Here is a 71,699-nt window from a genome sequence, read left to right as displayed (position 1 = left end):
GTTAGGTTGTCATCCATTTATAGTACATCAACACTGATCTTCAACAGTAATTATGGCTATTAAAATGCTCTTATGTAGGGATCAGTGCTGTGGTATGGCAGGTTACATCATGGCCTGCAGTGCCAACATCCCATGTGAGCACTGTTTTCAGTCCCAGCTGCTCCACTTCTGATCCAGCTCCCTGTGATGCACCCAGGAAAGCTGCAGAAGATGGCCAGGGGGCCCTGGGCCTGTGCACCTATGTGGGAGATCTGGAGGAGACTCCTGGCTCCCGGCTTCAGCCTGGCACAGCCCTGAATGCTGCAGCCATTGGGGAGTGAACCAGCAGATGCAGGAACTCTGTCTTTTCTTCTCTCTCTTTGCAAACTATCTTTCAAACAAATAATAATTTTAAATATGCTCTTATGTAATGTTTCATTTGATTTATAAGAATTTCATAAGTAATGATTTCTCCAATAAAATACTCAGCCATTTCCAAGACTGTTTCAAATAACTCCAAACTTGAAAAGAGATGAAGAATTAAGCCATTCTCACTTTAAAAAATTCTCAAGAATGTATAAAAATATTCACCCTACAGAGGCCGGTGCTGTGGTGTAGCAGGTAAAGCCACTGCCTGCTATATGGGTGCTGGTTTGAGTCCCAGCTGCTCCACTTCCGACCCAGCTCTCTGCTATGGCTTGGGAAAGCAGCGGAAGATGGCCCAAGTCTCTGGGCCATTGCACCCGCCTGGGAGACCTGGAAGAAGCTCCTGGCTTCAGCCACCTGGCCATCTGGGGAGTGAACCAGCGGACAGAAGACCCTCCCCCCCGCCCACCACCTGTCTGCAACTTTACCTTTCAAATACATAAATAAATAAATCTTTTAAAAAATACTCTCTCCTACAGTATGAAATTTCCACCTTTCATAAGAGCTATCTTTTTTTTTTTTTTTAACAAAGGAATATGTGCTCAACATCTAAAACTCATCTTCCCTGATTAATTCATTAATTAAATGGCATCAGTGAGGAGAGTCTTACCCCAAGAAAACTTTCACACGAAGTTCTTTTTGGTCCTTGAGATTGTCTTCAATGTTGTAATTTCCACATCAAACCAAAAACGTCTTTTTCCTGGATTTTCTACATTATAATTAACCATTACCACATTACCAATATTTAGTTCATTCCATTTTAAAATGGTTCTAGCTCATGGTAGAAGATCCTTTACATTCATTTCTAGAGTACCACTTTCCGGATATTCATCATACTGGATATGATAAATAATGTCTTCATCAGCAGCAACAGAGTAGACATACAGGGTACACTGTCCAATTTGTTTATGTTCTCTTTGGAATTATGATTTCTATTTCCATTAGTCCTTGTATAAGAACTGCCATTCTTCAGTGGAGTTTTGCCACATGAATGTCCATCAGAAGCTCTAGTAACACTGTATATGTGCTTCAAACCAAGCACCAAGGCCGACATCTCTGGCACCCACCAATTCATTTACCTTATATAGTCCAATGCCAGGATCAATAAGATAGACACGAGTTGATGTGGATGGTTGACTGGAAGATCCCACTCTTGAAGTTTTCTTGACTTTAGGTGGACTATTAGAACATGGGTTGACCTGTATATCAGTCTGTTTAGATGTGCTAGGAAGATCAGAGTCTGGGCAAACTAGTAGCTGAATAATATTCAGTCCAGCATCATAGTCAAATAAAGTATATCCAAACCCGCTCGCGCAGCTCCTCGATCGTAGCTTCACGAGAAACGTCCTTGATGGTGCGTGTCTGGGAGCCGTCCACGGTTCGAACCTGGATCCACATCTTGGCACGGGAGAGAGGGGTGGGGGCGGCCCCCTTTGTCACCCCCTCTGCTCGGGACGCTGCGCCCCGCCTGGCCCAAGGGCGCGCAAGGGAGAGCAAGAGCGACTACAGCCGGGCCTGACAGGCAGCTACGACTCCCAGACCTAGCACCCACCCTGCAGAGCCGAGGAGGGAAAACCCGCACCAGCGCGAGGAGCTACTGCAGCCTCCGCCTTACAAATAGGAAGAAGCCACTGGCAGAATGTTGATATCATGTTGTTCCTTGCTGGAATATTTGGTGGTTATACATTCAGTTTGCTGAGGAACATCTATGCTGTTTTTGTTTTTCTGAGATTTAATTATTTAATTGAAAGAGTCAGAGAGGGAGAAACAGAGAGAGAAAAAGATCTTCCATCCACTGGTCCACTCCCCAGGTATCTGCGACAGCCAGGGCAGAGCCAGGCCAATGCAACGAGCTTCTGGGTCCCCAACACGGGTGACAGGCCCAAGTACTCAGGCCATGTTCTGCTACCATTACCAGGACTAGATCAGCAGTGGGACAGCTGGGACACGAACCAGCACCCGTATAGGATGCTGGCATCTCAGGCAGTGGCTCTACCTGCTATATCACAATGCCAACCCCACATCTCTACTGTTTTCCACAGGAAATTTTATAGCTGTAAATGTTTATACTAAAGCATAAAGATATCATATCAATAAAACTAAACTTTCACCTTAAAAAACTAAACAGAGAATTAAATCTAAAGCAAACAGGAGGAAAAATAAAGATTAAAACTGACATAAACAGAATAGAAAAAATTCAGATATCCAAGGAAACCAAAAGTTGATTACTTAAAAAAAATCAGTGAAGCATATAAACATAATTAGAAAAAGAAAACAGAAAAAAATCTTAAATTAGTAAAGATCAGAAATGAAAGGGACATTACCACCCTTACAAAAATTCAAAATATTACAGAACACTATGGAAATATCACATGCTAATAAGTTAGACAACTTAGATAAAGTGGATAAATTCATAGAAATACACAACTACTAAAAACTTACTCAAATAGAAATATAAAATCTTAATATACCTATAACAAAAAAACTATATTAATAATTAAATTTAAAAGTCCCATGAAGAAAAGTCCAGGACTAGATGTCTTTGTTGGTAAATGCCCCCAAACATTTATAGGATAATTAATTCACTAACCCCTGCAAAATGTAGATGAAGGGAAAATATTCCATCTTATTCCAGGATACCAGTATTTCACTGATGCCAAAATAAAATATATCACAAATAAAACTACAAATAAATATCACCCATAAATATAGATGTAAAAGGGGCTGGCACTTTGGCATAGTGGGTAGAACCACTGCCTATGGTGTCAGCATCTCATGTGGGTGAGAGTTCAAGTCCCAGCTGCTCCTCTTCTAACCCAGCTCTCATCTATGGTCTGGGAAGGCAGTGGAAGATGGCCCAGGTGCTTGTGCTCCTGCACCCACGTGGGAGGCTTAGAAGAAGCCCCTGACTCCTGGCTTTGCATTGCTCAGCTCCAAATGTTGTGGCCATTTGGGGAGTGAACCAGAGGGTGGAAGACCATTCCCTCTGTCTCTCCCTCTCTGTCTATAACCCTACCTCTTAAATAAATTAAGTCTTAAACAATATAGAGAGAATGTAAAATTCCTCAACAAAACACTACCAAACAGAATACAGAAGCATAATAAAAGGATTATGTGTGTGAGCAACAGATTTATCCCAGGAATGAAAGGGTAGTTAGCATGAAAAAAATCTATTAATGCAGTAAATCATGTTAATAGAATAAGAAACAAATCCACAGATCAACTTTATAGAAAGAAAAAAGTATTTGAGAACACTTAATGCCCTTTGTGATAAAAAAAAATTCAACAAACTAGGAATGGAAGATAAACTCAATTTTGACAATGGATAAATATGAAAAACCCACAGCTACCATGATATCTAAGTAGTAAAAACTGAAAGCTTTCCTTCCATGACCAGGAAAAATACAAGTATTTTTGCTCTCGCCACTTCTATTCAACATTATATTGTAGGCTTTAGACAGGGTAATTGAAAACGCAATATAAAGGGAAAAAAGGCAACTTCTTTGGAAAAGAAGTAAAATTATCTGTATTCTCACACAGCATGATCTTAAGTAGAGAAAAATCCTAGGCAATCCATAAGAAACTAATAAACATGTTCAACAAGGCTGCAAGATAAAAGAGCAATACACCAAAATGAACTGTATTTCTACTGTTAGCAATGAACAAATAATGAAGAAAACAATTCCATTTATAATTGCTATCAAAATATAAGAATAAAATTTTCAAAAGGATTTCAACATAGAAACCTAAAATCTGCAAAACATAATTGTAAAAAATTAAATACCTACAAAAATGGAGAAACACATTGTGTTCCTGAGTTGGAAAATGTAATATTGTTAATATAATACTCCCCAAAGTTTTAGAAAGATAAACATTTTAAGTCCTACAAAAATTCAAGCTGCCTCTTCTTCAGAAGTTGATGTAGATACTGTAAAATTCATATGGAAATATAAGGGGCCCAGTATAGAAAAACAATATTGAAAATGAAGGATAATCAGTTCTCTCCTATGGCCTGGGAAAACAACAGAATATGGCCCAAAGCCTTGGGCCCCTGCACCCACATGGGAAGACCCAGAGGAAGAAGCTCCTGGATCATGGCTTTGGATCGGTGCAGCTCTGGCTGTTGCGGCCAATTGTTGAGTGAACCAGAGGATGGAAGCCCTCTCTCTCGGCCTCTTCTCTCTCTGTGTAACTATGACTTTCAAATAAATAAATAAATCTTTTTAAAAAAAGAAAATGAAGAATAATGATAAAAGACATTTCCTGGGCCGGCGCTGCGGCTCACTAGGCTAATCCTCCGCCTAGCGGCGCCGGCACGCAGGGTTCTAGTCCTGGTTGGGGCGCCGGATTCTGTCCCGGTTGCCCCTCTTCCAGGCCAGCCCTCTGCTGTGGCCAGGGAGTGCAGTGGAGGATGGCCCAGGTGCTTGGGCCCTGCACCCCATGGGAGACCAGGAAAAGCACCTGGCTCCTGGCTCCTGCCATCGGATCAGCGCGGTGCGCCGGCCGCAGCGCGCCGGCCGCGGTGGCCATTGGAGGGTGAACCAACAGCAAAGGAAGACCTTTCTCTTCTCTCTCTCACTGTCCACTCTGCCTGTCAAAAAAAAAAAAAAAAAAACATTTCCTGGGGCCGGCGCCGTGGATTACTTGGTTAATCCTCTGCCTGCAGGGCCTGCATCCCATGTGAGTGCTGGGTTCTAGTTCCGGTTGCTCCTCTTCCAGTCCAGCTCTCTGCTGTGGCCTGGGACGGCAGTGGAGGATGGCCCAAGTGCTTGGGCCCCTGTACCCTCATGGGAGACCAGGAAGAAGCTCCTGGCTCCTGTCTTCAGATTGGCACAGCACTGGCCATAGCGGCCATTTGGGGAGTGAACCAATGGAAGGAAGACCTTTCTCTCTGTCTCTCTCTCCCTCACTGTCTATAACTCTACATGTCAAATAAGAAAAATTTAAAAAGAATTTTAAAAAGACACATTTCCTAACATCAAAACACTGTGGTACTACCATAAGGACAGATATATATTTTATATTTATTTTTATATATTATATATTATTTTAATTATATATATTTCATATATATATATGAAATGGAACTTAGAGTCCACAATAAATGCATACATTTATGGTCAATTGATTGTCATCAACTCGAAATGGGCTGAAGAAACTCAACAACAACAAAATAATCTAGTTGAACAGACTGGATGACTCTACAGACATTTTTCAAAAGAGGAAATTCAAATGTCAAACAGACACATGAAAAAACGCTCAGGATCACTAGCCATCAGGGAAACGCAAATCAAAACCACAATTAGTTTTTACTTCACCCCAGTTAGAATGGCTTTCATACAGAATCAACAAGCAATAAATGCTCGTGTGGATGTGTGGGAAAAGGTACCTTAATCCACTCTTGGCAAGAATATAAACTGGTGCAGCCACTATGGAAGACAGGATGGAGATAGACCTCAAAAATCTGAATATAGGCCTACCATATGACCCAGCCATCTCACTTCTGGGAATTTACCCAAAGGAAATGAAATCAGCATTTGAGTTATCTGTACTCCCATGTTTACTGCAGCTCAGTTCACAATAGCTAAGGTATGGAATCAACCCAGATGTCCATCAACTGATGGCTGGATAAAGAAATTGTGGTATAGATATAGTCATAGATGTAATATGCAATACTACTCAATTGTAAAAAAAAGAATGACATCCTGTCTTTAACAAAATGAATGCAACTGGAAACTATTATATTTAGTGAAACAAGCCAGTCCCAAATTGACAAACATCAGGTTTCCCATGATCTGTGGTAACACAGTAGCAAAAATGTAATGTCTAGCAGTGAAATTGACATTTTGAGATTCAATGACTATTTATAGCCCTTTTCTCTACCATTGAGGAATAGTGTTTTCTATTTGTGGAACTCTTTACTTAGTGTAGGGTGTAGGGTTAATCTTATGAGTGTAAACTAAACTGAAAGTAGATCATTGTAGAAATCAAGGGAGGGCTGGGGCTGGCACTGTAGCATAGTAGGCTAAGCTTCCACCTGTGGTGCTGGCATCCCATGTGAGCACAAGTGCTAGTCCTAAGGGAAGAGCCTGCTATCCTCTGCAATTCCAGAATCATCCTCACATTCTACTGCCTTCAGGAATCCCCCAAGAGACTTAACCCAGTTCCCATTTATTTTGGGCAGTATTCTGAAATCCTTTCCTCATACAACAGTGATACACACACACACACACACACACACACAGAGAGAGAGAGAGAGAGAGAGAGAGAGAGAGAATTACAAAGTCAAAGTGATTTAGTACCTCTCAGTAAATTCTATCAGAGTCTAGTAGCAGGTGTCTGAGTAGAACATGTGGCTTTGCATCCAGTTTTAAGTTCCACTGTGCCTCAGCCACATCCCACAAAAAGTATATAAAAGTTCACAAAAATGGCTCATAAAAGTTTGCCTGACTCAGCACTGTGGCATAGAATGTTAGGCCTTTGCATGCTGTGCCAGCACCCCATATGGGTGCTGGTTTGAATCCCAGCTGCTCCACTTCTGTTCCAGCTCCCTGATAATACACTTGCGAAAGCAGCAGAAGATGGCCCAAGTCCTTGGGCCCCTGCACCCAGGTGGGAGACCTGGAAGAAGCTCCTGGCTCCTGCCTGGTCCAGCCCTGATCATTGCAGTCATTTAGGGAGTGAATCAGTGGATGGAAGGTCTTTCCCTCTCCCCTCTCCCTTCCTTTGCCTCCTTCTCTGTTTCTGCCTTTCAAATAAACAAATTTTTTTTAAATAAATTTCCTATGCAGATAAATAGCAAGTAAGGCAAACGTCCAACTTAAGAATGTAATTATACAATTAAAATTTTATTTCTGTGGCCTAATTACCCACTGTCCTATATCACATTTTCATATGATATTATTCTCCTTTCTTTTCCATATTGCTGGCAAAGGAAATATCAAGTTAAAATATACCCACTATCACAGGGACACAAAACGCAGCCCTCACTTTCCACGGTTGTCAGCCACAGCCCGTCACTGGACACCCCTCCCCACATGGGGTCTCTCCCTGCTGCATTTATCAGACTTTCTTCTTCCAAGGGAAAACAGCCTCAGGAGGCCAGGTCCCAACACGTGTCTCTCGACCTTAGTGCAAAGACATTTCTAGAATATGTTCTACTACGTAGTTCAGTTTCCCCCAGAGTAGTTCCAAAGAGCCACAGTTAGGAGCAACTCCACGAACTTTTCTCCCTTTGGTCAGGTGGCACTGTCACACCACATCTCGTGTGACTTACTGAGCACCAAAGCTGAGGAATCCACTGCAGGTTGGAAAACTTTCAACCCCATCACAAAATGCAGTGAGGACACAATTTTCCTCAATTTAAGAAAAACGTAAACTAATGTTAATTAACCATAACTGCTAAAAAATTTCTTTATAATTATTCAAACATGGTTCCAGTCACCTCAATTTAAATTTCTGAACAAGCTTAATTTGGTCATTGTATTTCACATAGTAAAAGGAATTGGACATCATGCCCAGTGAAATAAGCCAAGCACAAAAGGACAGATACTGTATGATCTCACTCATGAGAGGGTGCACTTCAAAGAGCTCACAGAAAAACAGAATTAAAAGGTAAGTCTATTTTTAGACAAAATAATTTTGAAATCCATGTATGTTTTTTCATAACAAGCTTTTCCCATGATCTTTTTATAGTATCCTCATATGTGAAATCTTAAAATGCTGATCTCATAGAAACAGAGCAGGAAGGTGGTTCTCAGAGGTGGGAGGGGAGGGGTATGAGGCAAAAGGCGATACTGATGGCAGGGTTCAAAGTTTCAGTGAGACTGTGGAATCAGCTTCAGTGAGCATCTGCCCTGCACGATGACCACAGTTCATAATACACTGTGAGATTAAATGTTTCTGAAACAGTGGATTATCATTCTCACCATAAAAAAAGAGAATATATCAGTGAAATGATGGATGTATGCATTAGCTTGATTTTTAAAAAATTCTATTGTTCATCATATATATATATATGCAACTATTTGTGAATTAAAAAGTCTATTTAAAATGCACTTTAAAAGCACTTCAAAAAAAAAGAAAAGGGAGGCAGTTGACCAGAGGTTTCATTGCCCTGTTCTCCCAACTGCCACACTACCCACCCATTCCCGGTCCCTCCAGGACAGAGCCACCATCCCAAGCTGTCTGTCACGTATGCTCAGGGGCCACCTCCTCTCCAGCTGACAGGACAGCCTGTACCATCACTGGAACTCATACTCAACTGTCAGTAAATTCTCCTAGCGTGTGGTCTTGAGCTGAACTTCCTTTCCCTTTTCTTGAGAGGACACCAGCTTGTCACTGTGCACAGCAAACACCCTGCAGCCCTCCCCGTGGTGGCCTTGTCCACCATGCCTGCAGCTGGGCTCAGGAGCCTCATTTTCCCCAGTGAAGTGCCCCTCCCTCCCTCATAAATCCCGGTGCTTCTGAAGTCTAAGTTCAAACTTACCCCTTGTTGCCTTCATTGTTGCGATCACCTGCCGACCACATGGTCACTCTTCCTCACTCACTGAATACAGTAGAGTCCAGGTCACTGTCTTCCTTTTCAGCAACACTCACAAGGGCACTTCAAAAAGTCTGTGGAAGATGATACCAGAAGATGTCTATTTTGGAGGAAAAAAATGCAATCTGTACCTGGTGTTTTTTCACAATACACATTTTCTACAAAGTTTTTGAAGATACCTCATTTTTCCAATTTTAAAAATTTTGGCACCAAGATAAATTTATCTTTTAATTCCATTTTCCGCAAACTTTTTGAAGTATCCTCATACATCACCATTCTTGGAAAATACATTGCTGATTCAACTCAACAACTTCTCTTCTTCATTTCATTAATCTTTCCTCCTGTTCAATTCCATTCCCCTGCCTTCCAGACCACCAGTAACTACTCTACCTCTGAGCAGTCTCTATTACATATACTTCCCTTTATCCATCCCCCACCTTCCAACTTTCAGCAAACTGAGCCTAGCACTTCAATCTCTGCAATTCTCTGATCTTACAGAGACCTGGAATTCTTGATTTGGCCTCTTTGCGTTTTCCATCATTGCCCCCATATCCTCATTTCTCTCTTAACCCACTCACAGTCCATGGCACAACACATTTACCTAGATCTCTTGGAGACATGCTTGATCTTCTATTCTAGCACCTTTTCTTATTCCATCATACTTGCTGGCAGAAGAGACTACTGACACCCCATATCTTCTGCCTGTACCTGCACACTCAAGCAGATAGACCAGAAGAAATTAATCATCTTGCACCAAATGGATTGCCAGTTTTTGAGTAAATTTTATTGTAATACAACTGCATTCATTCACTTCTACATTATCTATGCCTACTTCTATGCAATAATGGCAGAGTTGAATATTGAGACAGAAGCTGGCCGGTGCCGCGGCTCACTAGGCTAATCCTCCACCTTGCGGCGCTGGCACACCAGGTTCTAGTCCCGGTCAGGGCACCGGATTCTGTCCCGGTTGCCCCTCTTCCAGGCCAGCTCTCTGCTGTGGCCAGGGAGTGCAGTGGAGGATGGCCCAAGTGCTTGGGCCCTGCACCCCATGGGAGACCAGACTAAGCACCTGGCTCCTGCCATTGGATCAGCACCGTGCGCCGGCCATAGTGCGCCGGTCGCGGTGGCCATTGGAGGGTGAACCAATGGCAAAGGAAGAGCTTTCTCTCTGTCTCTCTCTCTCTCACTGTCCACTCTGCCTGTCAAAATAAAAAAAAAAAAGAGAGAGAGACAGAAGCTATGGCCCATAAGAACAAGAATAGCTTATCTGTCACTTTAAAGATACCTTTGCCTAACACTGGGAGCTAAATCATTCCATAAGAAAATCCATAATCATGCTAACTGGTCTTAATTTTGTTTTATGTCCTCAAAACTCACATCAACATCCAACTTTCACAGTCATGACTACTACTGTCCCTAGTGAAACAGATTCCTTCTCACTCTTGACAACCTCACTTCCAAAAAGAGAAAGAATATATATAAATAAAATTAAAATAATTAAAAATAAAATAATTTCATCTTACAACATCTAATACACTGCCTTGGCTATGTGCCTTTGTCATCTTCTTTCTCCCTCCCTTCCTCCCTCTCTCCTTTCTGCCTCCTCCCCTGGAAAGTCATGTATTAATATTTCCTGTTTAGAAATAAAAGGGAAACTTAATTTGATCATGCATTCCCCTCCAGCTCTGCTCTATTTCTTTTGTTTACTTTCCTATAAAATTTCCACACCCACTGTTACCTACTTTCTATATCTCATTCTGTCCCCATCACTCCACTGAGAAGGCTTTTATCAAGGTCACCTAAGCCCGGACAGAGTTTGTGCTCAGTTCCCACTCTGCAAGCCTTACCAGCAGCACTGGAGGGGGCTGATCAGGAAGTCCTTCTTGAAGGACTTGCTTCTCCTCGTTCCCGGAACTCCACATCTGCCTGCATTTCCTCCAATCATCACAACCTTTCTGCAGTTGCTAGATCTCTAAAGTCAGCAAAACACAGAGCTTGTGTTTAGCCTTCCCATTTTTTCATTCCTCTCCCCTCTCCCCCTAGGTGATCCTATCCATTCTAATAATTTAAATGCCATCTTTAGGCTGCTAAGTCCCGAATCTGTAACTCAAGGCTTGATTTCCACCTTGAATTAGACATCCAGCAGTCAAATCAACACTTTCACTTAAGACATCTATTTACCACTCTGAACTTGGACTAATCAAGCATTAACTTCACTTCTCCATTTTCAGAAAATGGTCTGACAATTCACTCAGCTCCTTGGGTCAAAAAGCTAACAGTTTTCCATGTTTACTTCCAGTTCACACCCAAACCACATGCGAATCTCACTGGTTCAGCTTTCACAACACAGCAGACATTGAATCACTGTTCACCATCTCCACTGCTACATCCTAAACTAAGCCACTGGGTCAGCCTGCTGCCTCCATCTTGTTCTTCTACAGTCCATTCTTCACACTGCTAGAGTGATATTCCTAAACACTAAACCACATCTCACTACCTGCATGTGGAAACCCTCCAGTAACTCCTCACTGCTCTTACAGTAAACCAAACTCATTACTATATATAAGTATATATATAGAGAAAGTGTGTGTGTATGATATATATATCATATCATAGCCCAGTTGCTATGTCTTTGCACTTTTTTTTTTGACAGGCAGAGTTAGAGAGAGACAGAGAGCAAGGTCTTCCTTCCGTTGGTTCACCCCCCAAATGGCCACCATGGCCGGCACACTGCACCAATCCAAACCCAGGAGCCAGGTGCTTCCTCCTGGTCTCCCATGCGGGTGCAGGGCTCAAGCACTTGGGCCATCTTCCACTGCCTTCCCGTGCCACAGCAGAGAGCTGGACTGGAAGAGGCGCAACCAGGACAGAACCGGCACCCCAACCGGAACTAGAACCCAGGATGACGGTGCCACAGGCAGAGGATTAGCCTAGTGAGCTGCAGCGCAAGCGTCCTTGCATTCTTGTCTCGCTCTGATGGTCTTCTGATGGCTATTTCCTTTTCAAATGCTACCCTTCAGAAAGACCCTCCTGATGACCACTTAGATCAATTTCTATTATTTTACTGTTTGTTTCCCTCATAGCACTTATCAATTCTCCAAATCATCTGCACATAAATGCTTTCATTTATTTTGATAAATATTTCTCACCAAAATAAGCTCATGACTTGCAAGCAAAAACTTGGTCATTCTTCCACCACCAGTACCTGAAACACTTTTAATATAAAACCCTTGTCTGATTGACTGACATTTTAACTAAATAAAACAAAGTCTGGAAATTAGTACCTACTCCTAAGGCAGTTACAATTTAGAACACTATTTTATATTCAAATGATGGTTGGATTTTGGAATGTTGGGCCATTGACAGAAATATTGCATCCTTAGAGAAGCACAGAACCCTACTCTCTCAGGTAGTTATGATCCAGAAAGAAAATCACAACTTAAAAAGTGAGATTTACCCCCCCAAACACACACACGTTCATCCCAACCAGGTGCCAGCCTTCCCAATTCAGATACATTCAGCAGCCATGAAAGCTCACAAAGTGCACTGCACCATGGCATCTGTTGAAAAGGTACTAGTCCCTAAATCAGGCTGGATGACCACTCATCCACTGAATGCTTATCATCCCCATGGCAGTGGGTTCTCTAGAAAGATTCCTTCCTATATCACCTTTATCTCCTACATCTTAAAGGAAAAACAGAAGTGACATTATAGAGATGACAGCTAAAGGGCTGACATATGGCCTAGCAGTTAAGCCACTTAGGACATTCACATCCCATATCTGAGTACCGGGGTTCAAGTCCCAGGTCCACTACTGATTCCAGATTCCTGCTAATGTGGACCTGGTAGGCAGAAGGTGATGGTTTAAGTATTTGGGTCCCTGAACCCACCTGGGAAACCCAGCATGAGTTCCTAGCTCCTGGCTTCAGCCTGGCCCAGCTCTAACTGTTGCTGGCATTTGGGGAGTCATTCGGCATTTGGGAGCTCTTGTGTGTGTGTACACACACATGTGCACACACACCCATTTCTCAAAGTTAAAAATATTTTTCTAAAAAATCAAATACCAGTTAGCAATTTTAAAAGGTCTTAGCCTCACCCTGTCTCCACTGGAGCCACAGCTCCCCATGACACAGGGGAAGCAATTGTTATCTGATGCCTCTTCTGCCCATCAGGGTCAAAAGCATGGGTGAACCCTTGGACAGCTCTACATAAAACACTCTTCTTGTCTTGTGGGCTCCAGGGCCTGAATCTGTCCTGGAGACTAGACAATGTCAAAAAGCCTCTCTCTTTGTTGAGTTGGTCTCCAGGGCTTAGTTTACAGTGCCTCAGCCTTTTTGCACTGCAGTTCATTTGTGTAACCACTTACCTTCTGAAAGGTACAGGTACACACACACATACACACACACAATGTTCTGAACAAATTCTTCAGGCCTTCCTCTGCTGTCTCTCCAACTAGAAGAGACCTCCACTTCCCTAGTCCACCAGAAGACAAATTGCACCCATTGCACTAAAGCTGTAACTGGGATAAAATAAGCCAATAATGGAGCTACCTCTATCAGAAAAAGTTTCAATATTCTCAGAACAAAACACTCTCTGTGAACTTCCTCAGCACCCATCCATCACTTGTGGATGGAATTAAAAAACCATTGGGAGAGTGAGACACAAATCCTTAAATGAAAGCCCAGAACACATTTTGCCCCCTTTCTCTTCTTTGCAGCTCCTGTTGGCCTCTGTGACTTTCCCGAAATGACCACAGGAGCCTCCTTCATCTCACCTGCTGCCCTTACCATGTGATTCTGAACCAACGCTCATGTTCCCTCCCCTTGAATGGGGACAGCCCTCTGCACTGACTCCATAAGTAGAATGTACAAAGTGATGCAACCTAAGGGGAGACCATCAAAGGCCTGCAGCTTTGCCAGGTTCTCTGGAATGCTCACCCTGATTGCCCCACCACCAGGCTGTGAGGAAACCCCACATACCTTTTGCGGGATGGGGTGTGAATGTAGAGAGGCCTATATAGAAGGGAAAACCAAGGCGCCCACCCTCAGCCCAGCTGCACTCCAGCTACTGCAGATTATCAAGCTAACTGAATCCTTATTGTTTCAAACCACTGAGTTGGGCTGCTCTGATCCACAATGGATGGAAACAAAAGCAGCTGCTGGCCTAGTCTCCTTGTCACTTGGATGAGATGGTCACTCTCTCCCAGCCAAGTCAAGGAATGTCTGGGCCTTCTCATCTTACCCCAGATCATTGCTATTTGGACTTCACTGCCTAAACTTAGCTTGGCCACCTGCTCATCTCCACTTCTGCCCTGCACTGCTTCACACCCACCACTAGCTCCCCACCCTTCTCAGAAGCCCACCCTTGCCCCTCCACAAAGATTCAAGGCACATGTCAGGGTTGTATCAGGACTTAAAATTGGTGCCATTGTCAGCCTTCCAGTGGCTGGAAGAGAGAGAGATCTCCAAAATGTAAAGGGCTCCGTCAGTAGCATGAACACAGAAACAAGCTGTGACACAGTCAGCCTTCAGGAGTGCACCCAGAGCCAGGAGCTTTACATGGAGTCCCAGTGTGTACATCTAAGCAGGGTCACAGGAGGGAGGAGGAAATGCCTGCAAAGGGAAGGGGTCATAGCTGGCAAGAGTACAAGAAAAATGGCCCACTGCCACAACTACTAGTCCAGTCATGTTTTAGGACTTTCTATTTAAAGAGTTACAGAGAGGGAAAGAAAGAAAGATTGTCCATCTGCTGGTTCACTCCCTAGATGGCTGCAATGGCCAGCACTGGACCACACTAAAGCCAGGAGCTTCACCCAGGTCTCCCACATGGGTAACAGGGGCCCAAACACTTGGGCCATCTTCCATTGCTTTCCCAGGCCATTAACAGGGAGCTGCGCAAGGAGGGCAGCCAGGACCTGAATCAGTGCCCATATGGGATGTTAGCGTCACAAGTAGGCAGCCTTACCCACTATGCCACAGTGCTGGCCCCTCAAGAAGATCATTATTAAGGTCTTTCCTCACAACTTTTTATATCCAGTAACTATCAACAAAGGGAGTGAGATTGATCAGGAAAGGTTTATTCCCTGTAAACTCAAGGATGTCTTCCTTATAATCACACTTCCTCCATAGATGCTTGTGGGCCATTGATTTCTTTCGCTGCGTGCATGTGCACACGTATGTGAGTGTGTGTGTGTGTGTTTATAATGAAGCAGATCCTATATTGAGATTAAGCCATGTATAAAAAACACTGATCTGCCACTTGTAAATCGTGGGCTGTGATATCAGATCTGGGTCCCATCATGACCAAACGTGTGACGTAGTGCTAAGTCTTCTGTGTCTTAATTTATAAAATTGGAGTGATTAAAAAAATAGTTATTTTAGGCCAGCGCCGTGGCTCACTAGGCTAATCCTCCGCCTTGCGGCGCTGGCACACCAGGTTCTAGACCCGGTCGGGGCGCCGGATTCTGTCCCGGTTGCCCCTCTTCCAGGCCAGCTCTCTGCTGTGGCCAGGGAGTGCAGTGGAGGATGGCCCAAGTGCTTGGGCCCTGCACCCCATGGGAGACCAGGAGAAGCACCTGGCTCCTGCCATCGGATCAGCGCGGTGCGCCAGCCACAGCGCACCGGTCGCGGCGGCCATTGGAGGGTGAACCAACGGCAAAAGGAAGACCTTTCTCTCTGTCTCTCTCTCTCTCACTGTCCACTCTGCCTGTCAAAAAATAAAAATAAAAAAAAAGTTATTTTCAAAGGAGTTTTTATAAAGGTAACTAACATAACATAATAACTGATCAAGAGCCTGAATAGGAAACTAATAAATTTTGAATTCCTTCTCCCTATGGGCAAATTGTGGCAAGTCTGCTGTGGGCTGCCAAACTAAGTCATTTCTCCCTACATATTATTTAGAGCTTAACCTAAGTCAGGGCATGTCCTGACTTCTACACTGGAGCCAATTAGTCACTTCTAGGCTATAGCTCTACAGGTCCTAATGCCATGCTAAAAACACACATCAGAGACTCTCTCCTTTCCTATTTTTTCCCCAATAGCTGCAATTGCATTTTATCACCAAACAAAACCACATTCTCCTTCTTGGCCGTGTCTAAAGTGAAGCGTTTGCCACCAACTTGCTCAGAACAAATCCCTGCAAAGCAATCCGACCAGAGTCAGGGCCTGATTCAAGTCGGTGATGGGGACTCTGTTAATGAAAGTCTGGCAGAAAGGCCTACAGGGAGTCTGTCCTAGCAGGAAATCCTCTATGTGGCTCCTGATTTTCCAAGCTTTACAAGCACAGCTGAAAATAGCCTATTTTCTCAATTTTTCACTTCAGCATCCCCCTTTAAACCAGCTCCATTCCATAAATACTGCATCTTTAGGGACACGTGTGGGAGGCAGTGATCCTGGTCCAAGTCCCAAATCCTGATTTCCGAGTCCCAAAGCTGTACCCTGCAGGTGTTCGGGGGAGACCATCTCCAAAGTACAACTGCCTTCAAGCATTGTAGAAAACTGAGAATGAAAATGTGTTTTGTTCCTAGAAGTGAGTAGGACTTCAGCCTGTACCTTACCCAAAGTCTCATTAATGCCTGCCTTAAAAAGAAGGGCTGGTGGCCAGCACTGCAGCTCACTAGGCTAATCCTCAGCCTGTGGAGCCGGCACCCCAGGTTCCAGTCCTGGTTGGGGCGCCGGATCCTGTCCCTGTTGCTCCTCTTCCAGTCCAGCTCTCTGCTGTGGCCCAGGAGGGCAGTGGAGGATGGCCCAAGTGCTTGGGTCCTGCACCCACATGGAAGACCAGGAGGAAGTACCTGGCTCCTGGCTTCGGATCAGTGCAGCACACCGGCCATAGCGACCATTTTGGGGGTGAACCAATGGAAAAGGAAGACCTTTCTCCACCCCCCCCTCACTGTCTAACTCTGCCTATCCGGAAAAGAAAGAGAGAGAGAGAGAATATGACCTATTCCAGACAAGAACTGGACGGAAGGATAGCAGACAGTGAAGGAAGTAACCCAAAATGTCACCCTAGACTTTTCTTTTTTAAATAAATCTTTTTTTAAATATTTATTTATTTATTTGAAAGTCAGAGTTACATAGAGAAGGAGGGGCGGGGGGGTGTCTTCCATCCACTGGTTCACTCCGCTGTCATATCATTCCATGGTAGTAAAAGATGAAACAGTTGGGTAAAGCTTAAAATATATATTAGATGTTACAACTTGGATTTCAGAAATTTAAGAGAAAGAGTGGGCTTTGAGAAGGAAGATAATTCTAAAAAATATCTGATCCCATCTTACCTAAGCACTCTGGTGAGAAAGAAGAAGTCAGGTGTTCAATTCAGTTGTGCTTGATGCCCCAAACACAAAATAAAACAGTGCAGCATCTCAGAGCCTGGCCCTGGAGTTTGACCAGTGGCATTTGAACCACAGCCTTACCACTTTACAGTAGGAAATGTGAGCCTATTAACTAACCTCTCTACAATGCCATTGTCTGATCCATAAAGAAAGAGATGTAACTGCATGTATCCCAGTGGTTGCTGTGGTGATTAAATAAGATAATGCAGTTGGCTCCTAATAGAAGCTCAACAGATAGTGGCTATTGTTATTTTTTTATGAGGCTGCATTCTAGGCAAAGAAAATTTAAGGATGAAGCTTGATCCCTGCCCTCAAGCAATTGCCCGCTATTGTAAATAACTAAAATACAGTGAGAAGTGATTAGGATATAGCTACAGCTACCTCAAACCTTCTTGCGAATCAGATGTGGAATAAGTTACTCATGTTGTCTCAGCTAATGAAACTGTTATCTACAGAAAACACCAGGATCTGCCTATTGAGAAATAATTCAGATGGTAAAAGAATCACACAGTAATAATTCAAAGTGCGAAAAAATCACTCAAGGGCTGGTGTGGTACAGTGGGTTAAGCCACTGTCTGTGATGTCATCATCCCATATGGGCACCAGTTCAAATCCCAGCTGTTCTACTTCCAATCCAATTCACTGCTAATGCACCTGGGAAATCAGTGGAAGATGGTCCAAGTGCTTGCACCCCTGCCACCTACATGGGAGAACCAGATGAAGCTCCTGCTTTCAGCCCAGTCTGCCCTAGCCCAGCCCCAGCCATTGGGCCATGAACCAACAGAATATTTCTCTGGCTCCCTAACTCTGCCTTTCAAATAAATAAATCTTTAAAAAAAGAAAAAGAATGAAAACAGGGCCCAAACCCAACAGAGAGACCACTGCCTCCCAGGTCTACATCGGCAGGAAACTGGAGCCAGGAGTAAGAGCTGGAGCAAACACAAGTACTGAGATAGGGGCTATGGATGTTTTAACCACTCCTTCAAGAACCTGGTATCCAGACTGAGAATAATTTGACTGGACAACAATGAAGCAATTAGAGCCTTAAACTCGTTCAGAAAACTTAAGAGCACCCACAGTCTCTTAGTGCTTTCAAGTCTGTATAACTTGAGCTCTATTCCTAGATAAAAGAGAATTTTCAAATGGAATTCACAAGCTTCTGTCAGTGCTCTTTGTGAAACTAATGCAAAAATGGAAAGTTTAAGATAGGATGGAAATGAGTAAATGCTATTGTGGTTTCCAAGGAGAATTCTACAAACCACAGCCTGGGGCTTTGCAAAGACAGTGAGCTGTCGTAAAGCAAGAGAGAAGGAAGTCAGAAAGAAAAGGATTCTCGAAGTGAAAGGATAAATCAGTGTCCAGTGCCAGAATGTGACAGACTATGGCTCAAAGTCATTTGTGCACATGCCACATGCCACATACTATCTATCCTGGGTACCGCTCCATACATGATCCTATTGGATTTCCAATAGCGAAAGGCACCATTATGTCCACTTTTACAGATAAGAGAACAGGCATACAAAGAGAAGGATTAAAGTAGGAAGAATCTCTGGCCTGTTTCAGTGTTAAAATTGTATGTTCTCAATTCTGCCTGTGGAGGATGAGCACCAGACATTCTGGATAAATAGAAACATCCAGAATCTACAGAGGAGTCTGAACAAACTGGAGAGAAAACAACACTTGCCATGTCCAAAAGAGCTTGGTAGCCAGCAATGCTCTGCAGAGGAGACACTATGGCAGAACTGTTTTGTGGTTTCTTTCCGGCCAACACACTCCTTTTGCTGAGAGCTTCTGACCTACTCAGAGGTACACATTTTCACTCCATGCAGATACATAGATACATAGTTAGATAGGTAATTACTGGCTCCTGAATATTTGTCATGGGTTGAATAAGACCTGTCTTCCCCAAACTCATACAAGATGGTTAAACTCTACTGTTTTTTTTTTAATTTATTTGTTTTATTTGAAAAGTAGAATTACAGAGAAGCAGAGGGAAAGAGAGAAACAGAGACAGAGACAGAGACAGAGACAGAGTGAGTGAGAGTAAGAAAGTGCATGAGAGGTCTTCCATCCACGGGTTCACTCCCCAAATGGCTGCAATAACCAGAGCTGGGCTGATCCAAAGCCAGGAGCTTCCTCTGGGTCCCCCATGTGGGTGCAGGGGCCCAAGGATTTGAGCCATCTTCCACTGCTTTCTCAGGGCATAGCAGAAAGCTGGATCGGAAGAGGAGCAGCAAGTACTTGAACCCACACCCATGTGGGACGCTGGCGCCACAGGTGGCAGCTTTACCCATTATGCCACAGCACTAAACTCTACTACCAGGGCCAGCGCTGTGGTGTAGTGGGTAAAGTTGCCTCCTGCAGGGCCAGCATCCCATATGGGTGCCAGTTCTAGTCTTGGCTACATAGCTTTCTGCTATGGCCTGGGAAAGCAGTAGAAGACGGCCCATGTCCTTGGGCCCCTGTACCCACATGGGAGACCCAGAAGAAGCTCCTGGCTCCTGGCTTCGGATCAGCTCAGCACCAGCTGTTGTGACCAACTGGGGAGTGAACCAGCAGATGGAAGACCTTTCTCTCTCTCTCTCTCTCTCTCTCTCTCTCTCTCTCTCCTTCTCTCTGTAACTCTGACTTTCAAATAAATAAATAAATCTTAAAAAAATAAAATTAAATTAACTCCACTATCTTAACATTGAAGGTTGATGGATTAAAGACACAGACTTGATCTAATTATGGCACCTGGGAGGTGTGTTGGGTGGGAGGTTTTAGGCCACAGAGGTGTGCCCTTGGAAGTGGTTCTCAAAGAAATAATTATTAAAGTTCTAGCCAGCTGTTCTCTTACCTGCCTGGCTCACCACATAATTATTCCTCCATACTCACCATGACCAGTCTCCATCAGATGCTAGATTATGGGGCCACCTAATCATGAACTGTGACCTCCAAATTATACACTGAAATCAAGCCTTTCCAAGAAAAAGATTTTAATTGAAGATATTTTAGTTAAAGGAACCAAAAGCAGACTAATACAATGTTCCTGTGATCTTCTCACCAATCCTTATAAAACTTTACCTTTGGTGCTTTAACGTGATGGACTCTGTTTGAGGAAATAGTAACCAACATGACAGGCTTAGGTGACCAAGCATTGCTGTGACAGACATGTGCTCCCCTGAAACATGAACCTGATGCATGATGGGAGTCTTATAATATGTATGCAGCTCACAGACATGAACCTCTCCCCTATTACTCAAAGTAAGTAAAATCAAAAGCAAATGATTTGCACATAGAAAGATTTCAGAGACCCAGAGGAAAAGTGAAGAACATAGATAGAGATTGTGATTATATTTTAATTTTTATTCCACCCAAAAATCACAACTTTGGAAGAGAAATGGGTATGAAGTATCAACATAGCAGAAGCTAATGCAAGACTCAGCTTCCCGACTCATGACTTTAAGAGATGGCTGAGCCATGGCAAAAGACAGAGGAGATTTTATTAGGACAAGCAAGAATGCAAGACAGTAGACTCAAAGTCAAGATCGAATATATGACAGTGTCATCAAAAAGATGAAAACTTCATCTAAAATATATGCTACTGGAAACTAACAAGCTACCAGACATGACACAGGAAAGGTTCTCAGATAAAAGTTACAGGTAAGGAAGTTAAGATGAGAATATATTGTCATTCCAGAAGGATGGCACCACGAGGGAATTCATACCCCTTCTCCCTTTTTCCTCTTAAAATATCCATGACATTTTCTGTCAAAGGGTAAAAAAAATTCACATTAACACCCAAAGTGTTCGACAAGAATGTTAGCATATTTCATATTCTGTAGCAAATGTATACTCTGTCTTAAAAAGTTGGAGAAAATTACAAGTTGGTACCAGCTGCCAACCCAGTCCCAGAACTCTGCCTCCCAGGGGACATCGAGTCAAGAGAAGAGAGCAGCATGGCCCGAACACTGGCGGTGAGCTAAGTGCTGACACTGTACCCGTAGATGCACAACCAGGCCAGGCACGAGGGACCTCACAGTGCTAAGTTCAGACTTGAGCCCCAGATCCAACGAGTGCCATTCCTCTCATCTAAGAGGCGTATGCAGCAATCGCCCAAGCCCCAGCCACACCCTGATGCTGCAGTAGTACTGACAATATGACTACAAGAAGACAGATGCTGGCTTGACCCTTGCTGCAAATGGAGATTTATCAGGCCTCAGTCTCGCTCCCTTAGCTTGTAGTCCCTCTGTATTCATTATAATGATTATGAGTCAATTCTTTATTAAAAATCAACTCCTTAAATTAAGGAAGACACGCATAGGTCAGACTGGCCCTAAAGATCAAATCGCAACATGCAGAATTCAATTATCACCTCCACAGTTAATGTCTTAATGCTAGACTCCATTTTGAGATGCTTCTCAGCAACACTAGACCTTGATCAAACTAAGCAATAACAACTAACCGTTATAGTAAACATTTACCAGGAAAAAAAGAAAATTCTTGGGGAGAATATAAAGCAACTAAAACACCCACAAACCCAAAATGCAACAGTGATTTTATGTTTATTATTTATTTATTTATTTGAAAGACAAAGAAACAGACCTCCTATTTGCTGGTTCATTACCCAACAGCAGATGCAGGACCAGGTTGAAGCCTAAAACTGGGAACTAAAGCTGAATCTCCCACCCCGGTGACAGAAATTCAACTACTTGAGCCATTAGCTTGCTGCCTCTAAAGCTGTGCATTAGCAGCAAGTTGGAATTAGAAGTGGAGCTGGGACTCAATCCCAGGTACTCCGATTAGGGACATGGGTGTCCCATGTAGTATTTTACCTACTAAGCCAAATTCCCACTCCAAGCAGCCATTCTAGGAAAGTGGTTTAACCATTTCTTTTCAAGTGAAACATACATTTAGTATACAACCTAGAAATTCATCTCTAGATATTTACTCAAGAGAAATGAAAATATATATTTGCAAAAAAGCTAGTGATAAGTGTTTACAGTGGCTATATTCATATTCATCCAAGCCAGGAAATGCCCAAAGTAGCAGGAAGTATGCATTTCCCCCAGAACAATGAAAATGCACATCCACAGGCAGACTGGGACAAGATCACATACTTCAGTAGGAAAATAGTGAATATTAAAGTAGGAAGGGTAGAGAGGAGGAGGGCAGGGACAGGTTGAGTAACAGGTATCAGAATACAGTTAGAATAAGTTCCAGTGTTCAACACCACAAGAGAGCAGGTGCAGTTCAGAGTAACCCACTGTTCTGAAAAGAACCAGAAGACAGGAACTCTACGGCTCTAAACAAAATACATAAGGATGTAGAAATGCTCATTACCCTGATTTGGTCATTACATACTGTATACAAGTACTGAATTAGAATACTGTATCCCACAAATAAAGATAAATATTGTATGTCCATTAAAATCAACATTTTAAAAATAAAATATGAGCAGAAGTCTTGGACACTTCATGATGGAATGCTGTGAATGGACAAGAAGCCCCTCCTTGCAGGCCACAATAAAAGTGCTGGGCATCATTAGTCATTAGAGAAATGCAGATTAAGACCCCATGGAGGGGCCTGAAAGTGTGACACAGTGGGTTAATGCCCTGGCCTGAAACACCAGCATCCAATATGGGAGCCGGTTTGAGACCCGGCTGCTCCACTTCCAATCCAGCTCTCTGCTATAGCCTGGGAAAGCAGTGGAGGATGGCCCAAGTCCTTGGGCCCCTGCACCCGCATGGGAGACCTGGAAGAAGCTGCTGGCTTCTGGCTTTGGATCTGTGCAGCTCCAGCCATTGTGGTCAATTGGGGAGTGAACCATCAGATGGAAGACATTTCTTTCTTTCTCTCTCTCTCTCTCTCTCTCTCTCTCTCTCTCTCTCTCCCCTCTCTGTATAACTCTGACTTTCAAATAAATAAAAAAAATCTTTAAAAAAAAAAAAAGACCACATGGGGTGCTCTTACACAATACAATGGCTAGTGTAAAACAACTGATGGCCCTGAATGTGGGCAAGGATGGGGAGAAAACAGAATTCCCAAACATCACCTTAGAGAGTATAAAATGGTACAACCACATTGTAAACCAGTTTAGCAAGTTCTTCAAAAACCTTACACTACTCTAGAAGCCAGCTAGCTTATTGGTAGGTGTATTTCCCCCAGAACAATGAAAATGCACATCCACAGGCAGACTGGGACAAGATCACATATAACAGCACCTTTGCTCATCACAGCCAAACACGGGAAACCATGCAAATGGCCATCAGAGTAAGAAGGGGTTGCCAGCTGCCAACACGGGTCTGCTCACATCCTGCAGGGTGCTCAGCCATCACAGGGAACACACGAGGGTTCTGTGCAGCAGCAAGCATGGCTGAGCCACAGGCTCTGGAAGCAACATGACGTCTCATTCCACTAACAGGACACTCCAGAACAGACAAAACCCACGGCTGGTGAAAGACATCAGGAGTGGAGAGCAAGTCTGAGGGGGCTGCAAAAATTGGCGGGAAACTGGGATAAGAGCTCAGTTTATGTTGGTGCAAAACTTTTTGAAAGCCATGTGTACAAAGACGCTTCTAAAAGATCAGGTAAAGCGTGTATAAGAAATGACGCATGGATTTCAAAACTGTTTTGCATCAAAGTAAGCTTACATTTTAATTCCAGTTTTTCTAGAAACTTTTTTTTTTTTTGACAGATAGAGTTAGTGAAAGAGAGACAGAAAGGTCTTCCTTCCGTTGGTTCAGCCCCCAAATGGCCACTATGGCCGGCGCACTGCACTGATCCGAAGCCAGGAGCCAGGTGCTTCCTCCTGGTCTCCCAAGTGGGTGCAGGGCCCAAGTACTTGGGCCATCCTCCACTGCCCGCCCAGGCCACAGCAGAGAGCTGGACTGGAAGAGGAGCAACCGGGACAAAATCCGGCGCAACTGGGGCTAGAACCCAGGGTGCTGGCGCCGCAGTCAGAGGATTACCCTAGTGAGCCGCGGTTCCAGCCGACACTACAAGATTTGAAAAAGAAACACACACACACACACACACACACACACACACACACACCATAACTACAGGGCCCTATCATGGTAGCTCTCTGCTGCAGACATTCACAGAGGAGCTGCACTAGAACGCGGACAGAACTACTCCAATGGCCATGGAGGCAGGAACGCTAGAGCCGCGGGAACGAGCCTTCCATGACCCACTGGAAGAATGCAGACGACCCTCACAAAGATAACGCTGCCCCACAAAAGCAAGACACACATATCCGGGAAAAATAAAACTGGGCATCAGAAGACCAGAGCAGTGGTGGAACACAGCCCAAGAGGGAGTCCTGGGTTTCAGTACGGTTCTGTTTTTACTTTCTTTTTTATTATTATTTTTATTTTTTTTTTGACAGAGTGAACAGAGAGAGAGACAGAGAGAAAGGTCTTCCTTTTGCCGTTGGTTCACCCTCCAATGGCCGCCGCGCTGATCTGATGGCAGGAGCCAGGTGCTTATTCTGGTCTCCCATGGGGTGCAGGGCCCAAGCACTTGGGCCATCCTCCACTGCACTCCCTGGCCACAGCAGAGAGCTGCCTGGAAGAGGGGCAACCAGGACAGAATCCGGCGCCCCGACCGGGACTAGAACCCGGTGTGCCGGTGCCGCAAGGCGGAGGATTAGCCTAGTGAGCCGCGGCGCCGGCTCTGTTTTTACTTTCATCGTAACACTAGTGCCACGCGTGCTGGGTCTGTGACAGTCCCTCAGCTGTACACCTGTGAATTCCGCAAGCTCACTGCAGCACAGGTCACACTTCAGTACGATTCAGAAAAGAGAGGCGGCGATGGCCTCTTCTCACTGAGGCGCCACGGGTACTTCTGGCCACAAGATGTTCACAGGGCCGGCGGGAAAAGTTCTTGCTCACTCTCCCTCCCTCCCTCCTTCCTCTCTCTTCTCCCGTCTCCTACTCTCTCTCCCCCTCTCTCCCTCTTTTCCACACCTTCCTTCCTCCATCAACCTTCCCTGTAGGAGGGGAAAATACCCGTTTCTCAGGAACAAAACTGAAAGTCCTGCGGTGAAAACTTACGGAAGCCGCCGTGGAGAACCGCTAGGGCCCCCGCAGAAAATCACGAAGAGAGTTCCAGCACGTCCCCGAAAACGGCGTGGCCGCCACGGGCCTGACCCTTGGCTGGGCTGGGTCTTTCCCAGCCTCAGACACCAGCTCCTGGCGGCTCCTGGCCGTTTCTTCAACGCTCAGGCTGGAACCCAGGCGCGCGGGAGCAGCAGGTCACGCGCCAGCAGCACTTCCGGTCACAGCGTCCCGCCGGGGAGCGCTGCCCACGGGGTGGGCGTCCAGGCGCAGCCGTTGTCCCGCGGGACGCTGCCCGCCTCCCACAACTGTGTGCAGGTGCGCTTCCGGCTGCTCGGCCCTTGGGATCCAGGGAGGCTGCAGGTGCCGGATCAAGTACTTGCGACTTGAATGCTGCAACCGACACAGCTGCCCCAGAGTTCTCGTGTGGTTGTCGTCCCTGGACCCAGAGGCCCTGTCCATGGCTGGGGGAAGAAATGATGAAGAAAAAAAGTCTTCAGCCCAAAGGAGAAGCAAAATGGAGCCCCACAGACTGCCGGCCTCGGCAGCTGCCCGGGCCTTGGCCAAGGTGGGCAAATGGTGGGTTGCAGAATTTTTTGAGGAACAACCATACTATTTTCCATAGCGGTTGTACTAATTTACATTCCCACCAACAGAGTATGAGTGTTTCCCTTTCTCCACATCTCCTCCGATATATTATCTTTCTTTCTCCATATCTCCTCCGATATATTATCTTTCTCATTTTTATGGCAGCCACTCTAACAGGTGTGACATGACATCTCATGGTGGTTTTAATCTGCATTTCTCTGATGAATAGAGATGCTGAATTTGTTTTCATACACATGTTAGCTATTTGTACATCTTATTTTGACAAATTTCTAGTCAGATCTTTTGCCCATTTTTCAGCTGAGTTATTGATTTGGTTACTATTTAATATGAGCACCTTATCTGTTTGATATTGACCCCTTACTAGATGTATGGTTTCAACTGTTTTCCCCTTACTCTGTTGATTGTTTTCTTGTGTGAGGTAATCCCACTTGTCTCTTTCACGTTTGTTACCTGTGCTTTGAGGTTCATATCCCAAATAATAACTGCCCAGACTAGCTTTTTCCTATGTTTCCTTCTATTAGATTTCACAGTTTCAAGTCTTACATTTATGTCCTGTGAGATAAAAGCCTGACTTCATATTTCTGCGTGTGGTTATCCAGTAGTCCCAACATCCCATATCAAAGAGACTGTCCTTTCTCAATTATGTGTTCTCGGCAATTTTTTCACAAATAAATTGATCAAATAATTGAAAATGAATCTTGATGTGAATGGAAGGGGAGAGGGAGCGGGAGATGGGAGGGCTACGGGTGGGAGGGAAGTTATGGGGGGGAAACCATTGTAATCCATAAACTGTACTTTGGAAATCATTTTTACTTAATAAAAGTTTAAAAAAAATAAATTGATCATAAACATTCTGACTTGTTTCTGGGATCTCTATTATGTTCTATTGTGTCTATTTTTATACCAGTACAATGTTTTGATTACTATATCATTCTGTATATTTTGAGAGTAAGTAGTGTGATGCCTCCAGCTTTATTCTGTTTGCTCAAGATGGCTTGGGGATTTAAGGTTCCTGTGGTTTCCTATGAATTTCAGGATTGTTTCTTCCATTTCTATGAAAAGTGTTACTGGAATTTTGATAAGAATTTCATTGAATCTATAGATTGTTTGGGTAGGATGGACATTTAAAAAGTATTACTAATTATTCCAATCCAAAGTCATAAAATATCTTTCCATTTATTTGTGTCTTCCTCCATTTCCATTATACAAGTTTTTCACCCCCCTGATTAATTTTTTCATATTTTTGGTAGCTATTGTGCATGGAGTTTTCTTCATGCCTCTTTTGGACAGTTTGTTATCAGTGTGTAGAAACTTGTCTAGTCTTTGTTGCTGATTCTTCATCCTGCAACTTTACTGAATTTATTTTTGGTGCTAACAATTGGAGGAGGAGTATTCAGTGTCTTCTACATGTAAGATTATTTCACATGCAAATAAGGACAATTTAACTTCTTTCTTTCTGATTTTATTGCCGTTTTATTTCTCTCTTGCCTAATTGCTCTGGCTGGGACTTCTACTACTATGTCAAATAATGATACAATTAGGCATCCTTGTCTCATTCCTCATCTTAGAGGGAAACTTTCAATGTTTCCCCATTAAGTATGATGTTACCTGTGGATTGGTCATATATGGTTTTCATCGTGAAGTGGTACAGTCCTTCTTCCACTTTCACTAGCTTGTTGACAGCTTTTATCCTAAAACAATGCTGAATTCTGTCCAATGCTTTTTCTGCATCTTTCAAGGTGATAATACAGTTTTTGTCCTTAATTCTGTTAATGTGATATATCATATTTACAGACTTCCCTGTGTTGAACCATCCTTGCATCTCTGAGATAAGTCCCACTCTGTGATGACCCATGATCCTTTTCATGCACTATTGAATCCCATTTGCTAGTATTTCATTGAGAATTTTTGCAATCACATTCGTCAGGAATATTGGCCTGTAATTTTCTTTCACTGCAGTATCCTTGTCTGGTTTTGGTTTTACAGTAATGCTGGCCTCATAAAATAAGTTTGACAGTATAGCTTCTTTTGCAATATTTTTGAAAAGTTTGAAAAGGACCGGTATGATTTCTACTATAAATTATTAGTAGAATTCAGCAATGAAGGCGTCAGGTCCTGGGCTTTCTTTGGTAAGAGAATTTTTATCAATGATTTAATTTCTTTACCCATTATTTATCTACTCAACTTTTCTATTCCTTCATGATTCAGTTTGGTGGGTTATATGTATCTAGGAATCTATCCGTTTTTCTGTATGGCTGTGTAATTGATAAAGTGACCTCCTATAATCCTTTGTGTATTTGTGGTATCAGTTTTAATGTTCTCTCTTTCATTTCTGATTTTATTTGAGCCCCCTTTTTTCCCTGGCCTAGCTAAGGATTTGTCAAATTGTTTTGTCTTCTCAAAGAGCCAACTCTTGGTTTTATTGGTCTCTCCTATTCTCTTCCTGATCCCTATGGCTTCTCTGATATTTATTATCTCCCCTCTGCTAACTTTAGGCTTAGCTGTTCTTTTCCTATTTCTAGTTATTAGAGCTATGACAACAGATTGCTTATTTGAAAACTTTCTTCTTGTAGGTATTTCTTGCTCTAAACTTCTCTCTTAGAATTGCTTTGGCTGGGGCTAGTGTTGTGGTGCAGAGGGCTAACGCCCTGGCCTGGGGCGCTGGCATCCCATATAGTCACCGGTTCGGGGCCAGGCTGCTTGGCTTCCGATCTGGCTCTCTGCTGTGGCCTGGTCCTTGAACCCCTGCACCACGTGGGAGATCCGGAGGAAGTTCCTGTCTCCTGGCTTCAGATCAGCGCAGCCAGCTGGGGAGTGGGCCATCGGATGGAGACCTCTCTCTCTTTTTTAAAATTTATTTATTTATTTGACAGAGTTAGACAGTGAGAGACAGAGACAGAGAGAAAGGTCTTCCTTCCATTGATTCATCCCCAAAATGGCCACTACAGCCAGAGCTATGCCGATCTGAAGCCAGGAGCCAGGTGCTTCCTCCTGGTTTCCCATGCAGGTGCAGGGGCCCAAGCACCTGAGCCATCCTCCACTGCCCTCCCGGGCCACAGCAGAGAGTTGGACTAGAAGAGGAGTAACTGGGACCAGAACCTGGTGCCATATGGGATGCTGGTACCGCAGGTAGAGGATTAACCAAGTGAGTCACAGCGCCGGCCCCTGTATCTATCTCTATGTCTCTCTCTCTCTCTCTCTCTCTCTCTCTCTGCATCTTCTCTCTCCGTGTAACTCTTCAGATAAATAAATAAATCCTTAAAAAAAAAAAAAGAATTGTTTTGGCTGCTGCCACAGATTTTGATATGTCAGTTTCCACTTCATTTGTCTCAAGATACGCTTTAATTTCTTCATTGACCCAGTGATTATTCAGGAGCATGTTGCTTCATTTGAATTTTATCTCACATGGAGATAAGAACCTGGAGTAAATACAGCTGGGGACCTTCCCCCTCTCCCCACCACAGCAGTTGGAGTCATTTTTCTTTCTTTTTTTTAAAGATTTATTTATTTATTTATTTGAAAGACGGTGACAGAGAGGGAGAGACAGAAAGATCTTCCACACTCGTGCACTCCCCAAATTCTCGCAACCACTGAAGCTAGGCCTGGCGGGCCTCAAGTCAGAAGCCTGGAACTCCATCTGGGTCTCCCATGTGAGTGCAAGGTCCCTAGTGCTTGAACCATCTTCTGCTGCTTTCCCAGGTGTGTTAGCAGGAAGCTGTATCAGAAGCAGAGCATCTGGGACTCAAACCAGCACTGGGTCACAGGATGCTGGCATCACAATGGGCAGCTTTGCCTGCTGCACCACAACACCAAGCCCTGGAGTCATCTTTTCCATGAGTACCCAACAGATACATCAAAGAGCACCAATGTCCTTCACGCTGGTCTACACTGGCCAGGGCACACTTCTATAGCTCCCAACTACCCACATCAGAAAGCCTCCCTTCTGACGCCCACAGCCTCACTGATGCTTCCTAAGCCTCTTCCAAGCCAGGTCTCTTCTCAGCAGCAACCCCTACCGAGAGGCAGCTGAGCCTAGCGAAAACAGCACACCTGGGTTAAGGGAGCCCAGTTTGAATGCAGCTCTCCTCAGCAGCTGCAGGAACCTCCATCAGGTTATCCAACTTCCACAAGTCTCTGTTTCCTGAACTCTAAAGCAAGCTGACCACACCCAGTGCCACGAGGAATCAGAGGTCACCCAGGTAAAGAGCTGCCCACAATACCCACACAGTGCACTGGAACTGTCCGTTTTATTATGACTGCATTGTCTCATTGTGTTGGCCTCGCATTTCCATGAACTCCTCTCTTCCCTCAGCTTTCTGTTGCCCCCAAGTTACCCCTCACCCCTTTCTCCATATTTCCAAGTCATCTTCTCCTATGGAATGAATTGTGCCCCTCACTCACAAACTCATACATTGGAGTCTCAACCTCCAGTATAACTGCATTTGAAGATAGGGTTTTTATAGAGGTATTGGTGGCTAAATAAGGTCATAGATATGGGGCCCTGCTCATATAGGATTAGTGTCCTTAAAAGAAAAGATATCAGAGAGCTTATATTGTTTCTCTCTCCTTTGCTCACACACATGAAGGAAAAGATATCTGAAGAAAAATGATTCATATAGAAATCTAGATTTACACAAAGGACCAAAAAGCACTGAAAATAGTAACTGTGTGGGGAAATACAAAAAACAAAACAAGTGTCAACAAATTTTCAAGTATTTAAGTCATACAGAATGAATTCTGTGATTACCATGCCATCAGATTAGCAATCAACAATAGAAAGATATCTGGAACATCACCAAATTTTTGGAACCTAAATAACACACTTCTGAGTAACCCATTGGTCAAAGAATACATCAAAAGGGAAATTAGAAGGTATTTTAATGAATTAAAACAATTTAAGAAAAAAAAAAAACTCACCAAAATTTGTGGAATTCAATGAAAGCTGCAAGATGAGGCAGCTATTCCATTCTTCAATATTTACCCCGAAAATATTAAAAGCTTGTGTTGGGGCTGGCACTGTGGCACAGCAAGTTAACGCCCTGGCCTGAAGCACCAGCATCCCAAATGGGTGCCGGTTCTAGTCCCAGCTGCTCCACTTCTGATCCAGCTCTCTGCTATGGCCTGGGATAGCAGTAGAGGATGGCCCAAGTCCACGGGCCCCTGCACCCATGTGGGAGACCAGGAAGAAGCTCCTGGCTCCTGGCTTCAGATTGGCACAGCTCTGGCCGTTGTGGCCATCTGGGGAGTCAACCAACAGAAGGAAGATATCTCTTTCTCTCTCTCTCTGTCTCTGTCTCTGTCTCTACCTCTCTCTGTAACTCTTTCAAATAAATAAAATATATCTTTTTTAAAAAGCTTGTATCTATTTAAATATTTGGACATACTGAATGATTCTATTAGTAGAAAATTCTAGAAATTCAAATTAATGTATAATGATAGAAAGTAGACTAGTGGCTGCCCCGAGAGAGTGAGTAGTGGGACGGAGCACAAAGAAAGTTTGCCAAAGGGCACAAGGAAAATTTTGGGAGACATGGAGATGTTCACTCTCAGGATTCTGGTGATTGCTGGGTGTATTTGTATATATGGATATTGATGTAATTGCTTTCTGTCCAATGAGCATACCATCTCTTCATGTCCTTTGTTGTCCAGTATACCATTTTTACATCCCCTCCAATAAGAAAAAGGTAGCAGCACTGTTATCATTCAGGAGCCATGGCTATTGACCTTGGAAACTGATTTAGTGAAATAACATAGATATTTTGCCTCTCATGTTATTTGATATTAGTGACATCATTACTCATGTGTGACCATTACATCATCTATCATACACACCATCCATGAACTCTGGCTTCCAGTGGCATTCTTAGAGGTCATTATTTTGTTTCATTGATGATGTCCACACAATGCAATTCTTAATCATAGTGCACAGGAAAACGTGGGAGATAGCTCATTTTCTGTTGGTGTTAAATTTAGTATTTGGTGTTTTTATAGCATCGAAGCAGAACAGCACATGTCCCTACCATGTCCTCTATTGAACTCTAGGCTATAATTGCTGCATTCCTCAAATGGTACCTCTATCATTACTGATAACACACCTGCCTTCCATACGCCATCTCCAGCAGGGAGGTAGGGTAGAGGTAAAAGAGCCCATCCTCACAAGGAATTTCTGTCCTCCATTCTGCATGACTTAAGACCAGTCCATGGGGCCAGCACTGTGGCATAGCAGGTTAAGCCTCCACCAGCCGTGCTATCATCCCATATAGGCACCATTTCATGTTCCCACTGCTTCTCTTCCAATCCAGCTCTCTGCTATGGCCTGAGAAAGCAATAGAAGATGACCCCAGTGCTTGGGCCCCTGCACCCTCATGGGAGACCCAGAGAAATCATCTCCTGGCTCCTGGCTTCAGACCTACTCAACTCTGGCCATTGTGGCCATATGAGGAGTGAACCAGCAGATGGAAGACCTTTCTCTCTGTCTATCCTTCTCTCTCTAACTCTGCCTCTCAAAAAAATTAATAAAATCTTTTAAAACAGAAAAAGAAAAAGACCAGCACATGAGAGCACTACATCACCACGGAATCAACAGCAAGAAACGGCCTCTGTTGGAGCTCATTGCACTGTAGAGCAATAGTCTTGAAAGTCCTCTGAGAATACAGGTGCAGCCAGGGACCACCATATACTTGGCACAGAGTCTGCAGAGGGGCTGGGGAGACCACCTGGTAACCAGAGATAAGGGGGTTGGGGGAAGCACAGGATAAAGGAACCTGGTCACCACCTTTGCTACCTTTTGGTGCTGTGGACCAGAGACAGCACTGCAGTTGGGGAGTGTGTGATGACACACCGATCTACCCACACACAGGGCAAACACCAGAGTCAGCAGCGAGCGAGCTGTCAGTATCCAAAATTCTGAATATATTTTATATCTAAGAATCACCCCAAATCAACATGTTTGCACCATTTTGGTGTCCCAAGGTCACACAAACAAGCACCATGCTAGTGACCCAGAGTGACCCATTTGCCTCTGGAATCCAGTGCTGGTCAGTGGGTCCAGGATGATGCCATACATGCCTCGTAGAGGTAAGAGTCCCCAGGGCATCTGGTTGAGCCCACATACTTGATAGAATCTTGGCAAGTACCCCAAAAGGAGAAACGGGAACAGAGACCACCACATACGCCACTGGTGTGCTGATCTTCCCACCAAAATGGCTGCCACCCCTCACCCTGCTGGTCTCAGACTCTGGACAGAGACAGAGGAAATCTCCAGGGATGTTTTTCCAGCAACTGGAACCCACCTGGAACCAGATGTGGATGCAGGCTGCCCTGATACCCCTGACTGGTCACAGCCCACAGGGTGGGACACAGATGATTTTCCAGGAAGGCCCTCCTGACCACTGGGGCCTCTGAAGCAGAAAGGCCAGGACAGGAGCCCTGTTTCTCAGGGAAGCAGAGAGGGGGAGGCTGCTCCCTGCCTGAGTGAGGGAGAGCCTGCAAGCTGAGAGAGAAATGGATGTGCTTGTTTACACCGCTGAGATCCCAGGGTATTGTTGCTGTAGCAACCGAGCTCACCCTGAGTGAGGCAGAGGATGATGGCCGGGCACTGGCACCAAACCAGCAGTACAGGTGGCAGTGGGTGATGCAACAGGAAGACGTGTGGGGAGGGGTCAGCACCAACATGCCTCCTGCTGTTGGCAACGATTAAGAATCTCATCATTGAGAGTGTTTGGGTTAGCCCAGCCCAGATTCCTATTTGGGTTCTCTTTTATTTGACAGGACCACAAGGGGATGGAGCTGTTTCATAGGACAGGAATTGTACCCTCCACTGAAGTCATCCCCTGGAGGATGGACATCAGGCGTGGGAACTGCTGCTCCTCCGCACGCGGAGGAGCCGCACCGGACCGGGCGCTTGTTGTTCCCCTTTTTTTTACAAGTCCTTTCTATAGTAAAGTAAGAATAAGTAAACAGCAAACTCCCAAAGCAAGAATGAGTAGAGAGAAATGAGAAAGAACGAAGTAACGAACTTCCCCACGAACTTCCCCGCGAACTCTCCAACGCACTCTCCAACCAACCCACACCACCATGCCGTCTCTCTCCTCCTATATAGTCCTCTCCACCAATCCCAACTCGGCTGCCCACACGCCGAGCACGCCGCTCTCCTCCAATCAGGAGCAGCTCCTGCAGCTTGTCAAGTTGGTGAGAGGCAGCTGGGTAGAAGCTGTTTACTTCTCTCCCAGCGCCATATTGTGGGAGAGCAGATGCATAGAATAAATCTTAATTCCAGTAACAGTATAGTCCGAATTGCTCCCCACAGATCCCCCTTTCTTTTTATTTTTTGGCGTTGATACGCGCCTGTGTAAAGTTCAGTGTGATCTTCATGCTATTGACTCTTGTTTGTCGTGCTACTTCAGAGTTTGTTGAAAAATGTCCCGTATTCCAAAGATCCCAGGGATTGGTTATTCATTGTTTTCTTCCTCAAATGGAGTTTTCTTCTTCTAGATCTTCTGCTGGCAGGTTTATCAACCGAATTCTTCTCTCAGGGGTCCATATTGGTTGTGCCGCACCCTGTGGAAAAAAACAAACGGCGCCTCGTACTCTTCTGAGTAAGGGGAACGGGCCTTTCCATTGGTTGTCCTGTAAATCCTTCCACATTACCCACTGTATTGATTCCTTATCAACTGATTGAGTATGCATTTCTGCAGGTGTTTTACCGTTCTTTTTCTTGTTCAAAAAATTAATTGTATAAAGAGCTAGGGCCAAGACATCCTTGTTGGATGTGGCCATTTCCCCTATTCCCCCTTTTTGTTTAATTATTAAATTTTTTAAATATAAGTGAGCGCGTTCTACCACAGCTTGCCCTTGTGGATTGTATGGAATACCGGTAATATGGGAGATTCCGAATTCTTTCAAAAATGCAGCAAAACGCTTTGATGTATATGCTGGGCCGTTATCCGTTTTGATCACATGAGGAACTCCCCAGGCTGCAAAAGCCTGCAAGCAGTGTTGGATTACTTGTTGTACTCCTTCTTTATTCATGGCTGTGGCCATAATTACACCTGAGTATGTATCTACAGTGACGTGAACACAGCTTTGTCGCCCAAAAGAGGGGATATGTGTAACGTCCATCTGCCAGATATGTCCTGGTTTAAGGCCACGGGGATTGGCTCCCGCAGGAATCTTTGGAACTATGGTAACAATGCACTTTTCACAGGATCTAATGATATCTTCTGCTTGCTTGCGGGGAATATTAAATTTAAAACTTAAAGTGTGGGTGTTAACATGCCATTTAGAGTGATATTCTTTAGCTTGTTCCAAAGCGGTGCATGCAAGCAAGAATCTTGAATAGTGATCTGCCATCATGTTTCCTCGAGTAAGTGGGCCAGGTAAATTAGAATGAGCTCTTATGTGGCCTATGTAAATAGCATGCTCTCTTTGATTTAATAACCCCTGAATTTCACTTAGATAAGAATAGACTGAGGAGGATTTAAGAATAAGGCACTGTGTAGCGAGCATCTGAACTGCATTCACCACATATGCACTATCAGACAAAATATTCATGGGTGCGCTCTCTCTGCGTAATACTGTTGCGATAATAGCTAATTCTGCATGTTGTGGAGAAGGGGATGCTGTTAAAACAAAATATCGTTGATTGTTAAATATAGCTGCTCCTGTTCCGCCTTTAGCTCCATCCGTAAATACGGTAACTGCCCCTTGAATTGGATCCCTTCGCACCTTCTGCACCCGTTTTATTGAAACCTGTGTGCAGAAGTTAACAAATGGATGGCGAGGGTAGTGATTGTCAATCTCTATTTGTAGAATGAGAACTATGTATGCCCATTGCCAGCATTCCCTTGTAAAGGCTTCTACTGCCTCTTGAGCAAAGGGAACTACACATCGCTTTGGAGTCTTCCCTGCCATTTCTGTCGCCTTTTTTATTGCTGTTAATATTAAATCGGCCACCGCAATGCCTTGGGTGTATAGTACACGCGGTGCATGTGAATGTGGGTATACAAACAACAAGGGTCCTCCTTGCCAAATGACTGCGAAGGGATACAGCTGTTCCATAAAAATTAATATTTCTAGGGCTTGTTGTGGATCACATCTTTCCATCTGCATTGCTTTAATTTGTTTTTCAATTTTCTGTAACGCCAAGCGGGCTTCTATTGTCAATCTACGAGGGGAATCAAGCTGGGCATCTCCTTCTAAAATATTGAATAATGGCATCATATCTTCGGTAGTTAATTTACAATAGGGCCTCAACCAATTTAAATTGCCACATAATTTTTGGAAGTCATTAAGGGTCTGTAACCCATCTATTGCAATTTCAAATTCTAATGGGGTTACCTTTTCAGAAGTTACTTTAAGTCCTAAGTACTGTACTACTTCCCCTTTTTGTATCTTCTCTGGCGCTACTTGTAACCCAACTTTTTCCAAATATAATAGCAGCAGCTTATATGCTTCCATTAGGTGACTTTCACTTTCAGCCGTTATTAACAAGTCATCCATGTAGTGTAAAATTTGTACTTTTGGGCACTGTTGTCGAACCGGCTCTACTGCCTGGTCAACATATAGCTGGCATATGGCAGGACTGTTAGTCATTCCTTGGGGAAGCACCTTCCATTCATATCTTTTGTTGGGACCTTGATGATTAATGGAAGGTACGGTGAAAGCAAACCTCTGAGTGTCTTGTTCATGTAGAGGTATGCTAAAAAAGCAGTCCTTCAGATCGAGTACTATTAGTGGCCAATGCTTTGGGATCATAGTAGGAACCGGGAGTCCGGGTTGCAATGCCCCCATGGGTTGCATCTGCTGATTAACAGCCCGTAAATCATGCAACAACCGGTATTTCCCTGATTTTTTCTTTATCACGAATATTGGCGTATTCCATGGGGAGGTTGATGGTTGCAAATGGCCTGCCTCTAATTGTTGTGATACTATATCATTTACCGCAGCCAACTTTTCCTGGGTAAGGGGCCACTGTGGTATCCACTTTGGCTTGTTGTCCAGCCATGACAATGGCAGCGGCTGCATCTCAGTGGCCCCCACGAAAAACCCGTGTCCTGTCTTTTAAAATCGCCTATGGGCTGGGCTAGGTCCCTTCTGCCTTCTCTGGAGCCTAATCCTCTCTCCTGATATCCCTTTTTATACATAATACGCCGTCCTGTAGAACTCTCCAATTGATCCTCATTTGTTAACGTCAGTCCCAATTGTTCTAAAATGTCTCTTCCCCATAATGTGATGGGGAGTGCACTAACATAAGGTTGCACATTTCCCTTGTTCCCTTCTTGATCCTGCCAATGAAGCACCTGAGCACTCCTTGATGGTGTCATGGCCGCACCTAGGCCTACTAAAGTATTATCTCCTGGCTGAAGGGGCCATGACTTCGGCCAATCATTTTCCGAAATTATACTTACATCCGCACCTGTGTCTAGCAGGCCCTGAATTGACTTTCCTCTAATGGTTAAGGTCCACAGAGGTCGATCTGCTAGAGATAGGGACAAGGCTGCAAATTTCTCCCCTTGGGGTCCATTAACATCCTGCGCTCCAATCATGATCAGTATTTGAGCCACAGGTTCTTCTGGTTTGATTTGAATAATACCCTTTGTAGATTGTATTAGCACTTTTAACTTATCAAAAGGTAATTGAATGACTCCGGTGATGACCATTAGGCCTCTCAAAGCATTTGTTTCTTTTCCTACGATTATTCCAAGTCCGTTATGCTCTGCTGAAATTGTTTCTGCCCTCACCTCTATGGCTTGTGGCCCCATTTGAGGTGTTAGTACCGAATATTCGGTGGCTCGTAACTCTGCGCGGTAAATATTTGGTTTTGGGACCGTGGCACCCACCGATTGTTTTGGCCCCGGGGTGCAGGGGCCCACATTCCGTTTTTTTGCTGTTGACCATATACACCTGATCTTCTTATGGGGCCCGGCTCATTTGGCATCCTCTGGGGATTGCCTGCGCTGTTTATTTTAAAGTAACATTCACTGACCCAATGATTTCCTCTTCTACAGCGTGGGCAAAGGCCTGGTCTTCTCGAGTTCTCTATGCCCTGCCGATCTCGGGCTGGAAATCTGGCCCTACATTCCCTCATTAGATGCCCTTCTCGACCACATCTAAAGCATATACGTCCCCTCATGTTCTGTCTAAATTGTCGGGTTACTGCTACTGCAGCATGTGATCCAGAAACTACATCATCCATGACATCCCTACAGATTTTCAAAAAGGTAGGGATGTCCTTATGCTGCCATGGTCTAAGAGCTTCCCGACATGTCTTATTGGCCTGTTCATACGCCAATCTTTTGACTAAGGGCATTGCTTCTTCCACGGTTTCGAAAATGTTTCCTGCTGCTTCCATTAATCGGTTCACGAAATCAGCGTAAGGTTCGGTAGGGCCCTGTACTATCTTAGTTAGGCTGTGTCTTACTTCTCCTTTTCTGGGTATCACCTTCCAGGCTCTTCTTGCTATCTCTCTCACCTGTAAGAGGACAGCTGTTGGTAATCGGGCCTGCTCATCGGGACAGGCAAATCGCCCTTCTCCATTTAACATTTCCTCATCCCATGCTTGATTCCCTGTTTGATAGTTCTGCTTTGAATATTCTCGCGCAAATTCTTTATAGGCAGCTAGCCACAAGAGGAAGTCACCCCCGCCTAACACCGCCTTTACTAAGTTTCTCCAATCCTCAGGTATTAGGCCTTGCTGCCCGATGTTATCAAGGATTGCCTGAGTGTAACTTGCATGGGGCCCATACAATTGTACTGATTGCTGCAACTCTTTAAGTAATTTATGGTCAAGAGGCGTCCATCCCCTGTTTCCCTGTGGATCCTGAATTACAGGAAACACCTGGCCTGGTTCCTGGTACTGCTCCCAAGCAGGTTTTCTATAAACAGCTCCCCTTTGCTTGTTTTCGGTTCTTGGCCTTTCTAGCTCCTCCTGCATACCTACTCCCTCCATCACTCCTTCTTCCTCCCACTCTTCTTCAATCTCATGGGGAAAAAAGGGGCTTTTCTTTACAGGAGGAAACTTTGGTAGTACCAATGGGCGATACCGGGGTGGTGATTCATCCTTTATGGTTGAATTTGCCAGCCTTGTATGGCCAGGCATCTCTCTCGGGGGCGAGGTTCCCTCCTCAGCTTCCTTCTCCCCCCCATAAGCTTCCTGGCTCTCTAAATCCTTCTTTGATTTTCTTCTCACTTGTTCGTTACAATAGTTGCTCGCCTGGCTGCCCTGCCATAATTCTTCCTGCATTTCACTCCCCTCATTAAGCAACAACTCGATCCCTTCCGTGGGGTTCTGAAGCACCTGATCAACGAGTTGCCACAGCTTCAGCACTTCTATCGGTTCCCCAGCCTCGCGCATTTTCCGTCCCACCTGCCTCCACTGCTGTGGAAACCAGGGGGACGTCTCTACGATTGCTCTTACGAATGCATGAATTTTCCTCCCCCCTCGTTTCCCTTGCTTAGAGGAAAAGCTGCGACGAGGTGGGGAGTAGGAAGAGAGAGAGAGAGAAACCATATTTAGCCCATAGATGATCTTTAGGGAGAAACAGAGGATGGTGCCCAGGAGGAGGAAGAGGTAGCCAGTGGGCAAAGAGTAGCCAAAGAACTCCATTGTCTGTACCGTCTGTGACATGTTGGAGCAGCGAGCGTAATGGAAGACCGAGTCTCCCAGACGTTCCCAGTTAATACCTCCTTCCTAGCTTCTAATTTTCTTCCCCCGCGGCTTTTTTCCTAGGTTCTGACTAGCTTTTCACCGGCACTCTTTCCGTCCGGCCTTCCCCTAGGCTCTTTGCTAGTCTCTCTCTCCAGTAATTTCCCACTTCTTCCCGGTCTTTCCCTCCTAGGTTTCCTATCCGAGTCACGGCACCACTTGCTGCTCCTCCGCACGCGGAGGAGCCGCACCGGACCGGGCGCTTGTTGTTCCCCTTTTTTTTACAAGTCCTTTCTATAGTAAAGTAAGAATAAGTAAACAGCAAACTCCCAAAGCAAGAATGAGTAGAGAGAAATGAGAAAGAACGAAGTAACGAACTTCCCCACGAACTTCCCCGCGAACTCTCCAACGCACTCTCCAACCAACCCACACCACCATGCCGTCTCTCTCCTCCTATATAGTCCTCTCCACCAATCCCAACTCGGCTGCCCACACGCCGAGCACGCCGCTCTCCTCCAATCAGGAGCAGCTCCTGCAGCTTGTCAAGTTGGTGAGAGGCAGCTGGGTAGAAGCTGTTTACTTCTCTCCCAGCGCCATATTGTGGGAGAGCAGATGCATAGAATAAATCTTAATTCCAGTAACAGTATAGTCCGAATTGCTCCCCACAGGAACTGAGAAGCAGGAAGCTGCCCCTCCATCTGAGCACACTGCTGCCCATGTCAGCTTCTCCCTCACGCTGCAGCCCTGCCCTCTGCCCCAGCAGCCTCCTGAGCCTCCCCTGCTGACTCCCCAAGAGGTCCTTCCATGACAGCCCCAGGACACAGAGGCTGACCCATGACCCACAGCTCATTCCCTCTAGGAGGCCTCCACTTGTGGGAGGAGCCTTGCCCTTCCTCACCCAGCTCGCTGCTGTGGATGACAGGTCTTCAAACAGTTCATGGAAAATGTACGTATGATTAACAAACTATGCATGGATTTCAAAAAGCTTTGCACCCAAATAGACAGCTTTTAATTACATTCTCCCATGAACCCTTGCATTTCAAATCCTTGAATTTTATTCCAACGGAACTACATTGAATTGGCCTTCATGGCCATTTAAATGTAGTGCCATTGATATAATAAAATATTGGCAGAAAAAAAAAGGAACTGAATCTCCCTTGTGAGACCAGCATCATGGCACAGCAGGTTATGCCACTGCTTGCAACCCTGGTACTCCATATTGGAGTCTGGTCTCAGTCCCACCTGATATGCTTCTGATCCAGCTCCCTACTAATGTGCTTGGGAAGGCAGTGGAAGATGGTCCAAGTGCTTGTGTCCCCGCCACTCATGTGAGAAACCCGAGTGGAATTCCTAGTTCCTGGCTTCTGTCTGTCCCAGTCTTGGCTGTTTCGACAATTTGGGGAGTGAATCAGCAGAAAGAAGATATTCTCTCTCTCTCTCTCTCTCTCTCTCTCTCTCATACTCTGTGACTCTGCCTTGCAAATAAATAAAACTTTTTTAAAACAAAATCTCATTCATCACTGGGGCCACCTTCTCTTCCAGGTTCGCCCATAGACAGAGTCCGTAAACCACAGGGAGGCCTCCAGCCACAACAGGGTTGCTGCTGACAACTCCATGGCTTTCTAAGTACTGCCGTGGCTCCCGCCTGCAGCCTGGGCAGTACTGGTTCTGAACAAACCACACTGCTAACAGTCAGCAGGCCAGAACCAACCTGACCTCCAGGTTGTGGGCCTGGCCTGGGAGTTGGAGACAAGAGCTAGAGGGCAGCCCTGGCCAGAGGGGTTGAGAAAGCAGCTTCCCAACAGCTCCTGCGGACAGTGAGGGGAGCATGGGACCAGGGCCCCAGGCTTGCAGGGAAGATGTCCTGGCAGAGACCCTTCCAGTGAAAGCATGGGCGTCTCCCAAAATGGTGGGATCCACGGACCTGACCCGACTCCTGAGTGGGTCAGTCTGGGACTGGGAATGTTATGGGCTGGGTCTGGGCCTAAATTAATTTTCCAGACTCTTGCCTTTAACTTAGAGAAGAATTCTAAATACAGGCCCAAACACAGCCTGCAGTGTGGTAAACTTTAGTTACAAAGTGAGAAAAATACACAGGCCCATTAGGGCTTTATTAATGGAGAATGGGCTAAGGGAAGGGAATCATCATACCCTGCTCTGCTTGTCCTGAGTCTATGAGGAGAGAGCGCTTCCGTCCTTCCTCACTTTTTATGAGCTTTCGAAAAAATGGAAGTGTTTACATGGTACCACCCCGATGTCCTGGATAAGAGGCGGTACTTCCTGGGGAGGGGCCCCCTGATTGACAGGTGAACAGGGCAATACAGCCTTGGTCTTGGCCTTGACTCAACACCCTTCTGATAGACAGCTGTGTGTACAAGGGCAGAGAAGGGAGCTGGCGAAAGAAAGACACAGCATGGGCCCTGGCATCTCTCCCCTCAAGCAAATGCTTAGGAAAGCCTGCAGGCTGAGCTGCTGCCAGGGTAGGAGCTGATGACAAACAGCTGGCTAGGGCAGGAGCTCAGGTCACAGGGCCACTGTCTCCAAAGGGACACTCAGAACAGCCTCTCCCACAGGCACACCCTGGGCAAACACACAGGGCCAACCTCGCATCCCCTGCTGGCAGTGCTGGGTGTGGAGCCCCAGACACCTGGGCTCCAGGCCCAAGCAATGACCCTCAGTGCATTACCTGGCCCTGGGCCTGATTCTTGGTCGGCAGATCAGAGATAAAATGCCACCCCCAGGGACCCGAGGAGGAGTAAATAGGATAGCCCAGACAGGGTCCATGCTACACGCGGTGCCCTTCCCTCTGTCCCCTCCCACCACGACAGCAGAGACCACACCCCTTTCTCTTCCCTCCTGAAGGTACCATGGAGCCAGATTTGCAGGTAGCATCTGGGCCCATGCACCTTGTCAACCTCACCCCTCCTACATCACAACCTGGAAAAGAGCAGTCTCCTTTTTCCCTCTCTCTGGCCACCTCTGCATGTACAAAGCACTTAGCACCAGGAGAAATTGTGGTTTTTCTCCTGTTCTGTCGAGGTGACCCACTTTGGGCCATTAAAAAGATACTTACTTTTAAAATATATTTGACAGCACAGAAGACGTATTTGAGAAATCAGAAAGCCGAGAACAGTAGGAGACATTTAGAATATACAGTGTGGTGATATATTTCTGAAATGTGCAATAATACCTTATAAATTTATATCACATACATGGCATCACATACTTGGCACTGAGAGATTTGTATTATCTTCCCTCTGTGCATTCCAAGTTTCTAGATGATTTCCCTACTGGAACTTCTCCTTTACTATGGGGCCCTGGCCACTTCAGGAAAAAATGAAAAAAATCAGGACTGCAGAGTTCAACCCTTGAGTTGTCCCACCAAACAGCTCCACAGGAACCCAGAGGGAGCCTGACACAAAGGGGCAGGTGCTCTGGATTGCACCACTGGTTCCATGGCACCCTTGCCAGAGCCCTGCCCTCTTCGCTTGGGCCCTGGGGAAAACACAGGCCCCACTTGTGGTGACTTTTGATAAAGCCAGGACTGAGGACCCTGACCCCCTGCCACAGCAGAGCCACTTGGGGTTGGCTGGCAGGCTTCTGTGACATCACAGTCACTGAGGATGCACACTCTGGGCTGTGAGGTGACAAGTGACCAATAGTGCGTCTACTGCCCAACTGACCAGGTGTTGGTAGCATAGGCAGGAGGCACATTTGGCAGAATCCAATGGATTCACGATGGAGGTGAGTGGGATTTGCTCTTGGGGAAGGTCCTGCCCAGGTGGGTGACACTGGTCTCCCACGCTGGGTCCCATGGGTGATGTGGCTGTGCCTGTGTGTGAACACCACAGGAGCAGAGCCCTTGGCCCTGGGACTCAGAGCAATTCTCAAGGAAGGGCTGGAGCAGCGAGCTGGAGGGGTCTGGTCTGTGTACTGAGGTCACGTGCTGTGGGTGGGTGCTGTGGGTGGGAAGGGCCCTAGCACGCAGGCTCACCTTGCGCTCCCTAAGCACCACTGTCAGAGGTGATCTCTGCGGCCATGTAGCCACAGCTCTCAGCCGTGCACGCGGGCCCATGGCTCACTTGAAACGCAGGAGCGGCTCCAGAGCGCCCTGTAAGAAGTGGCGGCTAATTCGCAGACTCAGTGTTTCCCTGCACCTGCCAATCTCCTGTCTCTCAGGACACAAATGAGTCCCGTGCCCTCTCTTGAGGTTGACTGGAGGGACTCAAAGTCCTGCCGGACTCCCAGATGCCCTGAGCAGTGCTGCTGAGCTGGCCTCTGCCTTTACTCCCAGCTACCCCTAAAAGAGAACTCAGTGCCTGGGTGTTTAGGTGGCACAGGAAGCCAGAGTGGGCTTTCAGGAGACCTCAGCTGAAATCTGGAATGAGGAGCACCTGATACTCTGGGAAGAGGCTTTCTCAGAAACCCTTCAAGCACATTGGAGGGCACTTTGCTGAAGTTGGAGGGAAGTCCTGGCCCACTCTGTGTGGCAATAGCAAAATACCTGAAGCTGCGTTGCTTAGAAAATGAAAGTTCACTTTAGCTTGTGGCTTGACCAGCCCGAGAGTGTGGCACGGGCACCAGCTTCTGGTGAGGGCCTCATGGCAGACGGCGTTACCCAGCAGGAGCCCAAGTGAGATGGGGCTGGAGGAGGACAAGACCTGTCCCTGATAGCAACCCCAGGGCAGGCATAGTGGGGAAGATACCACTGGGACACCTTCATCCCATACTGTACCACCCGGGATCCATCCCCAGCCTCGGCTCCTGAGTCTGACTCGAGAGCAAAACATCACCCCGAGTGGAGAAAAATGCAATCTGGAGACCACTAACCCTAGGGAATCTGGAGAATGAACTCAGGCAGAGAAAGGAAACCCATAGGCATCTTCCATACAATTAAGAATATTTGACTGCTGAAGCTGGGTGATCCCCACTCATCATTCATTGTGTTATTTTACAGCACTTTGTGAATCTCCAAAAGAATGTACAATGATATTTAAAAGAGGAGAAGCTGAGTGGGGAGGGGAATAACAGAATCAGTTAAAACCCAAGTCTTGCTGGACAGCATCTCTGCACATGACACAGCTGTGTACTCGTTCCCACCCGCAGAGGAGGCCAGCAGGTGTATTGGTGACCAGGGCCCTGGACACTGTGGTCCCCATGCCAGGGCAAGGGAAGTGGGCAGAGAGGCAGAACAACAGGCCCTTGAGGGAAAAGAACCGACTGTGGCCCCAAGGTGGCAGCCTAGGGGCAGTGTGGGGCCCAGGACCAAGGAGGTGCTGGGGGAGGGCTGAGTCGCTTTCCCTGCAGGGAGCAACCTGGTGATCAGCACCCTGGGGAGCTGCGGGCCTGTGGCTGCTCCTGCCCGACATGTGCTGTCCCTGTCCTTATGGTCAGCAGCAGCCCGGTGTTACCAGCATGCGGCTCAGGAGCTGGTGCCCAGGAGTTCTCAGCACTCTGTGCCTGAAGCCCTGGTCAGTGTCAGGACAGGGCCCTGGTTCCCGCTCTGGACAGTCTGGGCCATGCCAGCTTGAGGTCCTATGCAGGTGGTGCTCAGCGGGCGGCTCCCCTGCCCTCCATCCCAGGAGGACCCCCTGTGTCCACCTCCTAAAACTCCTGGGAAGAGGGGCTGGAACAGAGCAGGAGGGGTCAGCAGGGGTTGGGAGTGCTGGGGTCAGGCCTGTGGTAGGACAGCAGGCTGCAACCCTGGGAGTCTCCGTTCAGGTCATTCAGGGGCAGCCCCGAGTGTGGGAACCTCAGGAAGAAGGACTGGCCATGATGGGGCACCCTGTTCCACCTTGTGTTCAAATAAAGAGGACTTCACAGTTGGGCTGTAATAAAATGGCAGAGGAAGAAATGAGGGGCAGGAGGTGCAGGTTGCCTGGGACTTGGGACCGTCACGGCAGGTGGCAGAGGGCCCTGGCACCCCTGGTTCTGGGGCAGTTCTGCCAGAGCCCTGCCCTCTTCACCTGGGCCCTGGGGAGAACACAGGCCCCACTTCTGGTGACCTTTAATTAAGCCAGGGCTGAGAACCCTGACCCCTGCCACAGCAGAGCCACTTGGGATTGGCTGGCAGGATTCTGTGACATCACAGTCACTGAGAATTGTGCACTCTTGGTTGTCAGCAACCAGTGGCCAGTCGTGCATCTCCTGCCCAACTGACCAGATGTTGGTAGCGTAGGCAGGAAGCACATTTCATAGAATCTAATGGATACTCGAAGGAGGTGAGTGAGACTTGCTCTCTGCGTGACCTGTGACGCAGGGAAGGTCATGCCAGGTGGGTGGCACTGGTCTCCCACGCCAGGTTCCATGAGTGTTGTGGCTGAGCTCTCAGCGGCCCCTGTGTGCAGAGTGTGTATATAGTCGTCTCATTCCTCCCACTCTGCTGGGCATCAGTGTCAAATGGGCCTTGGTGTGAGTCTGTGTCTGGACACGGGTTCAAGACTAGGTGTTGGATCAGCTGGTGTCAGGTGGGGCAGTGAGTCCACCTCTGAGAGCCCTAGAGATTCGGGGGCTGGGAGCGGGCCAGGGAGACTTGGGCTCCCTGGAGGACACGTGGATGCCAGGCTGGGGGAGGAGCATCCTTTCCCAGGGCAGGGGAGGCAAGGTGGGGGCTGTCCTTCCCCAACCATCCCTAGTCCCTGTGCTCTGAACAAGTCATCCTCCTGGGACCCGACCACCAGGTGCCCGCCCACCTGGCTGTGTGGCTGTCCCCACTCTGACCACGGGGACAGACCTCGGGGCAGCAGTTCCCGTGGGCTCCCCTGTACTGGATCACAAGTGCGTGTGTGTCTTACAGATTGGATATGGACGCCCTGAGGTCCGGCAGGGCCCAGGAGCGAGCAGGGATCATCTTGAAATATGAGCAGGTACGGGCCAGGGTGCTGGGGGAGGAGGTAGGACCCTGCCTCAAGTACTGTGCTTATGAGAGCCAGACCCCACCTCCTTGGGGACACAGCGGGAGGGTGGCTCAGCTTCCCCCAGTGACTGAGACCCGGGATTCTCACCTGGGTCCCCTCTCCCCTGCAGGGTCCCCGTAAAGGGCCCCAGTTTCACCTGGGAGAAGAGGACGACGAGAGTGGAGCCCTCGTCCCAGACAAACTTGGCTTCCTGTGGTGAGTCCTCTGCACCCCGATCCACCCAGGGGAGGGACCAGGGTCAGAAACCCCGCCATTAGGTAGCACACCTATCCCCAGGCCCCCTCCTTGATCCAAGCTGTTGTCACAGTGCAGGCACAGGTCAGTATACGGGCAGAGCCGAGTGACCCTGTGACTCAAGAATGCAGGATGGGAAAGGGCTGGCTGTAGAGTAGACACTGGCACTCTTACTCTGAGGCCTCTGTTCATGCTAAGCAGAGGTGGTGGCTTGAGGGACATAGCCTGGCCATCGTCACCCCATAGCTGTGTCCACAGGGTTGGGGCACCAGCCTAGCAGGTGGGCAGTTGTCCAACAGGGGCCTGAGCCTCAGGGCTAGGCTAAAGGCTTATTAAGACCTAGTCTGAGAGATGGCCAGCAGTGTGGCCTCTGCAGCTCTCAGCCTGCCTGCAGGCTCCCACAGTACAGACCACAGGGAAGGTGCAGCTGAGGGCCCGGCCCGGGGTCTGTGCTGGGAGGAGTGGGGCCTGCGGGCAGGAGTCAGATTGGAGGCTGTTCCAACAGATGTCAGGGAGAGCAGCCCCATGTCTGGAGGGTAGGCTCCGGTGATCTAGAGGGATGAGCCATCTCGGGCCGTCTTTGGCATGACTCAGCAGCCCACCTTAGCACGGGATAGGGGGTTCTGGCTCCATGTTGTGCCCAGAACCTGGAGAAAAAGCAGGAGCCAAGGGTAGAGAGATGGCCACGGTCTGGGCTAACAGAGGAGGGTGAGGTGGGGAGCAGACACCTCAGGCAGCCAGTGCATAGTGGGGAGGCTGGGTGGGGGATAACCTTGGGGGTGTGGTGGTCCCAGGTGCCTCGAGCCCCAGCCCCTGCTGGGTGTCTGCCTGCAGCATGGCTGCCCCCTCCCTGCCCTTCTCTGTGCTCTGGGCTGTGCCTCAGCAGGGTGAGGACACAGGTCTTCTCCCAGCCTTGCTGGGGAAGTGGACCATGCTTGGTTCAGTGCCCATTCTCATGGTGTTGTCTCTCTTGCTTTTCAGTAAGCAGAAGCCGCCCAGGCATGGATGCCTGGCAGTGCAATGGGTAAGCTGACCTTGGCCATGGACTCTTCATCTAGGAGGCAGAACTAGCAGGCCTGTGGGTATGGGCAGTGGTTAGAGGAGTGCCATATGGTCCTCCAGGGACAGCAGTCCCCAGGGGATCTGTTGAGGCCCACATACCCCAGTGCAGGCCTGCAGCTCTGGGTCCCTGCCTGTGGGCCACTGTGACCCACTTTCCTGGATGAGATGGGACTAGCTTGAGGATGCTTGTCCTTTTATTTATACTCAAGACCCTGAGGCTCCCCTAGTTGGAAGGTCTGGGTGCTGTGGTCTGCCCCTTTGCTGGCTCCTCCCAGCTGAGTTGTCCACAGGCTCCTGAGCTGCACCCGTGGCCTCCCTCAGAGGACACTGCTGAGCTCACGCCATCCTGTCTCCATTCCCAGCGTAAACATCAAGAGGGCCGCCGACTGCAAAAATGGAACAAGATGCTGCGAAATTTCACCAAGTACCGCAGCAGTGAAAAGGTGCCTGGACCTGAGGGCCCCTGGGGACCACTGGGGGTGGAGTTGGGATGGACAGTGCCCATCGCTGTGCCTCTCAGACACAACTGTCCTGCCCTGAAAGGACACAGGTCATCTCAGCCCCATGCCCGTGCACCCAGGACACTGTCGCAGTAGAAGATCCAGTCTCCCCTGGGGCCACTCCCAGATGCAGGGCAGGCACAGTTCCTGGTGCCCTGTGGAGGCAGTGAGTGCACCACAGAGCCTGCACTGAGCCCTCGGCCCTCCTCTCACTGTTGGGTCAGGAGGCCCAGGTCCAGGCAGATCTGGGGACACAGCACAGAGCCCAGGGCTCCCCTTCCTGCTGCCTCACCCTACGCTCCCCCCCAACAGAGGGCCTGGGGCGGGTCTCACCAGAGCCTCCTCTCTCCTGTAGTTCCACCGGAGAATTGAGAAAGGCATCCCCGCCCAGGTGCGCGGCAAGGTGTGGGCCATGATGCTCTCCGTGGATACCCTGAAGGCCCAGAACCCTGGCAAATTTGAGGTATGGCTCTGTGTGCAATCTGAGGCAGGCCAACCCGCTTGGGCCTGCTCAGGAGCGCAAGGCTCCCGTGTGGTGGACAAGTAATGCCAAGGAGGAGTGGTCATTTGGTTGGGGCCCCCACCCGGCCCTCCCCTCTGCCTCATCCAGGTCTCCCCAGAGGCCTCCTCCATGTCTCCCCACACACAAATGGGCCTGGACACAAGGATCCGGTCAGGGCCACAGCCTTCATCCCTGTGGTCCTGCCTTGCCTCTAGGCCCAGGACTGCCCAGTGCCATTGTGCTGGGTCCTGAATGGATAGAGAATGCCTGGAATGAGGTGGAAATCCTGTGTGCTAGGGCCCTCAGCTGGCTCTGTCCCTAACGGCCCTCCCCACACCTGACCCTGCTTGTGCGTTTCTTATGCTCGCCGGGCCCTGCCCTCACCTGGGCCTTCTCATGCCTGGCCTGGCCTCAGCTCACCCAGCCCCCACCTGGCCTGCTGGTTCCATCGGTCAGAGTCAGCTCTCAACTGCTTCTGGGAATGAGGGCTGATCCATCAGAGGGCTGGCCCTGGGTTGACTGTCACCTCCCTGGCTGACATCAGGGAGCAAGGAGCAACTGAGCCGCCAGCCCCGCCCTCCCCCAAGTCTTCAAGTGGGGGCTGTCCCTGGGGCCAGCTCCAAGTCCAAGAAGGGTGTCCACTCTCTTGATGGAGCTGGGGCTCTCCTGCAGGGGGCAGCCCTGAAGGCTGGTCAGGGTGAGGCTGACTCCTGTCCTGTGGGGCCTGAGAGCCCAGTGAGGAGGTTCAGAGGCCTGATTCAGTCTCTCCTGCTCTGGGAAGGCAGAGGTAGCACAGAAGGACATTGGCAGAGCCCCTGGCCTCAGGCTGACTGTAGCGGGTCCGCAGTGGCCCCTCTGCTGGGCACTGGGGGTGGCGTGGACACTAAGGCGAGTGGGGAACCCATGACCCTCCCTGGATCAGGGAAATGAGCTTCCCTCAAGGGGAACTCTCCCTGCCAACCAGAAGAGCTGATGTGGCTTTGGGGTGCTTGTGTGGCAGTGGGGGTTGGCTCGTCCTGAGGCCGGCCCCTCCCCCTCGGCCCTGCCCTGCAGGAGATGAAGGAACGGGCCAGGTTGTGCTCAGATCAAGTCCAACAGATCGATGAAGAGGTAGCACGCACGTTCAGAAGTCACATCATGTTTCGAGAGCGATACGGAGCTAAGTGAGGCCTCTGGGCTGGAGGGGCCCTGGGCGAGGGAGGTGCAAGGGTCCTGGGACACATGGGGTCCTAGGAGAGACATGGGCTCAAGCCTAAAGCATAATTGCTCTAGGACAGAAAAAAAATGGATCCATGGCCTTCTATTTATACTGAACAGTTTGCTTTCCCAAAGACACTTTGGTGGGAATGAAATGAAAAGGAACACAAGGGGAGACAGTATTTACAAAATACAAAAAATGAAGTTATACATAATAAGAAAGCAAATGAGGGTTCCCTGCCCTGACATGGGCCAAGGCTCAGGAGGGCCCCTTCATGACTGCACACACAACTCTCCTACTCAACGCGTGAAAACACGCTTAGCACCTAAACCACAATGGGGCACCAGCGCACAGCTGTGAGAATGGGGGAACTAAGACCACTGAACGCCGGGTACCGGGGAGAACGTGAGGCGAGCGCCACTCTGGTTCGTTGCAGGAACAGAGCACAGTGGCCCAGACCCCCAGCAGCACCCAGGGCAATTTCTCACAATGAGAGACACACACCTTCCACACGAACCCCCAGCACACACGCACATTTACACAACCACCAGAACAGCTGAGTGCATAAAACCCTCATGCAAGATTCAGGGTTGTGTTTGCAGTCACTGGACGCGGCAGTAGCCTGCACGATGCTCAGTGGGGACACGGATAAGGAACCCGTGTCACAGCTGAATCCGAGAACGGGATTCAGTGAGAGGCAGGACGAGACTCGGCCCTGGGCTCACCTGGATGCATCTCAGGTGCATCCTGCTAAGAGAGGACGCATCCCTCAAAGGCTACACGTGCTGTGATCCACTCACAGGACATCTGCAAGAGGCCAAACCCTGGGACACACAACAGGGCAGTGGTGGCCACGGGCTGGGGGAGGTGGGGAGTTTGGCCACTGAGGCTCATGGGGAACACATAGGCCACAGGAGCTGCTCCCTACCAGGCTGAACGTGCATGGGAGGCTGACTCTCCATGGCTTAGACCCACGGGACTGCACCTCCCACAGTGGGACGCTCACCTGTGCAATGAACACCCACCTGGGGAAACGAAACTGCACATGACTGCACCCCGAGAGGTGTGCGTGTCCCTGCAGGCAGCGCTCACCCACATGGTGGACCACACGCAGGTGCCCTGATGACGTCACTGCTCATGAGCAGAGTGTCACGGGCGCTGCGTGTGGCTGTCAGGCTCTGTTAGGCAGAGCCACACTGAGAGCCTCGGCAGCACAGGACGCACAGCCTCTGTCCTCTCTCTTCCAGACAACGCTCCTTATTTGAGGTGCTCCTCGCATACTCGATGTACAACCCCGTGAGTATTCTGTGATAACATTCCAAGGTCATATCCAGAGCTGTCCATGCAGGGTGCCCCTGGTCACAGAAATCCTAGCCTGGGTTGAGGGGGCCTCTAATCCACAAGGCAGAGACTGAGGGGTAGAGTTCAAGCTCATGGCCTCCTTGGCCCCAACCTCAAGTTCTGGGGCAGAACGGAAGCCTTCTCCTGGGCTGGGCTCTGTTCTGGCCCAGGCAGGCCTTACTATGGTGCTTCTTCCTCACGTCTGCAGTGGGGCCCAGCAGGGCACCTGTACAGCAGAGAGCTCCAGAGGCCATCATGGGTGTGCAGTCTGCACTCCCACAACAGTCTTCCCCTTCCTGACATCTGGGGTGGGGCTCATACCTCTTCTTAACCCTGCACAGCCTGCGCTCAGACCCTGCAGCATTCTCTCCAGGAACTTTGAGAGCTGGCTTGTGCTCCAGTCCCTGAGATCCTGACACCCAAGGGGCAGCAGTGGGGCCTGGTAGTAATGCTCAGCTCTCCCAGGAGAGGTCACCCTTGCCACTTGAGATCATCCCAGCCAGGGAGGTCCCTCTGATGTGTGTTGTGTTCTTCCAGGAATTGGGCTACAGCCAGGGCCTAAGCCACGTGGCAGCCCTGCTGCTGATGTGGCTGAGTGAAGAGGATGCTTTCTGGGCCCTAGTCCAGCTCATGGGGGACAGCCAGCACGCGATGCATGGTGGGTGATGGGTGTGGTGGACGTGGTCCTGCAAGTGCAGGGATGGGCATGCAGACAAGTGACTGGGACATTGTCCCTCACTGGCTGCTGCGTGCATAGGGCGGTCTCCCTCAGAATGCTTTCTTAGAAGCCAGGGCTGGCAGAGGGCCCAATACCAAGCCATACCCCTCACTTCCCATCACACAAAGGTCCTGTGCCTTGTCTTTGACAAATGACCCTTAGGTCTCTACTGGCCTTACTGCTTCACGTCTCTACTCAGACTCCCACCCAGTGAGCCACACACTTGCAGAAGAAGCATCCATTCTAGGGTGACCCCTCCTCACCCTGAGTGTCCAGATGGCCCTGAGGCATCCAGTGTGAGTGCAGTCAGCCCAGAGGTCACCTTAGGCAGCCTGCCCTGGGCTGTCAGCTGTACCCCCTTCCCCTGAGGCTCCCCTGCCTGTTAGAGCTTTCCCTGACCCTCCATGTTCAGAAAGAACCTGCCCCAAGCCTTTGGCTTTCCGGCCTTCCCAGGAAGACACTCTGAAGTGAGGACTGGGGGGGTTGCTATTACTCAGATTTCTACACACCAGACTCCCCAAAACTGGAGCAATTCCAGCACCAACTGGGAGCTATCATGCGTCGCGTGCTCCCCTCCCTGGAGAAACACCTGGTAAGTAAACATCCCCTTTCTCCCCTCGGGGCCTCTGTGCTCAGGGAGGGGAGGACAGAGAGGGGTCCTGATTGCTTCCTGGGCCAGGGGAGGCTACATCCTCACCAAGACTTTTCTTGGTTACTGGGGGCCGCGGCAGCTTGGGTGTTGGTGTGTTTTCCAGCACTTGTTCCCCCAGAGTTTGTGTAGATTTAAGGGAGATGCTGTCCCCAGGGTAGAGTGGACTGAGGGACCTGTGTCCCTTCAGGAATCTGCATGGCTGGGAGAGGGGATGCACCTGCTGCGGGGTTCCTGCACCCAGGGGTTCTGCCACAGGGCACAGATTAGAGGGAGTCAGGCCTGGGCCCTGCAGGGGCCCTGAGCCCCCTCTGCCTCTTCTTAGGAGAAGGAGGGTGTGTGCCTGGAGGACTACACCGCACACTGGTACATCCAGTGCTTCCTGGATGGGGTAAGTGCACCGGGGACCCCTTCCCAGGGAAGCTCCAGCCCCAGTGCCTGGCTCTCTTGTACTGGTGGCCTGTGACTCTGAGCTCCCCTAGCCCCAACAGACACAGGAGGGAGTCTGCTGTGCAGACCAGGAAGGCCCTGCTCTGCTGAGGGTGGTCCAAGCTGAGGCTGAGCCTCAGGGACAGCAAGGAGGGGACAGGTCCCACCAGGACCCATCCTGAGAGCCTGGCAAAGGCCAGAGCCCTACAGTGAGAGGCAGGAGATCCATAGACCCTGGGTGCCACAGGCTGGTTTCAGCACAGCCCAAGGGCTGACCCCTCCTCAGGTCCCTGGGCTGTCTGGCATCTCCAGGGTGGCTTCCAAAGTGTGCAGAGCAGTCCGCGTGGCCCCAGGGTCCTGGATAGGCCTTGGTGCTCTTTCTCTCTGGGCTTCTAGGAAACAGCTAGGATGCCCTATGACACTGCACTCCCACCCACTGTGGGCCCTGCTGAGGCCCTGATGCGCGGGGTCCTCCAATGCCTCTGTCCCCCAGGTGCCGTTCCCCCTGGCACTTCGGATGTTCGACATTTACATCCTTGAGGGCGCGCACGTACTCACCGGCATGGTGTACACCGTCCTCAAGGTCCACCGAAGTAAGTCCTCAGGGCCCACAGAGGCCTGGGTGCTGGGGATGGAGGAGTTGGGGGGGTCCCATGCTTGGCCCGGGTGAGCAGAACCTAGGGGAGGGACAAATTTTCTGAGTTCTTGGCCAGCTTAGGGGGCATTGCGAATCCCGTTTCATCCCCAACCCCCAAAAATGGCGCCTCCCAGCCTAACACCCACCCCCATGACCAGAGCCCATGTTGAAGATGCCCCGGGACCACATCCAGGAGTTCCTGCATGTGCTCCTTCCCCAGTGCCTGGCTCTCTTGACCTGGTGGCCTGTGACTCTGAGCAGGGCTGAGCTTCCCCAGGCCCAGCAGACACAGGAAGGAGCCTGCTGTGCAGACCAGGCAGGCCCTGTCCTGCTGAGGGTGGTCCAAGCTGAGGCTGAGCCTCAGGGCCAGCAAGTGGGGGACAGGGCCAGGGTCAGGGGTTGCAGCAGAAACAAGGGTTGGAGCAGCCATGGTGGCTGCGCCATCCCTAGGGCTCCTCCTAGCCTGATGCCCACCCCCATGTCTAGAGCGCCTGCTGAAGATGTCCAGGGACCACATCCGGGAGTTCCTGCAGGTGACCCTGAAGCAGGCCTGGTCACTGAGCGAGGATGCGGTCATCAGGCAGCTGCGGGCCTCCATGCGTGAGCTGGGGAAGCTCCAGTGCCTCCTGCCTCCCGAAGGTGAGTCCAGCACACGGCCCCATCCCATGCTCCCTTGGGGGAGTCAGTAGTGGGAGTGCCAGGCCCTGGCAGCCCCACCCAGGGACTCACCTCTTCCTAGTCCTCCTTGTCCTCCCCGGGCTCAGCAGTTCTGCTTTCAGGAGCTTCTGACAGCATGGCCTGGCAGGGCCTTGGGCAGCTTCCCTGGATCCTCCTGCGGGGTGGTCCAGCCGGCACTGGATCCCCTTCAGCCATCTGAGGACCCCTGGAAGGCCCAGGTGCCCTGAACCCAGTAGTGGGGGCCGAGTGCACTCCTGTGAGCAGGGTGGGCGCAGAGGCAGGCGCTGGGGGCCCCCGCGGCAGAACCCAAGTGCAGCTGAGTGTTGGCTTTGCAGTCCTAGCCTTGGGCCAACAGAAGTCAGCAGGACCCGGAGCAGCGCTGGCCTCTGGGCTCTGTGGGCAGGGGTTCTTGTCCCCTGCTGACAAGGACCTGAGCACCTGGATCCCCATGAAGAGCAGAGATGGCTTTGTCCCAGCTCTAGAGGCTGGCAGTGGGGGCCCAGGGGCAGGCTGTTCAAACACTTGGAAGTCCCCACTGTGCTTCCAGGTGCTGCCTCCCCTGGGTGCTCTTGAGACAGAAGCAATGACAGCCCAGTTTCACCGGGTAAGGGACTGTGGCCCAGGGGCAGAGGACACAGGGAACCCCTGCCACCTCTTTGGAAACCACATTCCCTGTCCCCGAGGGCCTGGCCAGACCCCGTGTCTGCCCCACACCCCCAGCTCTCACCCCCATCACCTTAGGCTCAGTTCCCTTCCTACAATTGAGGAGGGACTCAGATGTGGGTAACTCAGCCAATGCACTGTTAGGGCCCAGGATTTCAGGTGGGGTAGGTGATGGGGTCCTGAGATGGTGCCAGCAGTCTCCAGAGATGAGAGAGTGAGGTGGGGAGGTCAAGGCCTGTCCAGTCTGTGGGCTTTGGGGGAAGAACCAGAGGTGTCCCTGTCATTCCCATGGCCCAGGCTGCATGCCCCATTCCTTCTGCGGCCAGCAGGCTGGAGGTGTCCTGAGCATCACACCGAGTGATGGGGACCCCAAGGGTCAGGTCAGGGCAGGCACCCTGTAGGCCAATAGTGGCTGTGGAGAAATAAAACCCATCTGTTCTTTTTCCAGAAAAGCCAACCGAAGATGGCAGCCAGACCCTGCAGGTGCCACCTGGCTCTCAGGAGCGCGCTCCCCCACCAGTGTCCATCAAGACCATCGTTGAGCGCAAAGTCTGTCACCCTGCTGCTGCAGCTCCCCAGGAGCCAGCGGAGGCTTCAGCTTCTGTCCCCGGGGAGACCGGTCCTCTCGGATTTGCTGTCCAGGCGGAAACCAAGCAACACACCAAGGAGGAGAAGGGCAGTCGTGGCGAGAGCACCACCCAGCGCCACGGCCAGGGCTCCTCCATGGGGGCCTCAGGGTCAGGGGGCGCCGCCCACCTCTCGGGCCCACAGTGCTCCTGGCTGGACGAGCCAGGCCCCCTCCGGCGCTGGACTTCCCTGACCAAACTCAACGTGACCTTCCAAGATGACTCCGACTCTGAGGACGAGGAGTACTACAGCGGCCTGGAGCAGCAGGAAGAAGACCAAGAGGAGGAGGAAGAGGAGGAAGACCGGGCTGCTGAGTGTCCTGCGTCTCCCTGGCCAAAGCTGCTGCGGGACCTGAGATTCGTCCTGCCCGAGACAATTTTTGAAGAGGACGAGGAGGGAGGCTGTGAAGAGGGTGCCTCCCCAGAGCCCTCGTCCCCAGCCCTGTCTGTGAAGTCCTCAGAGTCTCTGCGTGGCCTGGGCCTCTCGGCCCCACAGAGCTTGCAGAGCAGGGGAGACCTGTCCCGATGGGCGGGCCTCCCAAATCTCAGCCCGCCTGTCAAAGGCGCTAATTTCTGGCCCCTGGAGCTGGGTGGCCAGCAGGGTCTCAGGGCCCCTCCCCCACCTGCCTCAGAGCCCCTGGATCCCGGGCCCATGCAGGCTGTACCAGCCCTGGGAGCAGGGCTGAAGACACCCTGCCTGCATGGGAGCCCCATGCACTCTGGGGACAGGCTGGAGCCTGCAGGAGCCAGCTCTGCACTGGGAGACCAGGCGCATGTGCCCAGCCTGGCTCGAGGCCTCCTTGCTGCCCACTCCATGGAGGAGCTGGATGTGTGTGGGCACCTGGATGGGAAGAACAGCCCACCAGGTGTCCAGCTCAGACGGGCCAGAAGCTTAGCCTGTCTAAGCACAGCGGCCTCCCCGATGGACAAGGCTCCTCTCTGGAGCTCCTCTCCCCCATCCTGAGGCCTCACCCATGCTCATCTCGGCCAAGGAAGCTAGCTTGTCTATGCCCGCCGGCCTCCCTGATGGTCAAGGCTCCTCTCTGGAGCTCCTCTCTCCCTCCCTGAGCTGCCTCACCCTAGCTCAACTAGGCCAGCATCTAGCTTCTCTATGCCTGGTGGCCTCCCGAATTGACAAGGCTCCTCCTCTCTGGAGTTCCTCTCCCCCTCCCTGAGCAGCCTCACCCTAGCTCATCTCGGCCAGCATCTAGCTTCTCTATGCCTGGTGGCCTCCCGAATTGACAAGGCTCCTCCTCTCTGGAGTTCCTCTCCCCCTCCCTGAGCAGCCTCACCCTAGCTCATCTCGGCCAGAATCTAGCTTCTCTATGCCCAGCGGCCTCCCCGATTGACAAGGCTCCTCTCTGGAGCTCCTCTCCCCCTCCCTGAGCGGCCTCACCCCAAGCCAGCCCACTGCCACAGTTGCTATGGGCACCCTCAGAGCAGGAGATGATGTAGGACATGAACCCAGGCACCTGTGGGCTGCCACATACCCCTCCCGCCTTCGTGAGGGAACCCGGGAACTTCTGCCCCTTGTTGATTGTGCATTAAATTGTTTCAGAATGCATCTGATTTTGTGACCCCTGGAGCCGAGCTGCCACACAGGGTCCCTGAGTCCCTTGCAAGAGGCTGGAGGTGCCACAGCCTCCAGATGCAGTCAGAGACCCTGCTCAGGGTGCTCCATCACTTCCTGAGATTGACCTGTGCCCAGCGTGGACCAGGGGAGGACCAGAGGAGCAGCAATGGCTGGGTACATGTGGCCTTTGGGACAGTTCAGGAGTGTGGGCCCAGCCAAGGGACCAGGCCCATGATCACCTCTGTGCACTGTCCTGGGTGTGGGGGCACCAGGTTCCCACTCTTCTTCCCTCTTTGCCTTCTATCCTCCCTGCCCCATCTCACAATCCAGCATCTCATGGCCTGAGCCTTCAAGAGGACCCCAGGGCACTTCTGACCACAGACCAGGATGCCAGTGGGTGGAGGCAGCCCCAGAATGTCCAGGTGGTCCTGGTGGCACACCTAGCTGGTCAGATGCCCACATGCCCTCTAGCAGCTCAGGCCTCCTGGGCTGCTGTCACAGTGGGTTCAGCTTCTCCAGGTCATGCTGTCACTAGGGGTCATTAGCATGGAGAATGTGTCCCCTGATGTTGGGAGAAGAGACTCCTGGCTCAGAGGCTCCTGGCCTGGAGGCTCCACAGGGAAGGAGTCTGGAACCCTACCTTGGGCAGAGAGAGCATCCCAGTTCTCCAAGGGTCCCTGACACTTGTAGCCTCTTCCTCAATCCACACAACCTCCAAAAGGAGACTGGGCCCTGTTCATCAGAAGCCACCTGGGTCATCCCAATGGGGCAGGTTAGGCCATAGCCATTTTCCCCTGGGTCTGGAAGGCCCAGGATTCTCTAGCTGTTGAGTCTGGTTTGGAGTTGACCACTCTGTACTCCGTTCTTGAATGAGCCATGGCTGTGTCACTGGCAGGACCCCAAGGGCTCAGAATCGCTGGTCCCCACAGGGTGCTTTTTGCAGAATCACACTGAGGCCAGAAGCTGACAAGATAGAGGGTGACAAGTGGCTACTGTGCTGATGACTCATCTCTCCAGGCTGGGGAGCCACAGCCATGGGCCAGTCCTGAGCCTGCTCCTGTTCTCCAGTGCTCAGGGCTGGTCTTCTTGTTCCTGGGAACCATAAGGCCATATTTTGGACTTTTCACCTGCTGCTTCTGCTCCTTATCTGGGGGAAGATGTGAGCCTGATGATGAGCTTGCAGGCAAGGTTGCTACAGGGCAGGTGAAGTGGATGGGAAGGCCCCTGTCCAGGTCAAGCCTGTGCTGTGCTCCCTGCTCTGCCCTGGCTTCCTGGGTGGACCGCAGTGTACTCAGAGATGTGCAGGCAGTCCACCTGTCCAGGCACAAGCCCTAAACAGTGTTACTAATGGGAACGCACACCTAGAGACTTTCCTGGTGCCTATGGCCTCGAACCATCCTCCCCAGGTCAGCCATGTGCAGGGTGACCTGCAGGCATCCGTCTCCATTGAAAGCCACCTGCCTTTGGTGACAGTCCTTTGCCCTCTCCTGGAATGGAGATTTCACAAACCTGGTGCTCTTTCTTAAGATTTTCTCCTTTGTATCACTTTGCTTTCTTGTCAAAAGTCTGATAACTGTATTCGTGAAGGTCTCTTCCGGGGTTACCATTCTGACTCTCACCAGTCCCACATTGCCATGATTGGCTGTCTCATAAGTTAGTGAAACTGTGACACGTCAGTCCTCCAGTGTGTTCATCTTCAATTATGGGAGGTGGGATCTTCGGGGTATCTTCATCCCCACATACATTTTAAAATCAGTTTGGTAATTGTAAAACACGTTGATAGGATTTTTTTTAAAGATTTATTTCAAAGAGTTACACAGAGAAAGAGAGGCAGAGAGAGAGAGAAAGAGGTCTTCCATCTGCTGGTTCACTCCCCAATTTGCCACAACAGCTGGAACTGTGCTGATCTGAAGCCAGGAGCCCCAACCTTCATCTGATTCTCCCATACAGATGGTAGGGGCGCAAGCACTTGGGCCACCATCTACTGCTTTCCCACGCCAGAGTAGAGAGCTAGATTGGAAGAAGAGCAGCCAGGACTTGAAGCAGCGCCTATATGGAATGCCAGCACCCGCTACGCCACAGCACTGGCCCTGTTGATAGGATTTTGATTAAGACTGCGTTGGTCTATCAAGTGAAGAAATACAGCTATCTGGGCTAGATTGAGTCTTCCAATCCATGACCATAGAATGTGTCTCCAAAGGTTTAATTCTTCCTTGAGACTTTTTTAGGAGCTTTGTGGTGATCCTCATAGAGATTTTGCATATTTTGTTGCAAGTATACCTAGATGTTTCTTTTGTTTTGCTACAGAACCTTTTTTTTTTTATTTCCATGCATAGTTTTCTCATTAGATTCATTTTACAAGAGCCCTCATATGTAGTGCAGTTCTTTTCTCATGTGCTGCTCTACACATCTCAGTTCTGACTTGGTCCTGCTCATGCACTTGCTCATCTTTTTCTCGACACACACACACACACACACACACACACCCTCTTTCCTTCCTCTAGATTCACCATGGTGCCTCCCTGCATCGTAAGTAAAACAAAACAAAACAACCACAAAAGTCAAAAACACACCCTCCTGTCTCCTGAGCAGACTAAAACTCTGTTTCAATACACACAATGCCAAGCAAGATTACAGAAGCTGAAGAATTAATCTTCTGTCTCCAACAGATGCTCAAGAAGCAAGAAGTGGGGTAATGTTTTTAAGAGAAGGAGAGAGACTGAGAGAGACCTTTCATCCACTGCTTCACTCCCCCAGTGGCTACAACGGCCAGAGCTGGCCCAATCCGAAGCCAAGAGCCTGGAGCTTCTTCTAGTCTCCCATGTGGGCGCAGGGGCTCAGGGACTTGGGCCATCTGCTGCTGCCTTCCCTGGTGCATTAACAGGGAGCTGGATCAGAAGTGGAGCAGCTGGTTTACAAACCGGCTCCCACATGAGATGCTGGCGCTACAGGTTGCAGCTTAACCCTGTGGACCACAGTTTCAGCCTGGGTAATTAGTTGTTTTAAGCTATGACCACCAAAGGAGACTGCTGGCCAATCCCACTTAGATGAATAGGAAATAGGAAATACGAAATGTTCACCAAGTGTCCCTAGTGGCTACCACACCAGGTGTGTGACCCTGGGAAACTGAATGTTACCTGTCTGGGCTTATAAAATGGGATGATAAACAGATTAATTGTAGGACCTTTATGAGAGTGAAATGGAAAAAGGCACCCATCCCCCCTTATTTTTTTAAAGATGTATCTATATTTGAGAGGCAGAGTTACAAAGAGGCAGAGGCAGAGGCAGACAGAGAGAGGTCTTCCATCTGCTGGTTCACTCCCCAGATGGCTTCAATGGCCGGAGCTGTGCCAATCCAAAGCCAGGATCCAGGAGCAGCTTCCTGGTCTCCCACACGGGTACAGGGGCCCAAGGACTTGGGCCATCTTTCTACTGCTTTCCCAGGCCCTAGCAGAGAGCTGGATCAGAAATGAAGCATCCAGGATATGAACTGGTACCTATATGGGATGCCCGCACTGCAGGCAGCACTGGCCCCAGCACCCATCCCGTGTACAGGTAGTGCTAGATGTCACAATTTTTGTTTCTGAGCTTAAAAGAATGCTGAGTTTACTGTTACAGGAAAAACAGAATCAACATGTTTCACAATTTACATTGCAGATCTGCTGCTCTTTTGACAATGTGGTTAATATTTTCAAGTGCAGGAATGTTGGCCCCTCTGGGTTTGTATGGGCATTCGCCTGAGGTGGTGAGGAGGGTTTTCCATTTCCCTCAGACAGCACAAGGGAGCCATGGGCCACGTTCAACCTAATGCGTCGAGCAATCTGTCCTGTGCTTTACTCTTTTACAAAATGAAATGTGAATGCTTGAAAGATCATTTACATGTGGCCTACTAATTATTTAAGAAAACAACCATTAAACATATTGAGTTAATTAACAGTGCGCACACGATTAACAATGCTTTTTCAACACTAGACGTTAATGGAGTAGATGTCAAATAAATGTAATCCTGCACTTGAGTTAGAATTTCTTTGTTAATTATATTCATTTACAAATTTAAAACAATAATCGCATTCGTTTGAATAAAACAAGGGATTTTAAAAGCGGAAATAACCAAGGGGGTCTTGGCCCTAGGGACAGACTGTAATGGATTAACCTTATTTTCCATCCCCAACAGAGGCCAGAGTAATTACGGACAAAAAAATGACCCGCTACACTCAGGGCTGTCCACAACGGACTCATCCAACCCTTCCGTAAGCATAACTTGTTTTCAGGCTAACTCGCTTGCTAGCATCCAACAGAATGGAATCGTTCTGCAGCTGTGACTCATGTGCCCTTCCCTGGATCCGAGTCCTGCATTGATCCCATGATACAACACACACTCTAAATGAGACACACTGGACACGTCACATGAACCCTCTCCGGGTAGCCCTAGGCTATCTGGTCTCAGGTCACAGAACCCATACCCACGGCAACATTTCACCATCTCAGGACTGTTCCAAGATCATCGGAGTCTGTTTCCACGGGTGGTGACCCAGACACCAGTGCAACAGGGGCATCTGAGGTCATATAGACGTCTCTGCAGTGTCTACTGAGCCACAGGCATAGGAAACATCCTCACTAAAAGCAGCCCAGTCCAGGGTAAACTTGGACAGATCAGTTCCAACACTTGGGAGCTGAGTGGTCTTGGGCAAGATTACATGCCTCAATGTTTCTAAACTTGTAAAATGGGAATCGTATGCTATCATCTACTTCATAGAGCTATGTTGAGGGTTGAAAGGAGATAATCCCTTAAATGTTAACTCCTTGCATTCGTTCTGAATGTGTTTCAGCCCTCAGAATGCAGACAGCTGCAGTGGGTTCATTCAATGTGGAAGGGATCAAGGAAGGAAAGAAAGGAAGAGAGGGGGACATTTCAATGCTTTTGTTGACTGTCCCATGGATCTTCACCCAACAGTAAGAGAAGCTCTCGCTAAAGACAAGAAGTCAAAGGGAAGCAAACAGTGCTAGTTACCACTGAAATCTGGGTTTGGCTCCCAGAGCGTTAGCATGGGAAGGGGGCTGTGGCCGGGAGGGGAATTGGTGTTGATCACCTATATCAAACTTGGCCTTGTGTTTGGTGTTTTACTCAGACTTTTTCTCTTTCTCATGGTTGGTGGGTTTCAAGGCTCTGATATGAACCCATGTCTCTGACTCCATCTCTGATACAGAGCTCCAGAGACTGACATCTAGAGTGAGTCTAGTCCCTGTCAAGTCTCCTTTTGCCTTTTGGGTCTGTTTGCTTCCTGAGACATGGACTCTCCATCCTGTTGGCTATCAGCCTCCTCCATGTGTATCCCTATGTCACAAGGCTCCAGGGGGAGGTTGTTTGACTGCTTGTCCTGGGTGAAAAATCAGAAGTGACCTTGAGTAGACCTCCGTGTGCCAGGTGCCCCCAGACTCAAAACAGTGCATTCATTTGCTTTTTGCTTTGTGCTTTTCTGTTCAGACTGTAGCAGCCTTTAGGATCTCTGTCCACACTGGAAATATTTTGGGCTTCAAGCCCAAAATTAAGCATAAATCACCATCCTGACTATCCACAAAAGAAAACAATTTGAGCTTCTAGATCCAAAATGTTTTTTTTAAGAAACCATGAATATAAAAAAAAAAAAAGAGAGAGAAGCAAGATTTCCAGAAATTTCATGTCTCCTGACTTTGATCTCCCTCTTGCCCCGTCTGCTTAATGCCCCCTTGCCCTTTCTCATCCACACGGCCTGGGGAGTTAACAGGAATGATTCGACATGATCCAGACAATCACTTTCTCTGACTGTGAACCTCCTCCAAATGTGGTCATGAGGCTTTCCTTCTGGGGTTTCCACCACTCTCCTCACACTGGGCATTAAGTACCTCTCAGAGCCTCTGACCCCCTAGTCCATCTTCCAAGCAGGCCCTCCTCATCTCTATACCCTAATGCCTTCTTAACCATGCCCGGAATAAGATTGGCTCACACAAATAAATGGCTACACACAGCTGGATTAATGAATCTGGTTTATAAGCTGAGGTGCCATGGACTCCACACAGCTCCAGCCATGCAGGCAAGACACTGCTGGAGAAATCCCAGCGTGGCCTCATTAGGATGAGCACAGATGAGGCTCATTAGTATGTCCCATCCACACTCCAGGAAGGGAATGAGATCTGTTTTGAGCAGCCAGTTAACCCGGCTCCCATCACTGAGTTCATCTGTAGCCATGGGCACAGGGAGGAAGGTCGGCAATTAGCCCGTGATTTGATCAATGCGGGAGCTCATCTTGACAATGCAGACAAAAGGAACCACCTGTTCATCAGCAGCCTTGTCTTTGGCTCTCGTTACAGTTGCTGTCTAAACCTGAAAATTTTCCTTTTGTTCTTGTTTTCTGCTCCTCAGCATTAAACCCTGCTGGAGAGCAGTACTTCTCAAACCCCCATGTGTCTAAGAATCAACCAGGGATGTTGTGAAAATGCACTTCTCATGCAGGAAGCCCGAGGTAGGGCCTGGGATTTGGAGACTGTAGCAGTTCCTAGGTCATGCGCTGTTGCTGCTGGCCCAAAGAAGACACTTAGACTAACAAGGACTGAGAGATGCAGCTCTCAGCCTCAGCTCTGCCCTTGAATCATCTGGAGAGTTCTAATAAGTGCCCATTCCCAGTCCATACCTTAGTCAATTTACATCAAAATCTGGACGAGACCAAGTGTATTTTTGTAAAGATTTATTTATTTATTCCAAAGAGTTACACAGAGAGAGGAGAGGCAGAGAGAGAGAGGTCTTCCATCCGATGGTTCACTCTCCAATTGGTCACAATGGCCGGAGTTGAGCCGATCTGAAGCCAGGAGCCAGGAGCTTCTTCTGAACTCCCACGTGGGTGCAGGGTCCCAAGGACTTGTGCCATCTTCCATTGCTTTCCTAAGCCATGGCAGAGAGCCAGATGGGAAGTACAGCAGCCGGGTCATGAACCAGTGCCCATCTGGGATGCTGGCAGCACAGGCGGAGGCTTAACCTACTATGCCACAGCACGGGCTGGCAATGACCTTTTCAGATTAATTTTTTCACTAGCCATAGTGCCCTTGAGATCTATGCACAGCCTGCTCCCTTTTTATTTCTGCGTAGTATTGCATGGTGTGAGTGTAGCATGGTTTAGCTATTCACCCTCCAAAGGGCATTTGCGCCCGTTCCAATATCACATATAAACTGCTTTGAACATTCCTTAGCTAGCAAGAGTGACCTTGTAGATGTGATTTCAAGGTTAAAGACCTTGGGGCCTACGTAGTGGCAGCACAGTGGGTTAAGCTGCCACCCGTGATGTCAGCATCCCATATTGGAGTGTTAGTTCCAGTCCAGGTTGTCCTGCTTCTGATCCAGCTCCCTGGCAAACTGCCTGGGAGGCAGCACGTGATAGTCCAAGATCTCAGGCCCCTTTCCCCCATGTGGGAGACCTGGATGAAGTTACAGGATCCTGTCTTCAGCCTAACCCCTCCTAGCCCTAGCTGCTGTGGCCGTGTGGGGAGTAAACCAGTGGATAGAAGATCTCTCTCTCTCTCTCTCTCTCTCTCTCTGCCACTTTGCTTATGAAACAAATAAATAAAATTTGCTTTAAAAAATAATTAAAGACCTTGGTAAGGATATTATCCTGGATAATCCATTTCTTATCACTTGAGTCCTCAGAAGCAAAGGGTCTTTTCCGGGTATGGTGAGAAAGAGAGAGACAGACAGACAGACAGACACTAGGGATAAAAGAAGGGTTAGAGAGAGATGACATTATTGGCATTGAAGATGGTTGAATGGAGTCATAATCCAAGACAGGTACTTCTCCTTGTTAGAAAAGTCAAGGAAAAGAATTCTTTTCCTAGAGTCTCCAGAAAGAGCCCTACTGTCATTTCTTGTCAGTCTGTGTGACCATTCACTGTGTTGGCCCTGTGTGACCACTCGACCCATGAACACTAAGACTTCAAGACAACAAGTCTGCAGCATTTGAGTTTCTTAAGTTTGTTTTGGCAGGAATAGAGAACTACTGGAGCATATTTATAAATTAAATATAAACTTAGTATATGACCCAGTAATCACACCCCCATGTTGTGTTTTCCCATCCCGTCATGTCTATAAAATGTCCATCTGTGTCTGTTACATGAGATACTCAACACTTGATGATAAAACAGGACTTGTGTTTTTGTTCAACTGCCAGCTAACGTAGGTATTTGGAGCATGTTTAAGATAGGTGAGGCTGAGCTAGGCTGTTCTGTAGGGTAAATAGATTAAATGCATTTTCAATATGGAATTTTCAATTTATTATGGGTTTATCCAGAAGTAACATCATAACCCAAAGAGCATCTGTAGTCTAAGTTTGAGTCCTTTGTGAGATCCCAGCTTTGCAGATTATTTCTCAGAGTATATGTAGTTTGTCTTTCTAATCTTTTAACAGGGTCAATTGCAGACAAATGTTTCATTCTAATGAAGCCCATTTTAACACTATTTCCTTTTACAGTCATGCTTTTGGGGTGTAAAAGATGTTTTCTTCTTGCCATGTGTCCTGAAGAATTTCTCCTATGTTTTCCTATAGAAGACTTTTTATTTTATGTTTTCTATTTAAATTTGTGATGCACTTGATTTAATTTAATTTATATATAGGATGTGAGTTTAGGTTAAGATTGTTTTTCTTTTCTTTTTCTTTCTTTCTTTTTTTTTTTTTTTTTGGCCTATATCTGTCCAATTGTTCCAGCACCATTTGTTAAAAGGATGTCTTTCTGCCCTGAAGTATTGTTTCTCCTTTGTCAAAAATCAGTTAGCCGTGTTTGTGTGGAGCTATTTCTTGGATCTCTACTCTGTTCCCTTCATCTGTGTGTCTCCCTTTGCCAATATTATTCCATGCTGTCTTGATTTACGTAGCTATATAACAAATTCTAAAACCAAGCAGACTGATGCTTCCCATTTTATTCTTCTTTTGAAGGAACCATGTAGGACAGGCATTTGGCCTAGCTGATAAGTAACTGCATGCCCTCATCCCACATAGGAGTGCCTGGGATGGAGTCACGCACACCATAGAAGACAGCAGGTATTGGCTCAAGAGTTTGGTTCACTGCCACTTACGTGAGAACTTTGAACTGAATTCCTGCCTTCTAGCTTTGGCTGGTCACTCCCTGATATTTGGGACATTTCAGGAGTGAACCAGCAAAATGGGAGATCTCAATCTCTCTCTCTCTCCCTCTTCCTCTCTTCCTCTCTTTCTCCTCTCCCTCCCCCTCTCCCGCTCTCTTTCTCCAATTTTGTAAACATGGAAAAAGGAGCGATGAGTATGAATTCCAGCCTAATTAGACAGTAAAACATGTCCTAAAACTTCTATGATTAAAATACTGGCAGGCCAATGAAACAATAGGAAATCTGTAAGTAGAAACAATTGCACATGGAAATCAAGTATATGATACAGGAATAATTTCCAAAATACAGAGAAAAGATTAAAATTTAAATTAGCAGCTTTGGTACAGCTGCAGAATGATAAAATTGGATCATTCTTTGTAATGCATATCAGGTTTTCAAATGTATCTCAAATTTTAAATGAAATCATACACCTACCGGAAGAATACATGGATAAATCCATCATAATCTGCGAGTTGGTAAATATTATTATGTTACTCAAAATCCAGAAGCAGCAAATAAATAAGGAATAAAGATATACGTTTTTATATTTTTAAAAGATGTATGATAAGAAACAAATACTACATGTAAGTTAAAGGGCACATTCCATATGGAAAATAAAGAGTCATACTAATAAGGCAAACAAATCTGAATTTTCTTAAAATAGAGATTCAAAAATAGAAAAGAAAAAAGCCACCAACTTTGCAGAAACAGAGGCTAAAGAAACAAACATAATTCACAGGAAAAGAAACGCAAATGACTTGTAATCATATGAAAAGATGCTCAAGCTTGTTTATACAGTGAGGGAAATGTAAATTAAAATTATTATGAGATATTATTTTCAACCACCAAAATGGAAAAAAAAAATCCTCCTAGTTGCCCAATATAGCCTGGTACGAATCTGTGTGGTGTAGGCACTCTCTTACAGCACCAGCAGAAAGCAAAGGGCTCATTCTCTTTGGAGGGGGACTTTGGCGATACCTAGAAAATTACATAGGCCCATTTACCCTTGGACCCAGCAATTCTACTTCTAGACTCTCTCCTGAAGGTACACACACTACAGTAATTACAATTTTATAACTTAAAGACTTGATCTTGTTATTGAATGGCCAAATAAAAAAGCAATCTACCATAATCTCACAAATTGGCTTTTTAAAAATATTTTAATACCATCTTTCCTCATTATTCCAAATTCAGAATAAAACAAGTATCACTCCTAAGGGTGTATGTAGCTCGTGTACTTCTTAATATCTCTGTCCCACATCAACCCACACATACAGACATTTTGAGAATTCTTAGACTGCACGTGGGAATCTATCATTGTAGGGCAAGAGAAGGAATGATCTGGGTTATGCACCACAGAAAAGTACTGTAACCAGTGAGCTGAGGACCATGGGTAGAACTGAGGTTACAGGGTGGCTGAAGAACATCCACACAGCCTTTCTTAAGTGGAGGGAAAAGGAAGTGTGTCCTTCTGTTAAAAGAAAAATGTATTTTTGGTCTCCATTATCAAGCATGGCTCTTATCCAAAATCAACTGAAGACATTTAAATCTTATTTTGCTTGTGTGTTGTCCTAAGCATTAGTTTGGGTGGTAAAAAGTTAATGCTAGGATTATGGAACCTACCTCCTTACTATATAGATGACTACAACCTGAACTTGGGCAAGTGAAGCCCTGGGGTGCAGCACTTAAGGAACCGGTGCTCACAGTATTATGAAGGTGCAGGGCCAGCCCCAAGGTGAGTGCCTTCTGTACTTCTGCGCCTTGAGCACTTTATTCATCTTGCCTTAGGGTGAGCTCTAAAATGGATGCCCACAGAGACAAAAGGCTTGCTCAGCTCATAGCTCATATGGTTAACTGGTGACAGCAGAATTAACACAAGTTCTCTAAAGAAGTCTGGAGTCTGCCACCTCCACCCTTGCCCCTGTTCCAAGGAAAAGCCTAAAGACAGAGCGGTCAGCCCCTCAGTCTGTATCAGACCAAGGGCTCCTACTTGGTATTGGCAGAGTGACCAACAAGAGCACACCGAGACTTCATCTGCAGCAAGACTGTCACTCCATTCATGTAGTAGGAAAATGTACATCAGGTGAATCAAGTAAGCCAAAAGAATATGTGTCATCTACATTGACAGCCAAGACACTTTTTAAAGTGCTAATGAAATTATTATGAACAGTGACTTTGCTAGTGAACAAACCATTCCTCTCACTGATCAAAACACATGGAAAAATCTCCCGGGAAGAAAGTACTTCCATTTTGAATACGGCCTTTGTTATGAAGTTCAAAGAAACAGTCCTGCATTTTCAAGAATATGCTAAAACTCAGAGTTTTCAAGCAAATAGATGCAACAATCCTTATTTACCCAAGAGAAATGAAAACTCGTGTTCACACACAAAAAAATCTGTATATGAATATTTATAGGGTCTTTATTCTTAATCACCAAAAAGCCTGGAAGTAATGGAACTGTCCTTCAGGGAATGAACGGACAAGCAGATTCTGGCACATTGATATACTGGAATACTACAGAGAAACAAAAAGGATTGAACTACCGATGTTATATGAGACAACTTGGATGAATCTCAAGTGCAACACACAGAGTAGAAGAAAACTGACCCAAAAAGATGACATTGCAGAACAGAAAAAAATTCATAGGAGAGAAGATAGACCAGTGATCACCGGGATTGGAAGTTGAGGAAAGGATTGACCACAAAGAGACTGAGGAAGTTCTTGCATTGATAGAACCGTTTCTTACATCTTGTCTATAGTGTTAGTCGATGGGCTGAATATATTTCTGAAAGGTCACAGAATAACAAGGATACCTTTCATTGTAGAGCACATTTTGATAACTTCTTTAGTATAACTGCTTTCTTTTGTAATTCTGTATATTTCATTTCAGACATCTAAAACAAAATACTTGGAATGCCTACATTTCATCTTGAAGTGTGTGGGTTTGGGTCCTGGCTCCACGTGCAATTCCAGCTTCCTGCCATTTCAGACCCTGGGAGGCAGTAGTGGTGGCTCAAGGACTTGGGTCCCTGACACCCATGTGGGAGATCTGGGTTGGGTTCCTAACTCCTGGCTTCAGTCTAGACCAGCACTGGTTTTTGTGGATATTTGTACAGTGAAACAATAGGTTCTCTGTCTTTTGAACAAATACATTTTTTAAAAAAAATAAAAATTTACTGTGAGAAGAGCTCCATGAAATTCACCAGACTTTCAAAAGGGTCCATGAGGAAAAAAGACAGTAAGAATCTCTGTAAAATGAGGCATTGTCCTTGGCTGCTACCTTTGGTGGTGCTGAGCTCTACCTTCCACTCCTGACAACTTTGCTCAACCTGAGCCATTTCTTAAGAGATTCACAGAGGAGGAACGTGACGTGTACGTGGGTGTGTACATGCATGTTGAGGTGGATTCGTTCTGAGAGGAGAAGTGTGGTGGGGGCAAGAGGCGCAGAATCACCACATAGACCCTGGGAGTTGGGTGAAAGCAGGCCAGAGGAGAGCAGCTTGCACACTCGTTTATTTCACTTGGTACAGCAGCTTATATAGCTGAGGCAGCCAATCCAGTCAAGGGGTGGTTTATGCCCTAACCAATCACTGCCTGTTGCCAGGCAGGCTCCTTTGCCAGGTGGGTTTCAAAGCCCTTCGTGAGTAACTGATGCTCGCTTGCCAGTGGCCATCTTGGCATGGCCTTCTCATTACACCACATTTCCCCCATTTTGTTTACTTCTGAGCAACAGGAGGCATGATTCTTGGCCATACTATTGTTGACCCCGTTTTGATGTGGTCTCCGTATGCAGCTGTGCCTGTCTTAGGTTGTCCCCCAGGGGATCTTACCCGTCATTGACTAACCAGCGCTCAAAACAGGAGACCACAGGAGTGCTTGCTCAGATGGGGGTAGGAATGAGGAACAGTGGTAATCAGGAATAGCATGACAGCACACAGGCTATTCGTTGTTTGAATGACTGACCAGAGCTAAGTGGGGTATAAAGCAGTAGTGGATGTGGCTATGGGCAGTCCCTCAGGGTAGGATGATAGGGCAGCAGCTTGACAATCAGTACAGGTGTGTCCACTAATAAAGCGGACTCTCAGTCTTGTTCAGCTGGTTCTGGTTGACTGTCAGTTGCAGGCTTGATGTTTCTGGCTGCTACCCAAATGGGCTGTCCTGCATTCTCTGGAAACCTCAAATAGCTAAAGCTGGGGCATCACAATACCAAATTTCAAGACATACTGCAGGGCAGTTATAATCAAAACAGCCTGATACTAGTACAAAAACAGATACATTGACCAATGGCACAAAACAGAAATACCAGAAATCAATCCAAACATCTACAACCAACTTATATTTGATCAAGAAGCTAACACCAATCCCTGGAGCAAGGACAGTCTCTTCAACAAATGGTGCTGGGAAAACTGGATTTCCACATGCAGAGGTATGAAGCAAGACCCCTACCTTACACAAAAATCCACTCAACATGGATTAAAGATCTAAATCTATGACCTGACACCATCAAATTATTAGAGAACACTGGAGAAACCCTGCAAGACATTGGCATAAGCAAAGAGTTCTTGGAAAAGACCCCAGAGGTACTGGCAGTCAAAGCCAAAATTGACATTTGGGATTACATCAAATTGAGAAGTTTCTGTATGGCAAAAGAAACAGTCAGGAAAATGAAGAGGCAATTGACAGAGTGGGAAAAATTATTTGCAAACTATACAATTGATAAAGGATTGATAACCAGAATCTACAAAGAGATCAAGAAACTCCACAACAACTAAACAAACAACCCAGTTAAGAGATGGGCCAAGGACCTCAATAGACATTTTTCAAAAGAGGAAATCCAAATGGCCAACAGACACATGAAAAAATGTTCAGGATCACTAGCCCTCAGGGAAATGCAAATCAAAACCACAATGAGGTTTCACCTCCCAGTTAAAATGGCTTTCATAGAGAAATCAACAAACAACAAATGCTGGAGAGGATGTGGGAGAAAAGGTACCCTAATCCACTGTTGGTGGGAATGCAAACTGAAAAAGCCACTATGGAAGACAGTTTGGAGGTACCTCAGAACCCTGAACATAGTCCTACCATACGACCCAGCCATGCTACTCCTTGGAATTTATCCAAGGGAAATGAAATCAGCAAATAAAAGAGTTATCTGCATCTCCATGTTTTTTGCAGCTCAATTCACAACAGCTAAGACACAGAATCAACCTAAATGCCCATCAACAGAATACTGGTTAAAGAAATCATGGAATATG

General features: G+C 47.8%; 1 protein-coding gene and 1 pseudogene across 2 annotated transcripts; one reads left to right on the top strand and one right to left on the bottom strand.

Moving 5' to 3' along the window:
• Positions 1-820: 820 nt before the first annotated feature.
• Positions 821-5,344, bottom strand: LOC138845415 (E3 ubiquitin-protein ligase UHRF2 pseudogene; annotated as a pseudogene).
• Positions 5,345-43,199: 37,855 nt separating this feature from the next.
• Positions 43,200-61,132, top strand: LOC103351319 (USP6 N-terminal-like protein). Of its 2 annotated transcripts, none has more exons than XM_070058070.1 (14): positions 43,200-43,319; positions 46,372-46,441; positions 46,602-46,687; positions 47,708-47,750; positions 48,151-48,231; positions 48,644-48,751; positions 49,844-49,953; positions 51,236-51,284; positions 51,867-51,987; positions 52,545-52,639; positions 53,022-53,087; positions 53,619-53,718; positions 54,249-54,401; positions 55,552-61,131. In XM_070058070.1, the coding sequence occupies exons 1-14, from the start codon at positions 43,303-43,305 to the stop codon at positions 56,691-56,693; spliced, it is 2,241 nt and encodes a 746-aa protein (XP_069914171.1). In that variant the 5' UTR covers positions 43,200-43,302; the 3' UTR covers positions 56,694-61,131. The 2 variants fall into 2 exon arrangements, with proteins under 2 accessions (XP_069914171.1, XP_069914172.1); XM_070058071.1 differs by having other exon boundaries at positions 43,248-45,796; positions 55,552-61,132.
• The last annotated feature ends 10,567 nt before the right edge of the window (positions 61,133-71,699 follow it).

Source organism: Oryctolagus cuniculus, chromosome 15 (genome assembly GCF_964237555.1).
Source record: "Oryctolagus cuniculus chromosome 15, mOryCun1.1, whole genome shotgun sequence".
Taxonomy (NCBI): Eukaryota; Metazoa; Chordata; class Mammalia; order Lagomorpha; family Leporidae; genus Oryctolagus; species Oryctolagus cuniculus.
This window is presented reverse-complemented; position numbering and strand designations above follow the sequence as displayed.

What these genes read in the sequence shown, in the direction of transcription:
- LOC103351319 (XM_070058071.1), top strand. An exon ending in CGAGAGCGATACGGAGCTAA is followed by an intron (nt 49,954 to 51,235) that starts GTGAGGCCTCTG and finishes TCTCTCTTCCAG; the next exon opens with ACAACGCTCCTTATTTGAGG. An exon ending in TCCAGTGCTTCCTGGATGGG is followed by an intron (nt 53,088 to 53,618) that starts GTAAGTGCACCG and finishes TCTGTCCCCCAG; the next exon opens with GTGCCGTTCCCCCTGGCACT.